Source organism: Phyllostomus hastatus, unplaced genomic scaffold (assembly GCF_019186645.2).
Source record: "Phyllostomus hastatus isolate PE091 unplaced genomic scaffold, TTU_PhHast_1.1 phas_contig_62, whole genome shotgun sequence".
In the NCBI taxonomy this organism is placed as follows: domain Eukaryota; kingdom Metazoa; phylum Chordata; class Mammalia; order Chiroptera; family Phyllostomidae; genus Phyllostomus; species Phyllostomus hastatus.
In genome coordinates this window covers 9,390,682-9,462,770 of record NW_025333921.1, presented here as the reverse complement: position 1 = coordinate 9,462,770, position 72,089 = coordinate 9,390,682, and the positions used below count along the sequence as shown (strand labels likewise).

Sequence of the window (72,089 nt, the reverse complement as noted above, 5' to 3'; positions counted from 1 at the left end):
TATATTTATTTTTCTGTTGCTCGAATATAAACCAATGATGACAACAGGAGAAACTCTGGGGGTTTATTTAGCAAAATTAAATTCACATTTCTGAGGCCATCATAGTGCATCCAATGTCCATCAATCTGGAAAGCTGCAGAATAATGATGTTCTTCTTTGTTAAATAATGTGGCACCTTCCAACAAATACCTGTAAATTCAATGACAATGTAGAGCAGAAAATGATACTTTGTTCTTAAGATAAACGTTCCTTAAATTCTTAAATAAGGAGTAAAACTTGAGATTGTTTACAGTCTATTCCCTAAAAAACATATTTACCTGAAAACTAATGTACTATAATTGTAATTTGGAATAAAATATTTAAGAATGTTTAAAATTGATACAATTTAAGAATTAAAAAATATGTATCTTAATTCATAACCTGTATGGTTCTATTAAATAAAACATACAAAAAACTTTTAAAGCAAAAAGTTGAAAGAATGTTGTATGTCCTAATTTATATGCAGGTATTTTTATCTATAATGATGACAGTAGCATTTTATTTTTAAATGATGACTTCATATTACATACTACTTTTGACTTGAAATACCATAGCCAGTATTACTACATGTATGTACTATCCTAAACACTTTTTATGTGCTATCTCATTAAATTCTCCCAGTAGCCCTGGCTGGTGTGGCTCAATGGATTGAGTGCCGGCCTGCGAACCAAAGGATCGCCAGTTTGGTTCCCTGACTGGGTTGTGGGCCAGGTCCCCAGTAGGGGGCGTGCAAGAGGCAACCACACATTGATGTTTCTCTCCCTCTCTCTCCCTTCCCCTTTCTCTAAAAATAAATAAATAAATAAATAAATAAAATCTTTAAAAATTCTCACAGTAATGGCAACAGATAAAAACTGTCATCTCTGTTTTATAGATAAGAAAACTGATGAGTTAAACTGGTTGTTACTGGCCTAAGTGGGGCTGGATTTGAACCCAATTCTGCCTATTCCATAATCCAAGCACCTAACCACCATGCACAATGCCAGAGGCTAATTTCCCGTATAGGTTCTGAACTTATCTAAGATACATAAATTTAGAGATAGCATGATCTTTTCAATATTTCCTTAAGGGCTGGGCAAAACCATAATAGCATAGCAGAAAAATATAAAATACATTTATTTTTACTAGTTTTATGAAACAAACAAAAAACACCTACTTGTGATCAGATAAATCCAAGTGATAGGGTACATATGCCAGATCTTCAGATTTCCAGTGCTGCATATTTAAGACAACAAAAGGAGGTGCCCCATGGCAGAAAACTCGTTGGGAGAATTCTCTTAAACCACCACACCTAAAATTGAAATAGGCATGAACTTTATTAAACTTGCAATAAAGCTGCCTTTGATCACTTTTGGGTTATCTTTATTACTTCATATCATAATAAACATAATTACCTATTTTAGGTATTGGTAATAGTGTGGCTATATTAGTACCTTATATGGGATGGGCAAAAGTAAGCAAAACACAAAGTTTATTCTTGTATTATTTATTAATTATTGTATTATTTATTTGTATTACAACTGTAATCCTACTTTTGCCGACCCTTGTATATCTATTCCCACAATTTACAAACTCTGAGATTCTACATACAATAAATGATATTTTTAAAACTCCAGGAAAAGCTAGCCATTTTATTTAGGCTTACAAAAGTGAGTAGCTTTTGTTTTTATTCTTTTGCTTTAAAATTTTTTTTGCTTTTATTTTTAGATATATTTATCTTTGTATAAGATGGTTTCAAAGGGTATTTCCCTTTGAAATGGCAGAGAAGGCAGAGAAGGGAATAATATAATTCTTACAGGCCTCTTTGATTGGATAAAATTCCCAAATTGCCTCCTTTCCTCATAGGATGAAGCAAGTTCTATTTTCTTAGCAGCATCAAGTATTAAGCATAGGAATCAGAATACAATAAATACAGTTATACAGTAAAATCTTGATTAACCGGAATGTTCGTGGTACAATATTTTGGTTAACAAACATTATTGACTAAACTAAGTTAACAGAAAAATCATTTTGTTTCAGTATTTGTTGCTTAAATATATTAGTTCACTTTCTGAACTTAAGTACAATTAACTGAACATATTCTATTCTCTCCTTTTGTAATTAGTTAGCTCTCAGATCATCCTTCTGTAGATATAGAAACTAAGAGATTGGGATGAATATATTCTTTCTGCCCTTTTGGATTTCTTTTCTTTAAGCTATGTTAATTTTTTTGGTTGTAATTTACCTCTTTCTCCCAAATGAGGAGTGCAGAAAAAATCCAGTTAACTGAGGGTCCCGATTAATTGGGTTCTGGTTAACAAAGGTTTTATTGTACCTACTCAGCAGTGGGGGAAAAAAGAAAAGGCATTTGCTTTGTATTTGTCAATTAACTGTAATATATTCTACTTGATAGTGTCAATGCAGCATAAGATAGTATAGGAAACTACAAGGTGTTAAGATTAAAAAAATATTAGACTTCCTTTAACATCAAAGAGCATGTCAGTCCATGTTTCTTTATAAACAATGCAGAATACTTTCACCTTAAATGGCTATTATATACTCACCCACGTTCTTCACACAGTTCAATCCTGGAACAGAATAACTCATCGACAGCCAGTCGTATCAAGTTTCCATGTGGAATTTCTTGGGGAGGACTACAACAATTGCAAAATGCATATAAAAACTGCTTCAACATTTTACAGGTAAATACATTATTAGGATTACAAAATTTACAGGTTGATTCATGATTTGCAAACCAAGTAAAAGTATAACCTCTATTATTTACCTTTGTCTTGTAGATAGTACAGAAACTGGTTAAATTTAATAAATGTTAACGTATGAAGCTTTCTAAGAAACATTACATCTTCTTATAAACTGAAATATGCAGTTGTTGTTACTTAAAAAAATTTTGCAGCCCTGGCTGGTGTGGCTTGGTGGGTTGAGCAGGGGCTTGTGAACCAAAAGATCACCAGTTTGATTCCTGGTTAGGGCACATGCCTGGGTTGCAGGCTAGGTCCTTGGTTGGAGACCTGCGAGAGGCAGCTGATAGATGTTTCTCTTCCTCTCTCCCACCCTTCCCTTCTCTCTAAAAAAATAAATAAAATCTTAAAAAAATTTTTTTTCCCCAGAGGATTCAATAGAAAGGGTTCTGGTCTAGGGGGAACAAAGTAGGACCCAGAATCAGAGAAGCAACTGGTTACTCAAGTTGCTAGACTAAGTTGCAGCCACTGTTGCCCTCAGTTACCTGATTTGTTAAAAATTTTTTTCCTACACATTTCAGAAGTTGTTTTAAATATAGGATTAAAAAGACAGGCGAAAGCTTAAAAAAGTTATATAGAGTATGATAATATTTTATTAAGAAAGGCATGATATTAGTATCAATAAAATATTATAAATATTTCAGTATAGTTCTAAAACATATGCAAATTAAAATATTAGTTAAAAGATAAATTTCTGAAATGCTTTTTAATCCATTATGATTTAGAATAATGGAACTTTTTTGCCTGATAGATTTCAAAATCAACATCCTCATATCAGTAATACAAGAAAATGGAAAAAGTGTATTTCAAAAAAGAGAGACATTAATTGCTAGTCTAAAAATAATAAAATACCTTCAGTTTTCCATAAGTATCATGATAGAGTTAAATATCCTATAAAGAAATGTGAGTTTAATAAGTTAGGGTGTGGGATGTATACCCCCCAAAGAGAACAATTTAGGCTGTTTTTCTGGACCATAGGGCCAAATGCACTTTCTGAAAACAATGCCATTAGGTCTGTTTTTCTGCCCTGTTTTTCCCCCCACTGGCCATTATCCTTTTCCCAGCACATGTCCCCTTTCCGGCTTCAATGTTTCCCCACACTCTAGCTACCAGGACTTGCCATTTTGGCCTTCTTCCCTGTCATTCACCAGCTTGGAGGACTGTCTTCTCTCTGAAACTCAAAAATACTTAGCAGGGTACCAGCACCTTTCCTAGCCAGTGAAAATGCTGCTCATTAGCCACATCTCCAGGTATTAGGATTCCAAGTTTGTGATTTCTGTCTATAACTAAGCCCTGGTCATAACATATAGGAGTACTTTCTTCCTTCTTGTTCATGTAGATTTCACCCACCAGAGATCTATTTAAGGGGTAAAACATGTTGGAAACATATATTGGGTAGCGTTCTTCAAGAGGTTACATTTGTGACACTGGAATTATCTAGTCACATTAGTAAATTCAAAGCAAAAGCAATGTATCTTGCACTCTGAATAGTTTATTATTTTGCAAGAGAAATATTAGTTGGTTTTTTAAAGTAAATTCTAAGATGTTTGTATGTTTCTGTCATGGGACCTACTGAAGAGTCTTAAATTTGTGTGGTTGATTTATGTGTAAGTAATTACACATAATCCTGTACTCTAAGAAGTACTTTGACTATATATACAGATTTATATTTATAGCACTTAATTCAAAAAGTATATTATTTCTGGTAAAAGTGACAAAACAGACTTTAAACAACATAAAGCAGACTTTACAGCAACTTACTTTATAGTAATTGTGCGCTGCTGATCTTCCTGCATGCGAGTTGGGCATCGCCAGTTGGAACAGTAACTCTCTTGTATGGTAGACATGAGATTTTCAAGATTTTTTGTAAAATTATCATGTTCATTCCCAAACAAATCAATTATTAATGAAGCTTTATAAACTTCAGATTTATATTGCTGTTTTTCCATCTTGTCCCAAATCCAAAGTAGCTTCACAGTTGTAAAACTATAGGTGTCCATTAAATAAAGAAAACAGTCTATAAACTCTCTACCTAAATGAAGAGAGAGTTCTCTGGGAAAATTTTCATTTTCATGAAGAATGACATAGAGTAACATTAAGAATCCATCTATGGTGCAGGTATTTTTCAGTCTTATTTCAACATAGAGTGGGGTACAGGATACTGCTTTGCGGCCAGCTTTGATAGTAAAAACACCTCCCCAAGGAAGAACAGGCCTCCAAAATGAGCGATCTTGGTTATAGTTATTTTTAATTGATGCTTTGATCTCTTCAAACAGTGTCTTCATCCTGTATTTTAAAGGTTAAAATAGAACATGCATGTGACTACATGATATCTTTTAATGGAAATAAAGCTATCTAAAGACTTCAATTAAATTTGGTTAAATGGCCTCCCAATATAATAAAATTGTTTAAAACAATTCTAGTTATGAGTCATTTTGGGGGCAATATGCATGGTCTTTGGAAAAACCATGTAAACTGCAACCTTTTTTTGAGGTGAAGAATAGACATTTGATAGTTTATATTAATCATACTGCAGATTTTATCTGTGCTATAGGAAAACCCTGTAATAAAAAAACTTAAATGAAAGCTAAAGATACAATCTAAATTTGATTGTGTACTTTCCTAATGTAAACCTCTTCCTACCATCCTCTAATATATAAGTGCTGCTTCATTTTCTTAATATGTGTAGTTTCGCTTATAAAATGAATATACTACAAGGAAATCCTTATGTGGGCTACAGAATAATGACCAATTATCTCTGAAAGATAACATAAGAGTAGTCATGAGAACTTAACTGAATAGTAGCATAGCTAACACAAAAATAATTTCTATGAATGCTGGGATTTTTACTGGGATTTTTTACAATTTAGGACCATGCTAGATACCCTATTGAATTGGCCAAAAATTTCATTCTTCTTTTCCTGTAAGACAGCTCTAATAGCACTTAGTTGTCTTTAACTTCATTTGAAACATTTTTGCTCGATTGTATTGTGAGAGCTGTCATATCAGTGTGCATTAAAAAAGTGTCAAAATTGGTGAATTTTTGTGTAGCCATTTTAATATTGAAGATGGAAGAAAATATATAAGCAACATTCTTGGCATATTATGCTTTACTATTTCAAGAAAGGTAAATACACAAATGAAACACAAAAAATGTGTGCAGTGTATGGAGGAGGTACAGAGACTGTTCCAATGTGTCAAAAGTGGTTGGCAAATTTTTGTGCTAAACATTTCCCACTGGATGATGCTCCACAGTTGGGTGAACCAGTTGAAGTTGACAGCAATCAAATTAAGACATTAATTGAGAACAATCAACATTATACCACGCAGGAGATAAACAACAGGCAAATATCCAAATCAATAAAGTTGGTGAAAATGAAAAATGTGTCTTTTCTTTTATGGGAAAAACCATATAGACTTTTTGGCCAACCCAATACAATTTGGATTACAGAAGCCATGCTGTGAGATCTGATTCATATCTTCAAAAGTATCCTGATTCCCTTCTCTGAATGTTTTGGAGAATTTGCTGAGGTGTCCTCCCTATTTAAATCAGCACCTATCCTTCCCCTAACTTTGAGGATAGCTAAACATTTTGTTTTTTAAAGTCATTGACAGTATTCTAATAAACACATTCATATCATATGTATGTTATATAAAGCAACATTTAAAAAAAATAAAGAATGAGGTTCTAATGAAATAATGGAGAAATTGCTCCACTTGGGACCAAAAAAAAAAAAGTCCAAACAACACCATAGTGTTTTCCAGTGTGGTACTTTTATGGAAAAGGATACGAGTATTTTTCATGAATAAAAGGGAAGTCGGAAAGAGAAGTGAGTGACTGAGATCAGTGTCTTATTTTGACCATCTTTTGAAGTTCCACACCCTCCCAAGCATAACATGAATCCAACACTCAATACTGCAAACCTATGTCTTTATTTGCACAAGAAATTTTGTTCAAACTGATTTTACAATACTACAGACTAAAAATTCAGTTCCAAGATATATTAAACACATCAATAGTATGTTTGGCCTGAAGAAAGATAATCTGCACGCTAAAATGTTCAACACTATATTGAGTCTGAAGTACAGATGTTTATATATAGTAACAGGTTGGTTCTAGGCAACCAATTAGGAATAAGAGGGAGTGGCAAATTTGGGACCTAGGAAAACAGTTTCTTATTAAGAACATTTCCAGAGAAGATTTGGAAAAAAAAAATCGTAAGGCATTCAAATACGTTAAAAATAAAAATAACTTTCCTTACGTCTTATTTCTGTTGAATATAAAGAACTTTAGAGCAAGGTCATAAAATCAAGAGCTTGAGTTCAGATTCCTAAATATTGCATTGAAAAGAAATACTATGTCTCCAGTGTTTTTTTCCCTAATTATCTTTTGAACATGACCGAATGAATAATAACTATAGCGCTATAAATCAACAGTTATACTCTAAAAGAATTAAATTACAATTTTATATGTATATATGTAAAAAAAAGAGGGGACAGAGTATTGGAAGAACTAATAGACACAGTCTAGTATTCGCACTAACGTGATTTTTTCCAAAGAAACTACTAAAAATTAATTAAAAAGATGGAGAAACAGCTACAAAGAGCTTTACTTAAACCTGCCTTGTTTTCGCCACACCTTCTAAGATTGTTCGTTAGGCACTGTTTTGGAAGTCCTGGAGGAGTTATTCGGTTGTCTTTATTTTCCTGCCTCAACAGGCCCTGCAGTTTGAATAAACCTGCTCAACTCGCCGACCTTTTATTTCCTTGAAAAACACCACCTTTTTTTTTTTTTTTCTTCCCAGTCATTTCCAAGGGTGACAATCTGTACTCCACTTTAGTCATGAGAGCTAGACCATTTGCCAAAGGCACTGACTGCCGGAAGCCCTAAAAGCTCTGGGGTCCTAAAGGGCCCCTCTGGAATCAGCGTTCCAAGAAAATTTGAAAAATGGCCACGCGCTCCCCTCCGAGCTGCACTGGGCTTCCGGCCGGGACACGCCAGGCGCGCGGTGGGCACCCGGCAGAGCCCCTCCACACCCCAGCCACACCCACCCAGCCCACGGCCGGCCACACCCTTGAAGGCCTGGCACCGAGCACTGGCTCCGCACCGCGGGCGGGTCCCCGGACCAGAAGCCAGTGCAGAAGGCTGGACGCCCCCGGTCGCGTCCGGGCAGTGGCCCCGCAAAACGCAAGGGACTACGGGCAATGGGCTAGAGAACTGGGCCGCGGAGGGCATTCCCACACGCCACAGTCTCTGCACTGGGAAGCGGACTCTTCGTACCTCCCCGGGGACCGAAAACCGCCGGTGCCGCCGCCCCCGTCGCCGCCGCCGCCGCTTGCTCATTGAGAGCCCGGGCTGCCGTCGCCGACACATCTACTAGAACCGCCGGCTGTCTCGACCTCCCCCGGCGTGAGTGCTGGGCTCTGGCACCGTCTCCATCGCACCCGCCGCGGTGGGAGCCACAGCAGTGGCGCCCAGACCCGATCCGACAGGACCCACGGAGCCAGGACCGCGGGACGCGTTGCTTCTTTTTACGGAGGAAGACTCAGCCTGACCTCCCCCTCCCGTCCCCCAGGCCCCAGTTCCCAGACGCTTGACGGCACTCCTGCTGCGCAGGCGCAAGGACGCCTTCGCCAAACGAGGGTCTGTCGGTTGTGTTTACAGCACTCAGCTTCGCCCAATGGGAACCAACATCAGGTGCGGAGTGGCGGGACTTCTGAGAGAGGGGCGGGGTTTAGTGTTAGAGGCTGAGTGGAGCAGCCAAAGTGGGCAGGGTTCGCACGGAGGCGGAGGGTTAGCTTGGCTTTTTGAGGTTTGTACCATTTTTGGATCTTGATTTGAATTTGATTTTAGGTCTTGTGATCTCAAATTCTTAACGCAGAAAGGGCAAGCTTTGTTTTCTCAGGAAGTTATAATTAGTTAAGCTTTTGATATAAGTATCTATTTAGAAAGAAATGAGTTACTGCTAGTATGTTAAATGCTGTCCTTAGTGTTGAAGGCAATGCTTGGCCAAAATTTATAATGGAAGTTAGTACCATTCAAAGAAATTAATAGCTTTAGCCCGATGTAGAGATCAGAATTTTTTGTTTTGGATATGATAAGGACCATACGTTAAGCGACAGCTGGAAATTTAAGCTAGAGTTGCTAAACGCTGGAATCGGTGGGCTCCACCATAATACCTGTTCAGTAGGCTCTAGTTCTTGTATCTTCCCCTAAATGGTCAAAGCTCACATGGTTCTGCTCCCATAGAACACACTCCACCCTGGAAAAATACCTCTACCCACAATTAGAAATGGGATACTGTTACAGAACAAGGCGGGCAGGGGGAGGAAGCCTCAATTATTGGCCCACCCAGCGACTAGAAAAACTGTTACAGAGCCCACACACACAGGGCCAAGGGGGGTTGTTACTATATTCTGTTACTGAAAGGACCCCCCACTAGGTCCGATTGTCCATTGCCATAGGAAAGACGTCTCTCAATGCCAGAGATTTGTGAAAAGGAAAGGAAATGTTTGTTTAAAGCTATACAGACTTAAAGTGGTGACCTAATGTGTTTATTAAAATGCCAAATGGCCTACTGGCAAGAGTTCTTTCACACTTCTTCCAGGCAAAGTCTCTCCTGCTTCCCAGGCCAAAGCCACGTAGTCCTGTTCTACCAAAGCTGCGGGGGTCCCCAGTCTGGTCAAAACCGCATGGTTCTTTTTGGCAAAGCTGTGGGGAGGAGGGGTTTGCCGCTCTGCCAAAACCGAGTGGTGGTACTCTGCTAAAGCTGCATGGTGATTCTCTCTACCCAAGCTGCGGGGGTCCCCACTCTGCCAGAAGTGCGTGATTCTCCCCTCTATTGCCACAGCTGCTTGTACTCTCTGCACTGCCACAGCTTTGTGGTCTTCCGTGCATTGGCTGCTGTGTCTCAGTTTAAATCCCGGTGCCAATCTTCCTCTCTGGCCCCATTTCTGACTCCTCCCACAATTGGCTGTACTTGCCAGCACTCTTGTATCCTTCTAGCTTTACTGGCATGCCATAGTGAGTCTGGGCATGTGTGGTCCCATGGCATGGAGCCAATCATCTTCAAGCTCTCATGCAGGCGCTGTAAACTGGGGGACCTGCCCCCCAGTTATATCTTGGGTGGAAGTTACTCCCTTTTCCCTGGCTCAAAGCATGGCCACAGCTATTTAACATATCTATGCAACCAGTTAAAGGTTATAGATATGTTAAATGACCATGCCAGAGGTTAGCTGCTGTACAGAGGGCTGTTGCTGTACAAAACAGCCCTGCATGTTCCTGCTGCATGTGTCCCTTCCCCCAACTCACACCTGTGAGGGAAGGGGTGAGGACATCCTAATATTTCCTAGACACCTTGAGTTCTGGACTTCATTACAAATCCCTATTTGGGCCCCCCCTCTTGGCTGCACCCTGTTTCAATACTGTTGAGATTTTCCCCATCTAGTTGTTCAACAGATGATAATTGTCTGGAAAGTGAAGATTAACCTTTAGAATACACAGTTTGGGGAGCTCAATGGCGGCCCAGCACATCATTGTGGTCCTTATTTACACCAGAGTCTGGCAGAGGTTGGATGCCTTCTTCACTAATGTGATGGTCAGCCAGGCTATGGACCTCGTGGACCTCTTTCAAGGAGTCTAGTGATGGAGGGATGGAGGCTGGGAGAGAAGCTTGAATTACAGAAGGTAATTAGTATCAGTGGAATGGAAAGAAATGGATATCTTTCAGAGCAGAGGGGGAAGAATGATGGCTCTACCCCCACAAAAAGAATTAATAACTGTCACAGTCTGCTCTTTTTAGTTTTTTGCTTTTTTATTATGGTATTTCACAGGAAACTGAGGCTTTGAAAGATAGATTAAATAGCTAGTGTGTCTACATTGGAATTCACGTGTGAAAAAGTTCACTCTTAATATTAAAACTATTCTGCAAATAGAAAGTCCTTTAAAAATGCTTATAAATTAGCCCTGGATGGTGTGGCTCAGTGGATTGAGCACCAGCCTGCAAACCTAAAGGTTGCTGGTTCAATTCCCAGTCAGGGCACATGCCTCGGATGCTGGCTAGGTCCCCATTTGGGTGTATGCGAGAGCCAATTGATTGATGTTTTCTTCCCTTTCTCTCTCTCTAAAAATAAATAAATAAAATCTTAAAAAAATAAAGTTATTAAAAATCTTTATAAATTGGATATGTTTAACTGACACTCTCTCATAAGACATGGAATTTATTTTATACTGATTGGGTCATTTTTTTCCAGAAAACAGACCCAATAGTGGTGGTTGTCACCATTCCTAGAGAACAGTGGGGAGATGGCTTGTTAAACTCAGGTTAGGCTTGGTTAGGGAGAAGAAGCATGGATTCCTTGCATACTTGGATAGCTCACAAAACTCATGAGGCCTTTAACCTAGATTTCATTTTGCTTCATTTCTCCTTCCCTCAAAGTCTGACTGTTGAGTTGCAGTTTTTCTTAAAGAGCTTTATTGAGCTATAATGGACAGATATAAGGAGCAGAAAGTATAAACCATCACTACAATCAAGTGAATATATTCATCATCCTCAAGTTTTCTCATATCTCTTTTTAATTTTTCCTCCTATCCATCCTTGCCTCCCACACCTAAGCAACCACTGATCTACTTTCTGTCACTTTAGATTCATTTGCATTTTCTAAAGAAATATACATATATAGAATCAGACAGTATGTATTATTTTGGGGGGGCATCTGGTTTCTTTAACTTAATATCATCTTGACATTCATCTATGTTTTTCTGTATATCAGTAGTTGATTCTTTTTTATTGCTTTTTATTGTATTCTATTATATGGATATATTACAATTTACTTATTCACTTATCTGTTGATGGACATTTGGGTTGCATATTTAGAATGTAAATAACTAAAGTTATTTAAATAATAACTTTATTATTGTTTTCCAGAACGGTTGTGGTTGTACTATTTTACATTCAGATTAGGAGTATATTCAAGTTCCATTTTCTCTACTTCATCGCTAGCACTTGTTATGTCAATTGTTTTTAATTTTAGCTGTTCTAATAAGTGTGTAGTCAAATCTTGTTGTGGTTTTAATTTGTATTTTCCTAGTGACTAATGAAGTCAAGCATCTTTTTATGTGCTTATTTGCCGTTTGTATATCTTTTTTGGTTAGGTGTCTTTTCAGATCTTTGACCCATAAAGTTGGGTTGTTTGTTTTAGTTTATTAGAGTTCTTAATGCTTTCTGGAAACAAATTCTTTATCAGATATAGACTTTACAAAGATTTTCTCTCAATATGTGTTTTTTTCCCATTCTTTTCACAGTACATTTTTAAGAGCAGAAGTTTTAAATTTTAATAAAGTTCAAACTATTTTTTCATGGATTGTGCTTTTGATGTCATGTCTAAGAAATCTTTACCCACTCTAGACTCACAAAGACCTTTTCCTATGTTTTCTTATAGAAGTTTTCTAGTTTAGGCTGTAGTATATTTAGGTCTATGACACATTTTGAGTTAATTTTTATTTATAGTTTGAGACATAGATCTATGTTCATATTTGTTATGTATGGATACCCAATTTTTCAACAGTATTTGTGGAAAGTCTATTCTTTTCTACTGTGTAGCCTTCATGCTTTTGTCAAAAATAAGTTGCACAATTATCATTTCATAAGCATTTCATTTAAGATTTATTGATTATCAGTGGTGTGTCACATAGTGTGCTAGCACTGGAGATACATATCAGTAAGTATTGAAGCCTTCTTAGGTTACAAAGACTAGAGACCAGATATTAGTAACTTAAAATAAGAAATTTATTGGAAGGATGTGAGACATAATAGAGTTAAAGAAAAAGACAAAAATCAGGTCTTAGCTATCTTGATTGATCAGAAGTGTTGTAGTTTTCCAAAGGACAATGAGATACTATTAACAGAAGAAGAGGGAATGGAGTTGTGCAGATACCTCATAACAGTGCTTCCCAACACTTTTTACACTCACACATGATAAATAATCAGAATTGGGCAGTGTGCAAGGATAAGATGATGGAGATTAGGAGATGTCTCTGTAGGGTGTGGTAAAAAGTTTGTTACATTTTTCTTTATATTATGTAATTGTAAGGAAAAGACAAAGTATTATGGAGATATGAAATATTGAATTTATATAAAGTATATTCAAATTAATGAGAAATTTAAGCTTGTTTCCATGACATGGTATTTATTTCAAATCTCCATTCAAACCTAGCTAATATATATAAGGAAAGTATATATATCATAATAGGCATATCTGTTGATGAATTTTCACCAAATAAACACACTTGTGTGTTCCACTTACATATACTTGCATAACAAATCACCTCTAAATTTAGTGGCTTAATATAGCAACATTTATTTTGCTTACGAATTTGCAATTTGGTCAGGGTTTGCCTGGAATAATTTAAAGGCTGGGGGCTGGAATCATCTGAAGGCTCCTTCACTTACATATTTGGCTGTTGATGCTACCTGTTGATTGCGATCTTAGCAGTGTCTGTGACCAGAATACATCCAAGTGATTCTTTGACTTTTTCATAGCATGATAGCTGGGTACCAAGGGTGAGCATCCCAACAAAGAGAGCCAGATAGAAACTCTACTGCCTTTTCTAACCTAGCGTTGGGAGTCATGCAATTTTAGTTCCAGTGCATTCTGCATAATGGAGGTGAGTCACTAAGTCTAGCCCATATGCAAGGGGAAGGAATTGGACTTCACTTTCTGATGGGGAGAGTATAAGAGGATCTGTGGACATGTTTTTAAACCACCACACTTATCTAACCAGCTCCCTCATCAAGAAGCAGAACATTATCAAAACCTCACAAGGTTATCCTGATTTCTAATAGTATAGATTAGTATTGCCTGTTTTTGTACTTTACAGTAATGGAATCATACAATAAGTACCATTTGTGTCTAGCTTTTTTTCTCTCAGTATTGATTTTGAGATTCATTCATGTTGTTCCATATAGATTGTTCTTAATACTGTTTAGCATCCTATTTTGTAAATAGGACATACATTTTTGTCCTATTTATTGTCGATAGGCATTTAGGCAGTTTCCAGTTTTCGGCTAATAGAAATTCTGATTTAAAATTCTAGTACATGTCTTTTGTTCCTTACGTATGTTGAGAATATGTGTAGGAGTGAAATTACTGGGTTTCAGATATGCATATGTTAAACTTCAGTAAATCTAATAGGTCTTTCACAGATAGTGTTAAGGTTGAAATTCCTTGTAATAATGAAAATGGGTTTATAATCAATTCAGATTTTTCACATCAAATACTTAATAATCTGGTCAGCAGAGTCTGCCGAGCCCAACAGTCTAGTCAGCCCTGCCATGGTATCAGCTATGTGAGTGAGGCTGTCATGAACTCACTGAGCCTTTCTCATTCACAGGTGAATATCACTGAGCAATTTTCTTTGATGCCACAAGGAATAGAAAGAGCACCTAGCCAAAACCTACCTAAATTCTTGATTCTCTTAATTGTGAGATATAATAAAATCCTTGATTTAAGTAATTATTTTTAAAGTAGCTATACAGCAGTAGGTAAGTGAAACAAAATTTTGGGTGCTGTTGTAACAAAAACCTAAATTTGGCATTGGCTTTGAAGCAAGATGTCAGGCAAAAGTTGAAAGGACTTTGAGAAGACTGTTAGTGGAATCCTGACAGGCATGGAGGAGGGTGTTCATGAGGACTTAAAGGAAAGTAAGGAAAATGTTATTGGAACATAGAGGAAAGAGGATCTTGTTGTGTCATGGCAGATGCTTTAGCAAATGTTACAACATGTAGATTTACAAAATGTATTTAATGAACTGATTGATCTGGCTAAGGAGATTTTGAGACAGAATGTTGAGTGTCAACTGTTTTTTGTTTGAGTTTTAACTGTATCATCAGGTATGGATAAACAAAATGTACTAGAGAAGGAACTGTTCAGTCTGCAAACAGAATTCAGAGAAACTATGTAGGAATAAGATCTGAAAGTGAAACAATTTTTTATCCTTAGTTTGTCCCAGCAGAAAGGTAGAGCTACAGGACAAAGATCAAATTCAAAGCCCAGTTAGAAATGCATGGATTTAAGGTAGAGTTGAAGCCAAGGTTGTGGTTATACAACTTTTTAAAAAACATGTTTTATTGATTATGCTATTACAGTTGTCCCACTTCTCCTCCTTTATTCCCCTCTGCCCTGCACACCCCCTCCCACCTGCATTCCTTCCCTTTCCTCTTAGTTCATGTCCATGGGTTGTACATATAAGTTCTTTGGCTTCTACATTTCCTATGCTATTCTTAACCTCCCCCTGTCTATTTTCTACTTGCAATTTATGCTACTTATTCCCTGTACCTTTTCTCCCATACCCTCCATCCCCTTCCCCGCTGATAACACTCCATGTAATCTCCATTTCTGTGATTCTGTTCCTGTTCTAGTTGTTTGCTTTGTTTGTTTTTTTTTTTCATCTTTTTTAGGTTCGGTTGTTGATAGTTGCAAGTTTGTTGTTAAAACTTTTTATTAAGAGCTCAGAAGCATATAAAAGGGCTTGTAAATTTCTTAAGGACTTATAGTATAGACTCTCTTAAACACTAAGGCTTGTAAAAATCTTGAGGACATTGTCCTACAGCAGCCTTCACAGGGACCCCAAGGTAGAAAAGGTCTTATCTAGAAGGTATTGTAGATGTGGCCTTTATCTAATGGAATAGGTTATAAATTGATACACACACACAAAAAATCCACAAAGTCTGTATAGTGATTATATAAGCTTAAATTGAGAAAAAACAAACTAGAGTCTGTAGGAAATGAAGAGACTTGCACCTTCAGATATCTATGGGCAGGAAGTTGGCTAAATGGGCAGCTGCAGTAATGGGATATTTCTAAGGAAAAAAGAATGACTTAGAAGGCAAAACCAAGATCTCAGAGGGAAGAGCCAAAAATCATGGAAAGTCTTTCCCTTGAAGCAGGATTGAGCCCCCATCATATACTCGTAGCATATGTCTAGTTGGATTTTACAACTTTGTTGAATTGGTGGCTTCCTATTTTCTCCCTATATTAAATGGGTATTTATTTGTTGCAGTTACTCTGTGCCTGTCACACCACCATATTTTGGGTCTGTGTGGAACAGATTACTTGTCTTTTCAGCTTGCATGTTTTCAGATCAAGATTTGAATCCCAGAGGCTGCATGGGCCCTCATCTGTACCTGGATGTTAGGATCTGAACTTTGAACCTGAGCTTGATGCAACAATGGGATCAGAATTTGGGCGAGTCTTGGGAAGAGGTGAATATATATTGTATGAGGGAGGAATGCAAAAATTTTGGCCAGAGGGAAGACTGGCAATTTAAAATAATTTCCTCAGATTCTTTGACATTCCTCTCATCTAGAAGTCTATGTTCTTTTCCTTTGAAATAATGAGATTATGATTGCTTCAACTAATAGGGTATGGCAGAAGTAATGGCTCTGTGATTGCTGGGTCTAGATTACACAAGACCATATCAATTCTATCTTATTTGCTAGAACTCTTGCTCCTAAAGCCATTAGTTAAGAGGTGTGACTACTCTACGGCCCCATGTTAGTGAGGCCATGTGTAGGCTCTTTGGTCCACAGTCCATGCTAAGCCTGACCTTCTAGCTGTGTCTGCCTATGTGCTAGATATGTGAGAGAAGCCACGTCTCTGGAGCCAGATGCATGAATGACTACTACCTAGTGAACTCAATTGATGGCACATGGGAAGGATCACCCAATCAAGTACTGAATAAATCTCTTGACTTACAATATTGTGAAATATAGTAAGTCTGTTGTTTCAAGCCACAGAGTTCCATGGTGGTTTGTTACCTAGTCATATATAACTGGAATGTATGTTGATGACGATTTATCTCTGCTTTTGTATTTCTGAAAAAATGTTCATTTTGCCTTCATTTTTAGTCATTATTTTTGTTAGATATAGAATTTTTGATAGGCTGTCTTTCAGAACTGAGCAATTATTGTTTTCTGACTTGCATTCTTCTCTTAAGTAATTCTTACTGACCCTAAATATAGTGTATCTGTTTTCCTCTGGGTATGCTAAAGATTTTCTCTTTGGTTTTTAAAAATTTGATTACTATGTACCCCTCCCTCCCCTTTGATGCCTTGCTTTATTGAGCTTCTTGGATCTATGGGTTATGTTTTTCATGAAATTTGGAAAAACCAAACTGCCATTATCTTTTTTTAAATTTTTTCTTTTTAAAAAATATTTTTATTGATTATGTTATTACAGTTGTTCCACTTTCCCCCCTTTATTCCCCTCTGCCCTGCATGACCCCTTTAGTCCATGTCCATGGGTCATACATATAAGTTATTTGGCTTCTACTTTGCTCATACTATTGTTACCTTCCCCCTGTTTATTTTGTACCTACCATTTATGCTTCTTATTCCATGTACCTTTCCCCCTATTCACCCCCTTACCTCTGATAACCCTCCATGTGATCACTATTTCTGTGATTGTGTTCCTGTTCTGGTTGTTTGCTTAGTTCGTTTCTGTTTTTGTTTAGGTTTGGTTGTTGATAGTTGTGAGTTTGTTGTCATTTTACTATTCATATTTTTGATCTTCTTTTTCTTAGATAAGTCCCTTTAATATTTCCTATAATAAGGGCTTGGTGATGATGAACTCCTGTAACTTGATCTTATCTGGGAAGCACTTTATCTGCCCTTCCATTCTAAATGAAAGCTTTGCTGGATAGAGTAATCCTGTAGTCTTGGATGTAGGTCCTTGCCTTTCATGACTTGGAATACTTCTTTCCAGCCCCTTCCTGCCTGCAAGATTTCTTTTGAGAAATCAGCTGATATTCATATGGGAACTCCTTTGTAGTAACTGTCTCCTTTTCTCTTGCTGCTTTTAAGATTCCTTATCTTTAATTTTGGCTAATGTAATTATGATGTGCCTTGGTGTGTGTTTCCTTGGATTCAACTTCTTTGGGACTCTCTTGAGCTTTCTGAACTTCCTGGAAGTCTATTACATTTGACAGATTGGGGAAGTTCTCTTTCATTATTTGTTCAAGTAAGTTTTCAATTTCTTTCTCTTCCACTTCTCCTTCTGGCACCCCTATGATTTGGATGTTGGAATGTTTAAAGATGTCCTGGAGGTTCCTCAGCCTCTCCTCATTTTTTTGAATTCTTGTTTTTTCATTCTGTTCTGGTTGAATCTTTCTTTTTTCCTTCTGGTCCAAACTATTGATTTGAGTCCTGGTTTCTGTCCCATCACTGTTGGTTCCCTGTACATTTTCATTTAATTCACCTTCATAGCCTTCACTTTTTCCTCTATTTTGCCACCATACTCAGCCAATTCTGTGATCTTCCTGATTACCAGTGTTTTGAACTGTACATTGGTAGGTTGGCTTTCTCTTCATTGCTTAGTTGTATTTTTTCTGGAGCTTTGATCTGTTCTTTCATTTGGGCCATTTTTTATGTGTGTCCTGGTGCACCTGTTATGTAGTAAGGAGCAAGGCCTTAGGTATTCATCAGTGCAGGGCAACCCAGGTGGCTGCTTGTGGCTCTGTGTGTGAGGGAGGTGTCTGAGAGGGAATAATCCTGCTTGCTCAGCTCTCTGCTGGTTTTCAGTCACTTCCCCCACTGCCCCCAAGCAAATTGGGCTCTTCTGGTGCTGATTCCCAGGTGGATGGGGTTGTGTATGTTCTAGGACTTGGTGGGTCTCTCTGAAGAACTCTCCTGTGAGGCTGGGAGTTTCTCTCACCACATCAACCCCCCACAGATTCTTTCAGTCAGAGGTTTTGAAGCTTTATTTCCCCGCACTGGAACCCTGGGTTGCATGGTCTGTTTCATTCCCCAGTTGTTCCTCCCAGTTTATTCACTTCTAGCGGTCTTCATGAATGTTTCTTCTTTAACTCTTGGTTGTCAGACTTCCATACGGTTCGACTTTCTGTCAGTTCTGGTTGTTTTTTTGTTTTTAAATTTGTTGTTGTCCTTTTGGTCATGCAAGGAGGCACAGTGTGTCTACCTACGCCTCCATCTTGGCTGGAAGTTCCAGTCTCTTTAAAATATGTATTCTTTTTGTACCAGTGTCTCTCTCCTCCCCAATTATACAGATGGCAGCCACTTACTATTATCTCATAATTCACTGAGGCTTTGTTCAGTTTTTAGCTGTTTTTTCTGTGTTCATTAAGGATCATTTCTATTTCCACTCTCCAAGTTTGTTTTCTCTTCAGTATAGTCCGATCTGCTCTGAAGGCCATTCAGTAAATTTTTCATTTTTTAGGATAGACCACATGTTGGGACACAAAATAAGTCTCAATAATTTGAGGAAATTGAAATCATATCAAGCATCTTTTCTGGCCACGATGGTATCAGCTAGAAGTGAATCACAGGAAAAAAACTGGAAACACACACACAGGCATGGAGGCTGAATAATATGTTGCTGAACAATGAATGGGTTAACGAGGAGAACAAGGAAGAAATAAAAAAGATATCTTGAGACAAATGAATATGAGAACACAATAGCCCAAAATTTGTGGGAAAGGGCAGAAGCAATCCTATTACAGAAATATATAGCATTACAGGCCTACCTCAAGAAACAAGAAAAATATCAAATAAAAAATCTAACCTTATACTTAGACAGAGAACAGCAAACACAGCCTAAATATCAGTGTGGAAATCAATGAGATAGAATTTAAAAAAATATAAAAGATCAATGAAACCAAGAGCTGGTTCTCAGAAAAGACAAACAAAATTAATAAACCTTAACCAGACTCATCAAGAAAACAGAGGATCCAAATAAATAAAATCACATATGAAGGAGAAGACATAACAAAGACACCACAGAAATACAAAGGACTGTAAGAAAATATTACAAACAACAAATTGGGCAATCTGGAAGAAGTTGATAAATTCCTAGAAACATACAATTTTTCAAAATTGTCACCAGTTGGTGTGGCTCAGTGAACTGAGTGCTAGCCTGTGAGCTGAAGGGTCACTGGTTCAATTCCTGTTAGGGCACATTTCTGGGTTGCAGGTCCCCAGTTGGGGACCATGTGAGAGGCAACCATACATTGATGTTTCTCTCCTCTCTGTAAAAATAAATAAATAAAATCTTATTTAAAAAGAGGGACTTAAAAAGAATAAAATAAATGAATTTAAAAAGCTGAATCAAGAAGAAGCAGAAAATCTGGACAGATTGATTACAGCAATGAAATTAAAGCAGTTATTTAAAAACTTCCATGGACTGGATGGTTTTACAGATGAATTTTACTTAACATTCAAAGAAGAGTTAACATTTATCTTTCTCAAACAATTCCAAAAATTCAAGAGGAGGGAAAAGTCTCAAGTTCATTTTATGTGGCAAGTATTATTCTAGTTGTAAAACCAGGTAAAGATACTACAAAGAAAGAAAACTATAGGTCAATATCCCTGATGACTATAGCGGCAAAAATCCTCAAGAAAATATTGGCAGACCAGATGCAGCAGTACATTAAAAAGATCATACACCATGATTGAGTGGAATTTATTCCTGGAATGCAAGATTAGTACAATATCCACAAATAAATAAATGTGATACACCAAATAAACAAAATGAAGGTTAAAAGTCATATGATCATATTAATAGATGTAGAAGGACACTGACAAAATCCAGTACCCGTTTATATTAAGAACTCTCAGCAAATGGGGAATAGAGGGATCATATCTAAAGATAATAAAGGCCTTTTATGACCAAACCACAGCTAATATTATACTCAATAGGCAAAAACTACAAGTGTTTCCTTAAAATCAGGAACAAGACAGGAAGGTCCACTTTTACTACTTGTATTCAGCATAGTACTGGAAGTCCTAGCCACAGCAGTCAGACAAAATGAAGATATAAAAGGCAATTAATTAGGAAAAGAAGAAGTAAAACTTATTATTTGCAGATGACATGATACTGTATATAGAGATCCCTAAAGATTCCACCAAAAAACTACTAGAACTGATAAATAAATTCAGTAAAGTGACAGTTTACAAAATAAATATCCAGAAATTTAGTTGCATTTTTATACACCAATAATGAACTGTCAGAGAGGAAAACTAAGAAAACAATCTCACCTGGCTGGCGTAGCTCAGTGGATTGAGCGCGGGCTGGGAACCAAAGTGTCCCAGGTTCGATTCCCAACCAGGGTACATGCCTGGGTTGCAGGCCATGACCCCCAGCAACCACACATTGATGTTTCTCTCTCTCTATCTCTATCTCTATCTCCATCTCCCTCCCTTCCCTCTCTAAAAATAAATAAATAAAATCTTAAAAATTAAAAAAAGAAGAAGAAAACAATCTCATTTACAATTTCATAAAAAAACACCTGGGAATAACTTTAACCAAGTAAGTAAAAGACCTGTGTGTGGAAAACTATAAGACACCGAAAAAGAAATTGGAAAAGAGACATGTTCTCTAGGCCAGGACCATGACACATATAACATGCCAGCAAGCAGATAGTGACTGACAAGCAGTAGAAGGGCACCATGGACTGCATTGTGCATATCCCCAAGGAGCAGAGCAATGCTGTCCTTCTGGAGGGGCAACCTGGCAAATGTCATCTACTACCCCACGCAAGCCCTCAACTTCACCTTCAAGGATAAGTATTATATAAACAGGTCTTCCTAGGGGATGTGGACAAGCACATGCAGTTCTGGAGGTATTTTGCTGGCAACCTGGCCTCTGGCAGTGTTGCTAGAGCCACCTTCCTCTGCTTTGTATACCTCCTGGATTTTGCCAGAACCCATCTGGCCACCCATGTGGGGAAATTGGGCACCAAACTGGAGGCCAAGGGCCTGGGAGACTGAAGATCACCAAGTCTGATGGCATCCGGGGCCTGTAACAAGGTTCCTACATCTGGTGTAGGGCATTATCAACTACTGGGCTGCCTACCTTGGTGTGTACCACCATGCTGCCTGACCCCAAGAACACCCATATCTGGTGAGCAGGATGATCACTCAGACCATGAGGGCCTGGTGGGCATGGTCTCCTACCTTTTCCATGCCATGCAGAGGTTGATGATGATGCAGTTGGGTGCAAAAGAACTGACATTATGTATAGGGGGACTGTGTACTGCTGACAGAAGATCTTGAAGGTGGAGGGGGCCAAGGTTTCTTCAAAAGCACCTGGTCCAATGTCCTCAGGGGCATGGGCTGTGCCTTTGTGCTGGTCCTGTGTGATGAGCTGAAGAAAGTCATCTAGGTGTGTCCCTCACCTAGACATGGGGACCAGGAGAGCCACATAGAATACTTCACTGTTAGAAACTATTGCTCTTACAGAAATTTTAATGTTCTTGCCCAGCCAGATCATGTGTAGAGTTCTGGGGAGGACTCTAGAACACTCACTGTGATGAGGGCAACTGTTATCTTGATTCTATGCATTGATTGGGGGGAGGGGAACCCTGACATCCTCCTAGGTCCACAGGCAGGGACACTCTGCCACACAGGCCTAGAGCTCAGGTGTTCATAGGACCAGCTGTGTTTAGTGTTTATTTAAAGGAAATCATGCTGCCCATTTGTAGTTAAGCATTATCCTCTCTGCACAGCCAAATATTTGCTATTACTTCTATGTTGGGCATTCTGCAAACAATTAAAACCAGACACAGAGTAAAAAAAGAAATTCAAGAAGATAGAAATATGGAAGTGTATACTGTGCTCATGGATAGGAAGAATTAACATTGTTAAAATGTCCATACTACACAAAGCAATCTATGGATTCAACACAAGTCCTATAAAAATGCCAATGATATAATTCACAGAACTAGAACAAATAATCCAAAATTTATATGGAACCACAAAAGACCCAGAGTAGCCACAGCAATCTTGAGAAAGAAGAACAAAGTTGGAGGCATCACGCTACCTGATATCAAGCTATAGTACAGGGCCATGGTCATCAAAACATCATGGTACTGGCATAATAACAGACACACAGAGCAGTGGAACAGAGTAGACAGTTTAGGAATAAACCCACGCCTATATGGTCAATTAATATTTGACAAATCAGGTGAGGATGTACAGTGGGATAAAGACAGTCTATTAAGTAAATAGTATTGGGAAAACTGGACAGATATATGCTAAAGAATGAAACTAGACCACCTTCTTATACCATGTTAAAAAAACTTAAAATGGACTAAAAATTTAAATGTAAGACTCAAACCATAAAAGTCTTAGAAGAGAACAGACTGTAAGATCTCTGACATTTCTCTTAGTAATGTTTTTTCTGATATATCTCCTTGGCCAAGGAAACAAAAGAAAAATAAACAAATGGGACTACATCAAACTAAAAAGTTTTTGCACAGCAAAGGAAACCATCAATAAACTGAAAAGACATATTCAAAATGAATGGGAAAACATATTTGCCAATGATACCTCAGATAAGGGGTTAATATCCAAAATTTGCAAAGAACTCATAAAACTCAACATCCAAAAAACAATCTGGTTAAAAAAATGGGCAAAAGACCTGAATAGACACTTCTCCAAAGAGGACATAAAGATGGTCAGTAGACATATGAAAAGATGCTCACCATCACTAATCATCAGAGAAATGAAAATTAAAACCACAATGAGATATCACTTCATACCCATAAAAATGGCTATCATCAATAACCAACAAACAGCAAGTGCTGGTGAGCATGTGGAGAAAAGTGACCCCTCGTACACTGTTGGTGGGAATGCAGATTGGTGTAACCACTATGAAAAACAGTATGGAACTGCCTTGTGACCCACAGATTCCACTTATGGGAATATATCTGAAGAAACCAGAAACACTAATTTGAAAAAATTTATGTACACCTATGTTCTTTGCATTACTTATAATAGCCAAGATATGGAAGCAACCCAAGTGTCCATCAATAGACAAGAGGATAAAAAAACAGTGGAACATATATACAATGGGATATCACTCAGCCATAAAAATGAAATCTTACCATTTGTGACAGCTTGGATGGACCTAGAGGGTATTATGCTAAGTGAAATAAGTCAATCAGAGAAAGACAAATAAACACCAATGATGTCACTTATGTGTGGAATCTGAAGAACAATATAAATGAATAAACAAAACAGAAACATTGATACAAAGAACAGACTGATGATTGCCACAGGGGAGGAGGGTTGGGGGACTGGGCGAAAAAGCTGAAGGGATTGAAAAGTACAGATTCGTAGTTATAAGATAGTCATGGGGATGTAAAGACAGCATAGGATATGTAGTCAATAATACTGTAATAACTATGTATGGCACCAGTTGAATACTGGAAATATGAGGAAGAACACTTTGTAAAACATTTGTCTAATCACTATGCTGTACACCAGAAACTAATACAAAATAATATTGACTGCAAACTATAATTTAAAAATTAAAAAAAGTAAATTTAATTTTTTTTCAGATATTGTATTTTTTTAGTTGTAGAATATATTATTTCTTTTATATTTAACAATTTTCCCTTTGAGGTGTCCTGTTTTCTCTTAATTACATTAATGTTTTCTTTTAAATCTTTTACCATATTTATAATAGCTGTGATAAAATCCTTGTCTGCTAACTTCATTGTCTCAGTCATTTCTAGGTCACTTTTTATTGACTGATTTTTTTCTTGGTTATAGGTTATATTTTCCTGCGTGTCTACATGCCTAGTAACTTTTAACATATGCACTATATAGTGGATGTTATGTTTTTGTGAGTCTAGATTTTGTTGTTTTTAATGGAGTGGTTTCCTCTGGCAGGCAGTTAATTTACTTATATATCAATTTGATTTTTAAAGCTTTTAAAAATGTTCAGCTTTGAGATAATTCTATATTCTCATGCAACTGGAATAAATAGTAGAGATCTTGTGTACCTTTCACCTAGTTTCCTTCAATGGTAACTAACATCTTGAATGACTTTGGTACAATATTAGAAGTAGAAAATTTACATTGTTACAACTCAGGGATGGTATTCAGATTTCACAGTTTTATATGCATTTTTTTTGTGTGTGTGTACCTTTAGTTCCATGGAGTTTTATCACATGTAGATTTTGTGACCACCAACACAATCAAGAAACACAGTAGTTCTACTGTAACTGGGCAACCTGGGGTCTGGCTGCTTGCCACCATGTACACACATAACATGAAGATTTGTGGGGAAGAAAATAGGTTTTTATTAACAGGGTGCCCGATTTGAGAGGGTTGGGAGCATTCTTGGTCCTAGCCAACTTCATCCACAGAGCACAGAGATTCCCTTCTTCCCCAAAAGATAGAAATATTCAACAAATAAAAAGTATGTAAAAAAAGAAAACCAAACCAGAAGTTCCTCTTCATTTCTTATCTGTAGCCCAGGGTTATTACTCCAATGGGTGTCTGTCTCTCCACCTCCGGGCTTTTTCTCTCTGGTGCTCACTTGTGAGGTCAGTGTCTCCATTGCCCTGCAGCAGCTTCTTTTCCCCTCTCTTCCCCTGTGGGTCTGGGGTGTACTGCCAGATCACTCCAGAATCTTGCAGGGATAGCTCCACGCATGGGGCCCCGGTGCTTGGGGCTGCCTGTGCCCCTGGGGCCAAGAAACATTCCCAGCTCACACCTTCATTTGCTGCTCCCAGCCTCCTTGCAAAGCTGTCTGGGCGAGAGCGCAGGGGCTGGTGCCAACAAGACACACATCGCAGTGCGGGACTTGCGTTCCAGGGGCTGGCTTCTGACCAAGCGAGGCATAAACCCTCAGCGCTCCTGTCGGGGTGGGGCAAAGCAACAGAGGGCACTGGGTGGCCTGGCATCTGCCACTTCCCTGAGTGCTCCAGCCCTCAGGAGAAGGAAAGAGAGGAAGACTTCTGCCTTTCTGTTTTAAAGCCCCCTCCAAAATCCCACACACTGTGGGAGTGTCCACCTTTTTAACCAATGTGTGCTAATGTCAGCCATGTTTGCCTTTGCTGCTCTTTCAGCTGCCATGATCTGTCACAAGTGGGTAAAGTCTTCAATCAACGGGTAGGAGCACCAGGTTTTCTATATTGGCCACAGCTGGGCCGTCTGGCCCTCACAGCTCAAGCAGGTCCTCACAGCTGTGCAGCCTGTGTCAGGAGCTACATTGATATTTGCAGTAGCCAGAGGGTGTGGAAAGACTATCAAGCCCTAGCTCGGGTTTCAGTCCTGAGCTGCCTTGCAGCCCCTCCTGAAGCTGGCTGCTCGGTTGCTGGAGCAACACTTGCTGGCTTGTTTACAGTTGCCTCAGGTTGTCTCCCTTCTCTGGCAGCTTCTCCTGTCGGATAAGGCAAGCTGCTTCAATCTGTCACCTCAGCAGCTGTTTCAATTCACCCTTCTGGGGGGAAGTACTGGCTCTGGCAGATCCGGCTTCCCCTGGACTAGGGTCTCCCCCACCTCCCCTTGACTTGGGTAGACCGCCGTGTACACTTATCACAAGAATCTCTTGTGATACCTTTTTATAGCACACTGGGTTGTTTGCTGAGGATATTTCTCTTGAGATTTATCCAAGTTGATGTGTGCAATAATAGTTTATTTCTTTTTATTGCTAAGTAATATTCTGTTATGAATGTACCACAGTTTGTTTAACTATTCATCTGTTGAGGGGCACGTGAATTGTGTCCAGATTTTGGTAATTATGAATAAAGCTTCTATGAACCTTTCTGTATAGGTTTTTGTGTGTACACAGGTTTCATTTTTCTAAGATAAATGCTATCATTAATAAATCAAGAGACAACGAGTGCTGGCGAGGATGTGGAGAAAAGAACTGCAATTATTGTTGGTGAGAATGCAGACTGGTGCAGCCACTGTGGAAAACAGTATGGAATTTCATCAAAAAAACTAAAGTGGAACTGCCTTTTGACCCAGTGATTCCAATGCTGGGAATATGAGGCCTGTACAGAAAGTACCCAGCCATGCAATATGAAAAATAGAGACATTTATTGAAGAAGACACAAGATATAAGAAACATTGTACATAGGACAATGACGCCTCAGTCCCCTTCAAAGTAGGCACCATGGAACCTCACACAGTTCTCCCAATCCCCATCAGCTGTCCCATTACATTTTCCTGAATGTCTTCGAGGGTCTGAAGTCTCTTTCCTTTCAAAGGTGATTTTAGTTTTGGGAAATCTGAGAAGTCACAGGGCACCAAATCTGGGCTGGGGTGGAGAGGTGCTGAGTCACCTGGGTAATTTGATGTTTTGCTAATAAAATCTGTAAGAGACATGATGCATGAGCTGGCACGTTGTCATGATAAAGTTGTTAATTACCAGTTACCCATAGCTGTGGCCTTCTGAATCATCCAAATAGTTTCTGCATAGGAATGTTCAAGCTTAATGCAAAATTTGATACAGATTCATTGCTCTACTCTCTCGGTCATTTTGAATGTGACAGCCACACAGTACACATGCTCACTCAATGGGGTCTACTGCCCGCCCTGATCAGTACAGTGAAGTCATCATTGTTCACACATATGCATTCGAGTCTGCTCTCCTTGGCTGCCAGGTTACATTGATGTCACACAAAGAGTTCTTGTTATACTAACAATGGCTCAACTTTTTCCAGACAGACCATATATGTAATCATATATAAATTTACCACGTTTGTGATTATAGAACTCCTACCACCAATAACTTTTATCAGTAGAAGAAAAATCAATAAATTTTATAAAAGTGTTTAAAATGTATTTCACTGGTTTTTCTATTGGGAGAAACAGAATTTAATGATGGTCAATGTAGGGAAACCAACCTGTTTCCTTTGCAGGAGTTTAGGCTGAAAGTTCGTGTTTGCAATTCAGGTAGCAGAAAGCCAGTTTATTATTTGGAGTTATCCTTTTGTAGATAGATCAGTGGTTGTCTGTACTTGCTAGGTTTCAGAATCATTTGCAGAATTAAAGAAATAGAGGTATGTCATGGGGATGTAAAGTACAGTATAGGGAATATAGTCAACCGTAATAACTATGTATGGTGCCGGGGGGTACTGAAAATATTAGGGGATCACTTTGTAAATTATATAATTATAATCACTATGCTGTGCACCTGAAACTAACATGAAATAATATTGAATGCCAACTGTAATTAAAAATAAAATAAAAAATACAGATATGAGGATTATACACCTAAAGATTCTGAAACAGTAGGTTTGGGTAGGGCCTAGAAATCTGTATATAAAGAAAAGCTTTTTTCGGTAACTCTGATGTGTTCCTTGGTTTGAGAACCACAGAGAAATGGAATATAAATATTAATTAGTAAGAAGAGTTAGCTTGAAACAAAGGGTGTATTGGGGAGATAAAAACACAGATATACTCTACTGAGGCCCACCTTTCTGAGTATGATGTAAAGACTTCTGGTGGTACAATAATTTATTATGGGCATTAATCATTTAATCTTTAATTTATTCATTCATTTTTCTTTAATCTTTATTGTATTTTTTCCATCATTGTTTAGTCCCCTTATATCCCCCACCCCCCAGAAGTCACAACAATGTTGTCCATGTCTGTGAATCCTTTTTCCTTTTTGCTCTACCCCTCTTTCACAATCTCCCCCCTCCCCAACTAGTTGTCATCTGCTCTCCATCTATGAGTCTGTCTCTGTTTTGCTTGTTAGTTCAGTTTATTCATTAGATTCCACATATAAGTGAAATCATATGGTATTTGTCTTTCTCTGACTGGCTTATTTAGTTCTTTAGCATTAAGCATTTAATCAAATTATGCAAAGCTATTGGGGTTACCGAATTTCAAGCAGGGACATTTCTGTTGGAGTTATTGTACAAGCTAAGTATAGGATACACCGGTTACAGTTTGAAAAATATATCTTCTCTTAACACTGGTTTTCACGGATGTGGTAGACAACCTCCTAAATGGCTTCCAATGATCTCTACCTCTTGGTATTCACATCCTTGTGCAGCCTTCCTCCCCTTGGATATGAACTGTAACTAATGACTTGCTTCTAATGAAAAGAATATGCAAAAATGCTGGGATGTCACTTCCAAGATTGGGTTATAAAGACTGTGACATCTGTCTTTTTGACCCTGTTTTATTGACACTGTCTTGTCCTTTTTTGGTTTGCTTATTTTGATGAAGCAAGCTACATATTGGAGAGGTCCAAGTGGCAGGGAAATGAAGGCAGCCTCTCACCAACAGCCAGCAAGGAAATGAACCTTGCCAGTAACCAATCACATGAGTGAGCTTGGAAGCACATCTGTCCCCAGGGAAGCCTTGAGATGACTACAGCCCCAGATGGCATCTTGATTGCAACTTGTCAGAGACCCTGAGGATTCAGCTAAGTGGTGCCCAGATTCCTGACCCAATGAAATTGTGACATCATAAATGTTGTTTTAAGCCATTAATTTTTGGATAATTGGTTTGTAATAATAGGTAAAAATACAATGTGAAACTTAAAATAAAAATTTTAATATTCTATATACATACTTCAAGGATTATTGGGACTTGGAGGTTACTTGCTCTCTTAGACCTGGGTTTTGGTTATGCAGTGATGACTGCTGAATTGTTGTACCTTTCTCCGAGTCTCTTTTGTTAGTTAGATCTGGATTTCTGTGTTTCCTTTGCAATCACTCAATTCTGAATTACATTGCTGCCCACCCCACATGTTAATTTGGTCCAGGGCCAGGATGAATGTGAGGCAAAGAGAAACTTAGGTAGAAAATTAACAAGGTCCTAGGCACCACACCTGGCTCTGATTCAGCCAATAGAGCTGGTTTTGTGTCTTAGTTTCTATTCTTATGAAGTTATCTGTTTACCTATGATGGTGTCCTAATGCTTTAGGAGAAATTGAACTTTGTCCTATACCTAAGTCTAGGTAGATACCTAACTAGTATGTATATGTCTTTGTGTGTGGCAAGTATGCATTTGTGTAAATCTATTTTCCTACACATTCTGCTCATCCCTTTCTTAATGTCCCCTCTCCAAGGGAGGAACAGTTGCTAATCTGGTTGGCTAGGGCCCAGGACATTCACTGGGCCCTGCATTACTAGTAGGCAGGGTATTGTGCTTTAAATGTCCTTACCTATAAATGGTATCCAATTTTGATTTTCCTCCCTTCATGTGGTAAGCATATCCCAACAGGTGCTGTCTTTCTAGAGCAGCCCAGACATTTTTCTCTGTTTTGTGTCTTGAATTGTGTTGAGCTTTTTAGACAAAATTGTCTGTCTGTCTTTTTTTCCCCACCCTTCTATGTCTGCAACTGAGTAGTTACATGATGGCAGAGTCTGTTTTCTCTCAAGCCCTTCCATTTTCGATTTTGGGGGAGGAGATGGGAAGCCCATTTAAGCTTCATTCTTAAGGACTAAGAATGTCATTCTTAAGGACTAAGGACATTCTCCGGACTAAGCCACATTCTTCAGCCCAGCTTCTGTCAGACCTTAGCATTGGCAGTTATTGAGTGCTGGCCTGGCTGTTAATAACGTAGTAATTTCCCCGCTTTCTTTAAATTGAGATTTTATTTATTTATTTTTAGAGGGAGGGGAAAGAAGTGAGAAAGAATGAAGGGAGAGAAACATCAATCTCAATTGGTTGCCTCTCACATGCTCACAACCAGGGAACTGGTCCTCAATCCAGATATGTGCTCTAACTGGGAATTGAACCACTGACCTTTTGGTCTGCCAGTCAGGGCTGATCACTTTTTCTTAATTATAGCTCTCATGGTTGGAAAATGTGCAGGCAGAAGAAGTGAGGATAGGGCAGGATCTGAGCTTAATATGAGCCTAATGTCATTCAAATCTCACCTTGCACTCCTAGATAGTGCTGTTCACTGTGGGGTGAGTATAAAGAGAGAGCCTAAGATTTAAAATCAAGGCACTGTGTGGGAAGACTTTGGCTTTTAAGTGGTATGCAGCAGCTGGCTTCAATTGTGGCAGTCCAGCTGGAGCAGATGGTACTGCTGGCATGGGGCCGTGGCTGGGGTTGGCAAGAAAAAGAGTTCATTTTGGGGTCAGAATCAGGTTTGACTGAGACCAAAGCCTGAGTGAGCAGGTGTTGGAAACTGGCCTGCCTGGTTTCAGAAGCCGTAACCCCCATGGCTAAGGCTGAGTAAAAAGACTTTGGGACCTTAAGCCACTAAGGAAACAAAGCTTATCTCCCTGGCAGGGGTGCCACCTCTGCCTTCTTTCCTTCACCCTGCCTGGTCCCGAGTGGATGACCGATTAACCAATGACTAATAAGATTCCTCACAGGAGGGATGACCTAAGACAGGCATGGTCACAAAGGGGTCCTCAGGGAAGGACTTGGGGGGCTATAGAAAAAGGGGGTGATGGACCTTCGCCCCTAGGCTTTGACATAGCCAGAGTCCTCTTTCTGTCTGCAAGAAATCTCCTGATCTCTCAGCTGCCTTACTTTCCCTGCCTGACTTAATCCTGAACCAATGCCAGAGGTGGGTGCTGCTCTGTGATGGAAAGATTGGGTTCCCCGGGGTGATCAGGCCTAAGAAAGAATGCATAAAATCCTGTGAAATCTACTTTGCTAATACCCTCATTAAAATGATAAGGGTCTAAGCATGCAATGAGTTTGTTTCCCCAAAGTTTTATGGCCCTTTAACTCTCTCACCCTGATTCAAAATAAGCTCTCATAGTTCTTTGAATGTTATCTATTGTTTGATCATTACTACCTGACAATGATTGATGAGCCTTAGTTTTACACCCTGTATTCCTATGCAAATTAAACCCAATAAAAGCCCATTGAGGAACAGGCTCCTGGCCCATCTCCTTTGAGAGTTCAGCCACCTTTCCTCCCCAAGCAGATTGTGTCTTGGTAGACTTTTTCTCACCCATGGTAGCCAGGGAGGCCCCTGTTGGCAGAGAACCACCGCCCCCCCCCCCCGCCCCGCCCCTCAAGCAGGAATCTGGTCTTACTAAGAGGAGAGAAGTGTTTTTTCAGGGTGAGGAAAGCCTTTTTAGGAGCTTGTAGACTTGCAGAGACAGCGTAAGATGTTAGAGCAGAATGCATAGGGAGAGGGCAAACTCTCTGGGATTAGAGAAAACTAACGTCAGAATGACAGGTCTTCAGTGCTCAGGCTTTGTGAGAATGTGTTTTGTGATTAGGTAGCATGAGCCCATTCTCCTCCTCACCCCGTATCTGTTTTTTCAGTAAGGGTAAGTTTTGTTCTCCAAGGAAGATCAGGTCCTTTTGCAGTAGGTAACTAGGTGGTAGTGAGGGGTTATGATTTATTTGGGTTTTTATTTTTTGACATTGCTCTTGGAGTAGTGAAGATTAACTAAGGCCTTGGGAACTAAAAAACTGAGGAAGAGCAAGTTTTGATGAGAAACCCTTGGCAAAGTGTGCTACTTTCCCCTGGACCCCAGGAAAAAAAAAAAACCAGCAACTGCACAAATTACCAACACCTTGAATTTCTGTAAGTCCTGGATTTAATTGAATTCAGTTGCATTTAATTATATAAGCTGTAGTCTCCAAATGTTTAGCATGGACTGACCAGCATCCTGGCAGACAGAAACCACAGAAAATTTTGCTTTTTTGTTGCCCATTTTTTTTTGGTCTATTCTCCTTTTCTGAGATAATACAAATGGTCTTGGTAGGTGATAGCAATGTGGGAACTTTGCTTTGTCTGGGAAATGCCACTGGGGCAGTTATTACATTTGGTTCTAAATTTTTAAATGGATATGGGAATGGCATTGATGTTCATGTGTGTTTCACTGATATGTTGAGAAGAGAAATTAGACACCTGAGGGTTGAGGATAGGATTAATTTAATTTAGGTGGTGCCGAATGAACACCACTCATTCTAAGGGGAGACCACTAGGCTGCAGCTGAAGCAGGCAGCCATGTCTCTGTGGTTACCCTCCTGTGGACATTGAGCATAATAAGAGATTGAAGGAGAGAACTATGGGTCCTAATTTCCTCGAGACTTTTATTTCTTCGTATTTGGACTTTAATTTCTCCATGTGAACTTAAAAACAAAAGGTGGGGGTTAGAGGTGTACTAACTTAGATTGCTAAACTCTTTGGTGAAGTGAACCTGTTTTGTTTTTTTCTTTCTCATTGCTTTTAGAGAGAGAGAGAGGAAGGGGGAGAGAGAGAAGGAGAAAAATATTGATGTGAGAGTGCCAACAACTTAATTTAATTTTAATTTATTACTCATTGGATTAGAGCATCCATGTTCACTATTATATATTTAAAGTAATGCTGTAGCTGTGGGCAATGCAGGCAAGGCAGTACCAATGGTTAAGATGAGGCATACCTGTATGTCCCCTATTTTATATTCAACTGCCATAGAAGTAGAGGAAGTACCTTGTTTAAATACAGTGGAAATCCCTGGTATTGATTAAGTCTATGAAAATTTGTCAGTAGATGTATTTCATCATATGATATTCAAGTTAATTCAGAACTTACGTTATATAAGCCCCAAAGCCAGTCAGTGCCCTTTTATCTTTTGGTGCATAAATTCTTTTAATAAATTCTGGATTTCCATTTGGATCAAGTTGTGGACTTTCAGTTTTTTTGTTTGTTAGTTTCCTCTCCCTCTATCCCAACATCTTTCTTTTCCTTTTTTTTGGGGGGGGGGGTGGTGTATGTGTGTGTGTTATTACTGGATATGTTTCAAGGGTGAGGATGGTCCTTGAACCTGCTTATGCTTATAAATTTCTTATCCAGAGAGCATCAAATCAGCATCATCAAGGTTAGGAGCTTTCCCTGTGGCAACACTTATTTTATGGGGTTTAAGACCATAGGTTTAAGTCAGGTTTGACTTAGCCCCTTTGCTGCGCCAAAGAATGCCATGGGTGTTTTTTTCATATAACCCTGAGGATTAGATCTCAGTTATAACAGAGGCATTTAAGAGTCCTGGTGAGCCATTTGCTTTTAGCAGCCAAGGAACTCAGCACACCATGTAAATGGCTGCTTTCCCCCTTCTTCTCGTTCTCCTCCTCCCTCCCACCTCACTTCCTCTTTTACCACCTAACTACTGCTCTTTCGTGAATGACACCAATGGACTTGTATGTTGCACAGGGTATATAATCATTGAGAACTTCATACAGCAGGGACAGTGTTTGTGAGACACAACCAATTGGTTATAGGGTTAGTCTTTCCCCAGAGCCAAGCATCAATCATAGCTCCATTCTAAGACACATAGGTAGGTCTGGGCTGAAACACATGAACCACTCTTTGATACTTGGCATTTAGGGAAAAGAGTACAGTATATTTTTTTCTTTCTTCACCTTCACCTTGGGAGTGTACAGATCACTTGAGGAGCAAAAGTTATGGCAGTGAGAAGAAGGACGGAAGCACTGGGACTATGATTCTCCTCTCCTGTTCACTGATGGCAGGAGAAGCAGCAGCCAGCAGGCTGGTTTTGGCAGTAATACTCTATCTCCTGATTATTCCTTGATTAATAAACCCTCTGGTATTCATGAGAAAAAGAACTAACAGTTTTTGAGATCATGGCAGTCACTGTGCTAAATATTCTTGTTACAGAACACAAGGGGACAAGGGGGGGACAAAGGGCGATATACTATTACCTGAAAGGAACCCCCCAGGTTTGTTGTGTCTGCCACCTTGTAGGGAAGACATTTCTCAATGCCAGAGATTTGTGAAAAGGAAGGGAAATGTTTATTTAATACTATACAGACTTAAAGTAGTGACCTAATGCCTTCATCAAAATCCCAAAGCCCCTTAAAACACCCACAAACACACACAGTCCTTCCTTCCCTCTTTGTCCAGTCTGGGGTACCGTATCTCAGGAAAAGAAATAGAAGTCCATGGCTTAGGCAGCCCTTGGTACTTCTCAATAATCCATCTCAGCTGGTAGGCCTCCTTCGGTTCCTGCCACCATCAGCTGGGTTGCCAGGATCTCTGCTAAGGCCACATGGTGATTCTCTCACAGGGCTGCAGAAGTCCCCACTCTGCTAAAAACTGAATGGTTCTCTCACACGTCCACAGCTGTGTGGCTCTCCTTTCTATTGCCACATCTCCATGATTCTCTGCAGTGCCATAGCCCAGCGGTCCTCTCTCAACGGCTGCTGCGTCTGGGTTTAAATCCCCACGCCAGTCTTCCTCTGCAGCCTCATTTCTGACTCCTCCCACAATTGGCTACACTGCCAGCACTCTCATATCCTTCCAGCTTTACTGGGCTGCCATAGTGAGTCTGGGCAGATGTGGCTGAATGTCCTGGAGCCAATCTTCTCCAAGCTCCACGCAAGTGCTGTAACTTGGGGGACCTGCCCCCCAGTTACGTCTTGGTGGGGAAGTTACTTCCATTCCCCTGGCTCAAAGCATGGCCACAGCCATTTAACATACTTGTGCAACCACTTAAAGGTTATAGATATGTTAAATGACCACACCAGAGGTTAGCTGCAAAGCTATTGCCAATCAAAACAACTCTCAATAGCCCTGCTCCATGTGTCCCTTCCCCCAACCCACACCTGTGGGGGGTGGGGCGGTGAGGACATCCTAATATTTCCTGAACACCTTGAGTTCTGGACCCCATTTCAAATCCCTATTTGGGGCCCCCTTCTTGGCTGCACCCTGTCACATTCTCTCCTTGAGAATGTGTTGAGGTCTGTCCTGCCTGGTCTCAGGAAGCTGTAACCTCCCATGGCTAAGACTGAGTAAGAGGCCTCCAAACCAGGAGACACTAAGGAGACAAAACTTATTTCCCTGGCATGAATGCTGCCTGTTCTTTGCCGGTCCCTAGTGCTTGATCAGTTAGCCAATGATGGGTAAGATTTCCCATGGGGGGAATCATCTAAGACAGGCATGATCACGCGGAGGCCTCAGGGAAGGACTTGGGGGGCTGTGGAAATGAAGGGGTGATGGATATCAACCCCTGCCCCCTCAGCTTTGTCAAAGCCTGAGTCCTTGTTCTTAGTTGGAAGAAATCCAAGTCTCCCGGATGCCTTTGTCTCCTCTGCCCAACTCAGGCCTGCAGAAACAACAGGGGTGGTGCAGTCCAGACCAGAGTCAGTGGACCCCCAGGGTAATCAGACCTGGGACATAGAATATGAAAGATCCTGTAGAATCTGCTTGCTGGAGGATGCTCTTTAATTAGAATATGAAGGCATAGGCAGGAAACGAAACTAAGTTTTTAAGTCCTGTAGTCTTTTTAAATGATAAAACCCCAAAATCTCAACCAAGAATCCCAGCAGGAGATCTGCTAGCCGTTTTCAAAGTTAACTACTTGTTTTATCTTCCAGGCCAAACTGTAATTCAAAAATTGTATCTGTATTCTTAATTAAAGCCTGCTCAGGTGGGAAAATGGGAAGCTCTCCACTAGAGAGAGTGGCCATTTCATACCTATTTCTCCACAGGACTTGGTTGTTCGTGTGTGTTTTTCTCATGTTTCAATGACCATTTGCAGTGATGGATACTACTGGCCAGTATCCATCACAGAATGTAAGCAGACTGGAGAGCTTTCGTATAAAAGATTTAAAAAGAATCTCACATCAGCAATTCCTCTGCAGAGGTCTGGTAGCCTGAGCACAGGCTGGTGAAGGACAGAACTGCTGGCTTTCTGAGGCTTGTTTCTGGAGCAGGGGAGGTGGGAAGTGGCAGATGCGGTGCAGGACACTGATGGCAGCGGGGTCGGGTGGAGGGAGGATGGGAAAGCATCGACAGCGGCAGCAGCAGCAATGATAGTACAATGGCAGTGAGGATGGAAGAAGAGGAATTCTTGTTACAAGGCGCTTTATCCAGAAAGCAGAGCCAGACACTAGAAGGTGGATGAAGGTAGTTTATTTGAGAAGTGATTCTTTGAAGCAGGAGAAAAAGTGTAATGTTTGCTTGAAATGGCGAGGCTGGAAGTGAGCTGTTTGCCACTGTCATGGCTCAAACCAGAGGTGGGCTTTGAGGATGCAATGTGGACACACTGGAGGCATTTACTTTTGTCCAGCCCTCACATAGCTCCTGTTCAAATGTACCTCACGTCAAGACTACTTTTTAAAAAAAATATAGTTTATTGGTTATGCTATTACAGTTGTCACATTTCCCCCCTTCATTCCTCTCTATCCTGAACACCTTCTCCCACCCACATTCCCCCCTTTAAGTTCATGTCCATGTGTCATAAGTACTTTAGCGTCTACATTTCCCATACTATTCTTGCCCTCCTTCTGTCTATTTTCTACCTACCATCTATGCTACTTATTCTCTGTACCTTTTCCACCCCTCTCCTCCTCCCACTCCCCTGTTGTTAACCCTCCATGTGGATCTTCATTTCTTTGGTTCTGTTCCTGTTTTAGTTGTTTGCTTAGTTCATTTTTGTTTTAGTTTTAGGTGTGGTTGTTAATAATTACAAGTTTGCTTTCATTTTACTATACATGCTTTTTATCTTCTTTTCCTTAGATAAGTCCTTTTAACATTTCATAAAATAAGGGCTTGGTGATGATGAACTCCTTTAACTTGACCTTATCTGAGAAGCACTTTATCTGCCCTTCCATTCTAAATGAGAGCTTTGCTGGATAGAGCAATCTTGGATGTAGGTCCTTGCCTTTCATGACTTGGAATACTTCTTTCCAGCCCCTTCTTGCCTGCAAGGTCTCTTTTGAGAAATCAGCTGACAGTCTGATGGGAACTCCTTTGTAGGTAACTGTCTCCTTATCTCTTGCTGCTTCTAGGATCCTCTCCTTCATTTTTATCTTGGCTAATGTAATGCCTTGGTGTGTTCCTCCTTGGGTCTAACTTCTTTGGGATTCTCTGAGCTTCCTGGACTTCCTGGAAGCGTATCTCCTTTGCCAGATTGGGGAAGTTCTCCTTTGTTATTTGTTCAAATAACTTTTCCACTTGTTGTTCTTTCTCTTCTCCTTCTGGTACCCCCTATAATTTGGATGTTGGAACATTTAAAGATGTGCTGGAGGTTCCTAAGCCTCTCCTCATTTTTTTGAGTTCTTGTTTCTTCATTCTTTTCTTATTGGATGTTTCTTCCTTCCTTCTGGTCCACTCCACTGATGTGAGTTCTGATTTCCTTCCCATCACTATTGGTTCCCTGTACATTTTCCTTTATTTCACTTAGCATAGCCTTCATTTTTTCATCCAATTTGCAACCAAATTCAACCAATTCTGTGAGTACCCTGATCACCAGTGTTTTGAACTGTGCATCTGATAGGTTGGCTCTCTCTTCATCACTTAGTTGTACTTTTTCTGGAGCTTTCATCTGTTCTTTCATTTAGGCCATTTTTTGTGTGTGTTGTTGCACCTGTTATGTAGTGCGGGGCAGAGCCTTAGGTATTCACCAGGGCAGGGCAACCCAGTCACTGGGTTGTGACACTGTATGTGGGGCAGGGGTCCGGGAGGGAACAATGACACTTGCTCTGCTCTCTGCTGGATTTCAGTCCCTTCTGCAGCTTCCCCAAAGCAAACTGGACTTTTCTGGTGCTGATTCCTGGGTGGGTGGGTTTGTGTACGTTCTAGGACCCTGTGGGTCTCTCCAAGGAACTCTCCTTTGAGGCTGGGAGTCTCTCCTGGAACCTTAACCCCCCACAGGTGTTTTTAATTGGTGATTTGAGGCTTTATTTCCCTGAGCTGGAACCCTAGGTTGTGAGGTCTGTCTTGCTACCCTGGTTTATTTGTGCATGAATGTGGGACCACCTGGTCCACCAGCTGCCTTGTGCACTGTGCTCCCTTCACAGTCTGCTGCTTCTCTGGGTCTGCCAGCCGCCACTTTGCTGCAAGTCCTCTCTACCTGGCTCCCCAACTTCACCCCTCCTACTGGTCTGGATGAATGTTTGGTCTTTAACTCTGGTTGTTGGACTTCCATACAGTTCAGTTTTCTGTTGGTACTGGTTGTTTTTTTGTTTCTAAATTTTTGTTGTACTTATTATGGTTTTGCAAGGAGGCACAATGTTTCTACCTATGCCTCCATCTTGGCTGGAAGTCTCCAAGGCCACCTTGTCCCTGAATCTTCAGGAGCTAGCTGAATTCAATACCTAAGTAAGACTTACTAGTGGGTTAGAAGAACAAGCATTAGTCCCTGCCATTGCAGTGGGTCACAAGGCCATGATTCTTTTTTTTCCTGTCCTCTACCACTCATTCCAGATTTTTCTTAGTCAGCACTTGGTGGGTGTAGTTTGCTTGTCTGTCAGGGTGATCCAGAAAGACTATCATCCCTGAGGGGTCTGAACTTAAAGTTGTCTTGCTCTTTTCAGGTATGAGTTGTTGCAGTTGCCTGTTAGCTCTGTTGACTGGACATGGAAGCACCAGAAGATGCAGGTGCACATCCCAGATACCAATACACCTCTCTGTGCCCCCATTACTTAGCAGCAATCTTGGTTCCTCATGGTAATTAGAGTTCACTTCCCTTGCAGCATATTTACTTTTCTTGTTATCTGCTGGGCCATGGACATCAGGATATCAAAGTGATCAGGTCTCTATAGTTTCAGATTCAGTGCAGTCCTTGCCATGCCTCCTGGTGGAAATAAACTCTTCTGAGAACCAAGACCCAAGATCAGACAGCCCAGGATGGTGGGAAGGGAAGCACACATTCTGTACACAGAGTCACTGGGAGTGATGGAGAGATGGGCCAATACAACATCCACCTCTGGCTCTGTACCCATATGGTCAGCTTTTGGGTCAGAAACTCTGTATCAGCCATTGGTTGAACTGCGTGTACTGCATCCTGGAGCACAGTGTCCCTGTCTTGTGGAGTATTATCCCTGAATTGGTGCCTCAGCTGACCTTTAATACGCTATTCCAACATTCTATTAGTTAGTTACTTCTGCATGAGTAAAAGCTCACCTAGAACTGTCCCCCAAAGTTGCTGCTGAAATCAGGGGTAGGCTGATGGACTTTTAGTCAGGCATCTGCTTTAGGGGAGAAATGTTAGTATTATTTAAAATGACCAGAGACATTGTGAAGGCTGCCTTAATTTTTGCCTGGGGAAGGGAATTGATCTAGCTTCACAGATCATATATTATTTTCTAGCTTTACTGAGGTGTGATTGACAAATAAAAACTGTATATATTTACAGTTTTTGTAAATTAAGGGATATAATGTGATGTTTTTATATACATAAATGATTGCCACAATCAAGCCAATTAACATATCTGTCGCCTCACATATTTATCATTTGTGTGTGTGTTTAGAACATTTAGGGTCTACTCTTTTAGCAAATTTCAAATATGCAATGCATTATTATTAACTGTAATCACCATGCTGTACATTAAGTTTAAGGACTTATTCCTCTAATAACTGAAAGTTTGTACTCTGACCAACATCTATCTCCTCAATCCCCACCATCTCCCTATCTTTCAGACTGTATTTTGCTATTCTAGTCATTAATGGTGGTTGCCTTCCCAGAAATCTTTTTGTTTATTGTCTCCTCCCTCAATTTCTTTTTACTCACTTATATGTTGATTTTCAAGTTCCATTGTTAACTCACTCACCCTTATATTTTAGGATTCCTGGGAAAATGCATGTCATTTACTTTAAAACACTCTGACCTTTATTTTTGATTCAGAAGCCATTTCTATTTCCTGCCAAGGCAGGAGGTCTTTGAAAAGATTACTCTAGAATTTCACATCCTTTTCATTTTACCTTTATTGTTCTTGCATGTGTTTTAGATTTTCTAACAGTTTATACCATGCTGCATGGTATAGGTTTGTTGCTCTGCCTCCAGATGGCAGTGCAGTACCATCAAAGAAGCTCATAGATTTTTCTGTTCTCTGTGTGCAGCTGGTGTTCTTGCTTCTGTAAAGATGATTTTCACTTTGCCAGTGGGAGTGTCTTCTCCTTTAATTATTTCCTCTTTGACCCAATCCTGAAACATTTGTGAACTGGCATAAAAGTGAAGTTTGCAAAACATCAAGGTAACTACAGGGTGCTGGATTGGGTTCAGGGAACCGCAAAGTCACAGAACCCATTAAACTTGGCATTTTATTTTATTTTTTAAAGTATTTTTATTGACTATGCTATTACAGTTTTTCCAATGCCCCCTTGCCCTCCCTCCACTCTGTCCCCCCAATCCTCCAGCATTCCCCACCCCTTAGTTCATGTCCATGGATTGCACATATAAGTTCTTTGAGTCCTCTGTTTCCTATACCATTTTTTATCTCTTTGTCTATTGTATACCTACAAATTATACTTCTTATTCCCTGTACCTTTCCCCCTTATTTCTCCCTTCTCCCTATCCACTGAAATCCCTCCATGTGATGTTCATTTCTCTGATTCTCTTCCTGTTCTAGTTGTTTGCTGAATTTTTGTTTTTTGTTGTTTTCTTTTCTTTTAGGTTCATTAGTTGATAGTTGTGAGTTTGTTGTCAGGTTACTGTTCATATTTTTTATCTTTTTCTTAGGTAAGTCTCTTTAACATTTCATATAATAATGGCTTAGTGATGTTGAACTCCTTTAACTTGATCTTATCTGGGAAGCACTTTATCTGCCCTTCCATTCTAAATGATAGCTGTGCTGGACAGAGTAATCTTGAATGTAGGTCCTTGCCTTTCATGACTTTATGGATACTTCTTTCGAGCCCCTTCTTGCCTGCAAGATTTCTTTTGAGAAATCAGCTGATAGTCTTATGAGAACTCCTTTGTAGGTAACTGTTTCCTTTTCTCTTGCCTCTTTTAGGATTTTCCCTTTATCTTTAATCTTGGGTAATATAATTATGAAGTGCCTTGGTGTGTTCCTCCTTGGGTCCAACTTCTTTGGGACTCTCTGGGCTTCCTTGACTTCCTAGAAGTGTATTTCCTTTGCCAGATTGGGGAAGTTTTCCTTTATATTTGTTCAAATTAGTTTTCAATTTCTTGCTATTGTTCTCCTTCTGGCACCCTTATAATTTGGATATTGGAATGTTTCAGGTTGTCCCAGTTCCTAAGTCTCTCTTCATTTTTTTGAATTCTTATTTTTTTCCTTTTCTTCTGGATGGATGATTATTTCATTTTTTTAAATATACTTTATTGATTATTGTTGGGAACTGCCCTGTTTGGTTTCAGGAGCTGTAACCCCTCATGTCTAAGGCTGAGTGAGAGACCTCCAAACCAGGAGACACTAAGGAGACAAAGCTTATCTCCCTGGCAGGAGTGCTGCCTGCTCCTTACCTGGCCCCCATTGGTTGGTCGGTTAGCCAATGATGGGTAACATTCCTCAGAAGAGGATGGACCCAAGCCAGGCACGCCACGTGGGAAGGCCCTCAGGGAAGGATTCGGGAGGCTGTGAAAAATGAGGGTGATCGACCCTCACCCCTCGGCTTTGACAAAGCCTGAGTCCTCATTCAGCCTTCGAGAAGTCTCAAACCTCTTGGCTGCCTTGTCTCCTCTGCCTGACTCAAGCCTGTAACAATGACAAGGGGCGGTACAGCCCTATGCTGGAAAGTGGTGGGATTCCCATGGTAATCAGGCCTGAAACAAAAAGGATATATAAAATCCTGTGAAACCTGCTTTGCTGAGGATGCTCTTAATTAGATTATGAAGGCCCAGGCAGGAAATGAATTTAGCCCCTTAAGTTCTGTAGTTTTTTAGGTGATAAGACCCCAACTCAGTGTGAGACCTTTTTAGCTCTTTGAACGTTATCTATTTGTTTGATCCTTACTGCCTGACAATGATTAATAAACTTTACCTGTATTCCTGTGCAATTGAAAAGCCAATAAAAACCCTGTGAAGGAAGGATTGGGGTGCTCTCCTTTGAGAGAGTGGCTAGGCCACTCCGAGGCACCCTTCCCTTCAGAGGATAGCCAGGCTGTCCCTTTTCGTCCACAGGACTCGGTAGTTCATGTGAATGTCTCATGTCTCATCCATGATGCCGTGGATACTGCAGGCGGTGTCTGCATCAGATTATGCTATTACAGTTGTCACATTTCGCCCCTTTCACTCCCCTTCACCCTGCACACCCTCTCCCACTCACATTCCCTCCCTTTAGTTCATGTCCATGTGTCATACTTATAAGTACTTTAGCTTCTACATTTCCCATACTATTCTTGCTCTCCCCCTATTTTCTACCTATCATCTATGCTACTTATTCTCTGTACCTTTTCCACCCCTCTCCTCCTCCCACTCCCCTGTTGTTAACCCTCCATGTGGATCTTCATTTCTGTGGTTCTGTTCCTGTTTTAGTTGTTTGCTTAGTTCATTTTTGTTTTAGTTTTAGGTGTGGTTGTTAATAATTACAAGTTTGCTTTCATTTTACTATACGTGCTTTTTATCTTCTTTTCCTTAGATAAGTCCTTTTAACATTTCATAAAATAAGGGCTTGGTGATGATGAACTCCTTTAACTTGACCTTATCTGAGAAGCACTTTATCTGCCCTTCCATTCTAAATGAGAGCTTTGCTGGATAGAGCAATCTTGGATGTAGGTCCTTGCCTTTCATGACTTAGAATACTTCTTTCCAGCCCCTTCTTGCCTGCAAGGTCTCTTTTGAGAAATCAGCTGACAGTCTGATGGGAACTCCTTTGTAGGTTACTGCCTCCTTATCTCTTGCTGCTTCTAGGATCCTCTCCTTCATTTTTATCTTGGCTAATGTAATGCCTTGGTGTGTTCCTCCTTGGGTCTAACTTCTTTGGGATTCTCTGAGCTTCCTGGACTTCCTGGAAGTGTATCTCCTTTGCCAGATTGGGGAAGTTCTCCTTTGTTATTTGTTCAAATAACTTTTCCACTTGTTGTTCTTTCTCTTCTCCTTCTGGTACCCCTATAATTTGGATGTTGGAACATTTAAAGATGTGCTGGAGGTTCCTAAGCCTCTCCTCATTTTTTTGAGTTCTTGTTTCTTCATTCTTTTCTTATTGGATGTTTCTTCCTTCCTTCTGGTCCACTCCACTGATGTGAGTTCTGATTTCCTTCCCATCACTATTGGTTCCCTGTACATTTTCCTTTATTTCACTTAGCATAGCCTTCATTTTTTCATCCAATTTGCAACCAAATTCAACCAATTCTGTGAGTACCCTGATCACCAGTGTTTTGAACTGTGCATCTGATAGGTTGGCTCTCTCTTCATCACTTCATCACTTCATCACTTCATCACTTGTATTTGTTCTGGAGCATTGATCTGTTCTTTTGTTTGCACCTTTTTTTTTTCTTGACTAGCCTATTACGTATCGGGGTGCGGAGCCTTAGGTATTCACAAAGGCGGGGCAACCCATGTTGCTGTGTAGTGATGCTGTTTGTGGGGAAGGGGTCCGGGAGGGAACAATGGCGCTTGCTCTGCTCTCTGCTGGACTTCATTCCCTTCTACAGCTTCCCCCAAGCAAACTGGGCCCTTCTGGTGCTGATTCCCTTGTGGATGGGCTTGTGTACATTTTAGGATCCTGTGGGTCTCTCCAACAAACTCTCCTTTGAGGCTGGGCATCAGATCAGGTCTCTCCCGGCACCTCAACCCCCACGGGTGTTTTTAATCGGTGATTTGAGGCTTTATTTCCCTGTGCTGGAGCCCTGGATTGCACAGTCTGTCTCATTTCCCAGTTTTGCCTGGTTTATCTTTGTGCAAATGTGGGACTGCCTGGTCCACCAGCCGCCTTGCATGCCAAGCCTGTCCATAGTCTGCCGCCTTGCTGGGTTTGCCCATTGCCACCTCTCACCTGGGGTCTGCCAGCTGCCACCTGCACACCTGGGGTCTGCCATCCATTGCTTTTTTGCCTCGACCCCTCTCTGCTCGGCCACCTGACTCTGCCTCTGGTCTGGGTGAATATGTCTGTTTTAACTCCTTGGTTGTCGAACTTTCATACAGTTCAATTTTCTGTCAGTACTGGTTATCTCTTTGTTTCTAAATTTTTGTTGTTCTTATTTTGGTTGTGCGAGGAGGCACAGTGTGTCTACCTACACCTCCATTTCGGCTGGATGTCTCCTGGATGATTATTTCTTTCTTTTGTTCCAAATCATTGATTTGAGTCCTGGTTTCCTTCCTGTCACTGTTGGTTCCCTGAATATTCTGTTTTATTTTACTTTGGGTATCTTTCATTTGCTCTTTCATTTTGTGACCAAGATCAGTCAGTCCTGTGAGCATTTTGATTACCAGGGCTTTGAACTCTCCATCATATAGGTTAGCTATCTCCTCATCACTTAGCTCTCTTTCTGGAGTTTTGCTCTGTTCTTCCATTTGGGCCCTATTTCTTTGTTTCAGTGAACCTGTTAAGTTGTGAGGGGGTGGGGACTTAGGTATTCACCTGTGCAGGGCCACCCTCCTTTCTGTGCTGCAGCACTACCTGTGGGGGAGGGGCCAGAGAGGGAACAATGCAACTCCCCTGCTTGGCTCTAGGCCCACTTTCCAATGAAGTCTTGTGTGAGACTGGGAGTTCCTCCCACTGTAGCAACCTCCGTTATAGTCCACAGTCAGCTGTGAGTCTCAGTTTCCCATTCATCCAGCCTCACCGTGGGTTCTCTCTGTCTGCTTATCTTACAGGTCTGGTTGTTCTGGTTGATTTTTTTCTTTAATTTCTTGGTTGTTGGAGTTCCACACACTTTGATTTTCTGGTGCTTTTGGTTGTTTATTGTTTTTAGATTGGTTGTTATCCTCCTTTTGATTGTGTGAGGAAGAGAAGGGTTTCTACCTGTGCCTCCATTTGGCCACAACCTAGACTTGGCATTTTAATGATAACAAAAATAAGGATAGCTTACAACACGAAGAATTCCTGGTCATACTGACATGTTATTAGGGTACCTACTACAGAAATTGAGTGCTGTATAGCACTTCCAATTTAGCATCACACATCTCAATATTCACAATCCATAGGTAGCATTTATTGTTATTTCTCAATTAGCACAAATAATTACTCACCATCACCATTTCAATGTTTTGCTATTATGGGTAATTTTATTACAGAGGCAGGTTCAAGAAGGTGTTAGTCTATTTGCCATCCCTTTCCTCTTTCCTGCCATTTAAACCTCCAGACATGTGCCTGTGACCCTTTGTCTCTGTCAGTGAGTTTGATTCCCTTATGAGCTAGTTAACTTTGCTTCTTTCCATGCCTTCAGCCTGGACCCTTAACACTAGCCAGGCTCTTTGAAAATGTATTACCGTGGCCTTGAGGGGGATATGGAGTGGGAAAATGTATTCTCAGTGCAAATCCTTCATTACCAGCAAAGAGTCAAGCCAGTCTCTCCAGCAAGGCTTTACTGCTGTTAGCAGGGTGATGGATGGGCTGAATGCTTGAAAGGTTATGGATTGTCACTTGAATCACTGTATGTTCCTTAGCATTCCCCTGCTACCATTCCAGTTCAGGGATTATTGCTTACGCTTCCATGATACTTTTCTGGCCTTAAGCTCTCCCTTGCACAGCTTTGTGTCTCTTTGTAACTCACAATTCTTCAGTAACTCCCCACTACCAAATGAACAGCCCAATTTCTCTAGCTACCCCTTGTGATGTAGCCTCAAGACACTGTCAGTTTTTCTCCACAATACTGTGTTCCCCAGAAACCTGGACTACTCAGTGTTACCTGATGAAATGGAATGATGTTCAGTCTCTGCCCTTTTGCTCACACAGTTCCTGTCTCTGGAATATGCATTTTCCCACCTCCATTTCACTGCTGAGATGTTAGCAATTCTTCAGAACCTGGCTGATATTTAACCTCTGCTGAGACACAGTCCTCTGTACTCCATACTGGAAGCAATTTTCTGTTTCTGCACCATCCATAATGCTTTGTTTTTGTCACTTTTATGGCATTTGTAGTATCTTTTATTACAGTTATGTATTCATATGTCTTGTCCTTCCTGCTGGAGTGCAGGCTTCTTAAAAAAGACAGGGATTTTATCATATTCATCTTTTTATTTTTCTTAATACCAAGGACATAATAGACCAGTGATCACTTTGAGACATAATGTGTACATAAAATCCCATTTTTGTAACAGTATATGTATGTACTTAACTGGTGAAATGGCAGTTTTCCTGTTGTCATAGAATTCTGGCTAACTCCTCAAAGCTGCCACACTGGACAAAAAGTACCACCACATTTTTAGAAGAGATGCTAGGTTACATGCCAGTACACTTGTGAGATATTGGACCAGACTGGCCCAGTATCCATCAGCAGCAGCAGCCTGTTTAAGTAAAGCCTGAACATTTATTGAGAGGATTCTTTGATGGGAGTTTGTAGTAAATGGGTCTTTGAGTCTTCTCCACAAGTCAAATGGAGAGGATCATAAGAGGAACCCTTGATGAGGTCAAGGGGTACTTGTATGAAGGGGAGGCTGCATTTTGCTCCTCTGCTGGATGTTTGTTGAACAGAACAAGTGTATAGATGTGGCACATGAGAGATTTAATGGATACCTGTGCCCAGGACTTTAGGGACAAATATAAGGAAGATTGAAATTGATGACTGCCTCTCACTTGGACACTTCTGACTTTGGAAGGCTGCCTGAGATATGGCAGAAATGGGAATAGGTTGGGACAGAGATTTGTGAATTCTGTGAGCCATGTAGACACTAAAGATGGTGTTAATGGTCTTTATAAAGTGTCTTATCCAAGAGGGCTGCTTGCTTTGGGAAAGAGCTTCAGTAGAAAGAAGCTGTGGATGAACCTCAGAAGGCAGGTACTAGGGGAGTGTTTGTATCCTGGAGAACATCATTGGTGTCTGGATGTTACAGGTGGAGGTGCCATGGAGGTGCACAGGTGTCTGTGCACCTCCAATAAAGATGAAATAAATGCTCTTTACCCTATGAGAGAGAACTAGAATTTGATTGCGTAATTGACACAGGGCAACAGCTGAGTAAAAAGGCCTTGTCTTCTCATCCCTTTTGCTAGTCGGACCCAGACTCCTGTCTGAGCCAGAAGAAGAAGGGAGGAAGTGAAACAAGGAATGTGAAAAAACAAGTCTCCTTCCTTTGGCTCCTGGCCCCCATAGGTCTCTAATCCTTACATTATTTCTGAAGTGGGGAAGAGGATAAGCTCTTCCTCTGTAGCTGAAAGTGACTTGCAAAGCAGTGGGTTCCACTCATGTGGGGGAGGAGAAGGGAGAGCTGACAGATTCAATCTGAAGGAGGTAGTAAAAAAAGAGCTTTCCTGTTTGCACACTGCCATTTAACCCATTAAATAAAACAGACACATCTGTCTATGTATCTATCCACCTATCTATTGTGGGATTATATTTACATTTTTTAAATTTTTGCTTCTCTAAATTTTCTAGTTTTTTAAAAAATAAATGTGTCTTATATAAAAATATAAAAATAATCTCATTGTAATAGACAATTCAAAAAAATCAAAGTTTCAGAAGAAAATAAAATTACTCACAATTTACCTGTCCACATACAACTGTTGATATTTTTACTTATAGTATATTTTCTATCCACATAGTTATTTTTAAAACATAATTGTAATAATAGTATTTATGTAATTTTGTGTTTGTCTATTTAATGTAGCACTCACCTATGACTTTAGATATTTTGGAAAATGTGGAAGACAAATTGTAGAGGAAATAGAATGCATTTAACCTATCTGTATTGCTGGACATTTGGGTTGGAAAGTGCTTCAGGAGTTTGACCAGTGTGAGGAGCCTGTGCATTCCAATCCATCCCAGTTCCTGCACCAGGTTGTATCAGCATTAGCGTTGGGTGTGTCAAAGGCCGGACAGGCCCAAAGATCTCTGAATTTGGCAGATACATTGCTGAAAAAGCTTTGATTGTTACAGTAGACCAGAAGAGGGAAAGAAGGTGGGTAAAAATATTTCATAAAGTAAAAAGTATTTTGATAAGGAAAATTATTTATACTATTGAATAAAGCTGAGTTAGAAATTAATATATTATGATTGCATACCAACTTGTAGTTCAAGTAGAGCTTTCATAAATAATTTCTCTCTCATTTTTATAACATTTCAGAATAGCTGCTTATGGTAGAAATGAGCAAGAACTTTTATCTTTCTTTCAATTATTTCATGCAGAAGTAATATGTCATTGCTCAGAGTCACACAGCCAATAAATGACAGCTAGGATTTGAACTCGTGTCTTATGTCTTCCAAATATGAGTGCATTTTTCACAACTTGCTGCCTCAGTTGAACACTGTAAAAATCACTAGTTCCTCAATATTTCACCAGTTTATCTCCCCAAGAATGACACTACCAAAGAGAGGAATTCTATGTAGTTATGAGCACAAACTGGAGACCATGTAACATTTTCCATCTCCAATTTCTAGCTATATTCCTCAATAGTTTAACTATTTTGTGACAGAATGTCATCTAGCAAATTAGAGCTTTTTGTAATTCTATTACTGTTAAACAGTTTATAAAAGGAGGTATACCAGATGATTGGTTGTCTTATCCAAAATTTGAAAGTCCTCCCTCTTCCCATTCTCACTGTTTATTTTAGGAAATCAATGGTATATACAACTAAAATTAGATTTCAAAGGTATTTTGAGATTTAGGAGAGATCAATTGGAAGGAAGATAGTGACCCTGGTTACTGACATGTAACTCAGAATACTTAAAAATAAACTCCAGTTTTTATAGTTCCCAGATCAGAGCTGTTTCTATTATGATACACTGAGATTCTGGGTCAGTGTTGTATATGTGAGGGACACATCTGTTCCAATCAGGGCAGCATGGCAATTTCTGGGCTTTTACAGCCACCCTCGAACCTAGACAGTGTGTATGGCATAAAGACCCTTGGGACACCCCTAATGACTTAAGATAGTACAGTTTGGTGAAGGATCTCTGGATGGTGAAATCTAGACATCTGGTCTTATTAGCTTCCATATTGTACCAGTGCCTTTACACTTGTTGTTCTCTTTTCCTGGAATGCTCTTCCCCCGGGTATGTCTTGTCCCCTGGTTTCATTTACTTCTTAGGGAAACCACTCTTGACCTCTTATCAAATGTGGCACTTCCTGTCTTTTTTCACTTTCTACCCCCATGTTCTAGATTTTTCCTAGTTCTTATCATCATCTACCATTACATTCTTTCTTGTCCTCATGATAGTATGACAAATGCAAGCTCCACGAGGGCAGGGACTTTGTGTCGAATCAGCCTGATTATCATTTAGAACAGGAACTGGTACACAGGAACCAATCAACTTTTCTTGAATGAAAAAAAAAAACCCCTTTAGTAGTAGTTGTGTATTTAGAATCATGTTTCAAAGATGACTAGTTTAAATAATCTTATGTATCATCATAATAAAACATAATGTTATTTATATAATAAATATAATGTATGCATAATATTATAGTCTTTCTGCCAAAAATTTTCCCCATTTAAATGCTTTATTTGAGAGGTTAAATTTGAAACATGATTTAAAAAATTGAATAAATTTATTTTTTAAAGGGAATTGATAAATCTCACTCTTGCAACATGCATTTTTAAAGATTCAAGTATTGTTTAAACCCTCATTACTGCTGAAAATATTTGCATGTGAGAGATGAAATAAAAGTGCAAGACTGCTTGTTAAGCTACTTGTTATCTTCTGAGGATTGCTTCTCTAATACCAGCTAGCTTCATGCATCTAAGTTTAATGTTGAACCTAATATAAAACTGAATTCAGAGAGATATCTTACTGTTAAAGTCTTAAATCATTACTTTAGTCCAGGGTTTCCCAATTTGCCTCATCATTGGAATTACTGGGAACACTTGCCACAAATAAAGCCCGCCCCTTCCCCAATCAGAATCACTGCACAGGAAGGTCTAGGAAACTGTATTTTTCACCTAGTGATGCTTTTTATCATTAGAAAATTTTGAGAAATTGCTTCATACCAATGATTCTTATCTTAAGTACAACTGGGGAACTTATAAATGTGTGTTTGTGAATTCTGTCCTCAAGTACCTAGATTTTAGAAGATGTGAGTGGTCTATTAACTACCCCTGAAAAAACAAGGGCTCAGGAGGGTCAGTGTCAAGGATCTGGCTCAGCAGAATGAGGCCTATGGTCATCAGTGATTGACAGCTTATCTTCTTTAGAAATCCTGGAGGGCAGGCAAATGGTGAAAAGACAGAATAGGAAAGAGCCTTAAGCCAGGAATCATGGCATATTAACTTTCAGAGCTTGAGAGTAAGAGCCTAATTTTAACATGGAGTCCATCTGAACCAAGTTGCAATTTGTATGCCTGCTGAGATAGTGGACACTTGTGGGTCTGGATTTGTGGGAAGAGCAGCAGGATAATTCCAACTGATTAGGAAATGAAATAAGTATAATGGCAAGGAGGTGGTGATACTGCTTGAGGAAAGAGGCAGGAAGCTTTAGCTGCCAGTGGTTTCCAATAACCTAGATTTCCTTTGTCTCAAAATTCCTTCCTTTATGTATCATCAAAGAGTGATCTTCAGATAATGTAGGTTTCTGGGCCCTATGTTAGATTTATGGATTAGAAATCTGTAGGTGCGATACCAGGGAATTGCATTATTAAAAAGTCCATAATGATTTTTATACATACTGAAGCTTAAAAATCATGACCTTATCCAAAGTTCTGAAGCAGAAATATGTCTAGGTAGGCATATGTCTAGATAGGTAAAAATGCAAGCCCACTGGGAAGGATAATACATGAAATAGATTATCAGACATTCAATGAATTAGCTCTCTGGAGGAAAAAGGAGCTGAGATAATAATGTGGGGGTGGAGGAAGAACAAGTAAATCAAAGCAAAGGCAAAAAATCTCTCCTAGTTGGGTCTGAGTTGGTTTTCCATTTATGTGGGGGAGAAGTATTCAGAGGGATAGGAAAACTGGGGCCTTTGCAGATGAGTCAAGTAGCACCTTCAACAGAGAAACATACTGGTGTGGCTGGTGCAGAGCAACAGGGCATTTCTCTTATAAAATGAAGAGATGTTTTATGGGAGAGTATAATTGCTCTCCCTGAAAACTTAGGGCTGTACTCCAGTGTTTTTCAGTTTTTTAATAATTGTTACAGTTCTATTACTTATTCCTTTAACGACCCCTGTCTTTATTTTGCTTGCAGGCTTAAAGGGTGCTTTGGTTCTAGTGACTAGTTCTTTTAAAAGAAGTATTCTAGAAGAAAGAAAGGATTTTGAAATGAAACTCCCATAGTTCATAGATAATTTCTGTGGGAATATGCAGTGATCCTCTTTTCCACTTCTACCCTTATAAAACAATCATTGGATTTCAATTTTTGTCCTTTTAAAAGGACCCAACATTTGGAGCAATGACTCACCCTTCTCAATGTAAATTATTAAACTGGCATTTTGGGTTAAGAATAACTGTTGTGAGTTTGACATCTAGTGGGCATGAGTGATCTTCTAGGGACTCATGACTTTTGGGTAACCTGATAAAATTGAATTTATTAACTTGCAAAACAAAGAATTAATTTCTTCTGATCTTACCAAGATGTAGATGTCCTGTGTCAGAACATCTACCTATCAGGTTGAGGAGGACAGTATATTAGTTACCTATTGCTGTATAACAAATTACACCAAAACTTTGGTTCTTTAAGCAGTAAACATGTATTGTTTATTGTGGCTCAGAAATTCAGTAGTAGCTTTAGCTAGATGATTCTTGCATAGGGTCTTTTATGAAGTTGCAGACTTTATGGGAGTTGGAGGATTTGCATACAAAGTGGTTGGTTCATGTGACTGGCAAGTTGGACCTGGCTTATGGTGGTAGGCCTTAATCCTTCCTGTATGAGACCTTTCAACACTCAGGGCTTCTTGAATGTCTTCATGACATGGTAATTGGCATCCTGCATGGTTGGTAATCAAGATAGGACAAGGCTGAAGTGACAATGTCTTTTATTTCTGCAGTTGTTGTCACACAGGCTAGCCATGATTCAGTGTGGGAAAAGAACATGTAAAGGCATAGGTATAAGAAGTACCAGGAGGCAGTGATTACTGGAGGATTCTTAGAAAGCTGGCTATTTCAATACCAATACCACAACATCACAAACACACTATTCATCACGTATTTATGTGCTTTATGCTTCTTTAAATTAAAATATAATTAAGTTATAATTTGTCAGTCTCCATCTTTTAAGTAAAAATATCATTTGCTTTTGGTTTTCCTTGGGAATGGAAACCAGATGAGCAGTCTTTGGAACAAGAAAAAAATCATAATTTCTTTCTTATTTAAAAACATTCTGTGACTATATACTACATTTAGGTTTGGTTTAAAGTCTCTGGTTGTGTGTCTTTGCATGTAGCACTTTTCATTTTGTTCTTTGGCTAGCAGTGAAACTCCATGGATATAAATATCATAAGGAATATTTTTCAAGATTTCATGTAGAGCAATTTTTAGACCTATTAATGCAATTTATGTTTATGCATGTCTTCTCAAGTTTTCAAGTAAGAATATTTATGTAGTGTTATTCCTACACTTTCAGAAATGTATTATAGAAATTATTATCATTGAAGAATTTATTGTTTTTCTGACAGTAACATCTTTGCTGCATCATTCTTAGAGGAAATTTTCTTGACAGCAGGATTTGTGTTCTATGTCTAGAAATAGTCATAAAATATATCCATTTCTCTGAAAATCTCAAAGGAAGAGTTGCTGTGATAAAATTTTTTACACAAATATCTCACATTTCCAGCTTTGACAGCAGCTCCACAATTCTATGGGGAAAAATTGAATATGTACATACATGTAAGAACAAAATACCTTGAATATATGAATAGTAACTTCTATTTCAAGAAGAGAAGAGAAAAAATATTTATCCTAAATTTTATTTTCTAGCTTTATAAACACTTGTACTAAAAAGATAACTCTCTCACTGACCACTTACAGGTAGCAAAGAACAGTGATCCCTTAATTATTAGTCTACATGCTTGCCAACTCAGACTTTATAAATGCTATTAGGTGAGGTGAGAGAGCGATGGTTTAGGGACATGTTGTGAATCTAGGAGAATGTCTCTTTAAGCCAGAAGGTAAATTGTTGGAGGCCCAAGGTCTTATGGACAATAGGATGCTTATGAGATATTAGGCAAAAAGATGAATTGGAGAAAAAGTACTAAAAAATTTAGATTGTAGTTATATCACTGTGATTCTTTGGGCCATCTAGTTGGTAATCATGACCTGTATAAAAAATTAAATGGGCAGGCAGTGGAAAGGAGAGGGAAGTGTTTGATATGGAATTGGACCAGTCGCTCCTGGTAGAACAAGAATGGCAGAGCCACATGTGGAGATGAATCAAAGTAAAGCAGTGTGGAGGGTGTGGAGCAGGGTGGTCCCTTGAAATGCTGCATGTGATGCTGTGATATCTTTTGATTGAGCATCTTTTGAACATTATGGCATCAAAGGAGATGGAGTACAGAACAAAAATCCCTGTCCACACTGAATTTGCAGGAAGGCTATAGAGATGGACTAGAAGCTGGCAAAGCAGTTACTCTTCAACAAGGCTTCAATCAGACCTCTGGCCAAGATGGAAGCATAGGTAGACACACTGTGCCACCTTGCACAACCAAAATAAAGACAACAAAAATTTAGAAGCAAAAAACAAACAGAACTGACAGAAAATTGAATTGTATGGAAGTCCAACAACCAAGGAGTTAAAATAGACACATTCATCCAGATTGGCAGGAGGGGTAGAATTGGGGAGCTGGGATAGAGAGGGCTCATGTGACAGGGAGGCTGGCAGACCCCAGGCACTCAAGGCAGCAGTAGGCAGACCCAACGAGGCAGTGGATTGTGGAGGGGTGTGGTGCACAAGGTGGTTGGCAGACCTGGCAGTCCCATATTTGCATGCAGATAAACCAGGTGAAACTGGGGAACGAGATAGACTATGCAACCCAGGGTTCCAGCACAGGAAAATAAGGCCTCAAAACACTGATTGAAAACACCAATGGGGGTTGAGGTGCTGGGAGAAACTCCCAGCCTCACAAAAGAGTTCATTGGAGAGACCCACAGGGTCCCAGGATATAAACAAATGCACCCACCTGGGAATTAACACCAGAAGGGCCCAAATTGCTTGTGGGTATCAGGGGAAGTGGCTGAAATCCAGCAGAGAGCAGAGCAAGCACCATTGTTCCCTCTCAGACCCATGCCCCACATACAGTGTCATAACCCAGCAACTGGTTTGCCTTGTCCTGCTGAATACCTAAGGCTCCTCCCCTCACTACATAACAGGTGCAACAACACACACAAAAAAGTGGCCCAAATGAAAGATCAAAGCTCCAGAAAAAATACAACTAAGTGATGAAGAGATAGCGAACCTATCAGATGCACAGTTCAAAACATTGGTGATCAGGGTACTCACAGAATTGGTTGAATTTGGTTGCAAATTGGATGAAAAAATGAAGGCTATGCTAAGTGAAATAAAGGAAAATGCACAGGGAACCAACAGTGATGGGAAGGAAAACAGGACTCAAATCAATGGTTTGGAGCAGAAGGAAGAAAGAAACATCCAATCAGAAAAGAATGAAGAAATAAGAATTCAAAAAAATGAGGAGAGGCTTAGGAACCTCCAGCACATCTTTAAACATTCCAACATCTGAATTATAGGAGTACCAGAAGGAGAAGAGAAAGAACAACAAGTGGAAAAGTTATTTGAACAAATAACAAAGGAGAACTTCCCCAATCTGGCTAAGGAAATAGACTTCCAGGAAGTCCAGGAAGCTCAAAGAGTCCCAAAGAAGTTGGACCCAAGGAGGAACACACCAAGGCATTACATTAGCCAAGATAAAAATGAGGGAGAGAACCCTAGAAGCAGCAAGAGATAAGGAGACAGTTACCTACAAAGGAGTTCCCATCAGACTGTCAGCTGATTTCTCAAAAGAGACCTTGCAGGCAAGAAGGGGCTGGAAAGAAGTATTCCAAGTTATGAAAGGCAAGGACCTACATCCAAGATTGCTCTATCCAGCAAGGCTTTCACTTAGAATGGAAGGGCAGACAAAGTGCTTTCCAGATAAGGTCAAGTCAAAGGAATTCATCATCACCAAACCCTTTTTATATGAAATGTTAAAGGGATGTATCTAAGAAAAAGAAGATAAAAAACATGTACAGTAAAATGACAGCAAACTCACAATTATTAACAAGCACACCTAAAACAAAAACAAGAACATAAACAAAAACAAACTAAGCAAACAATTAGAACAGAAACAGAATCACAGAAATGGAAAATCACATGGAGAGTTATGAATAGGGGAGTGGGAAGCGGATAGAGGGGGAAAAGTTACAGAGAGTAATTAGTGTAGAAGGTAGGTAGAAAATAGACAGGGGGAGGGTAAGAATAGTGTGGGAAATGTAGAAGCCAAAGAACTTATAAGTATGACACATGGACATGAACTAAAGGGGGGGAATGTGAGTGGGAGGTGATGTGCAGGGTTGATGGGAGTGAAAGGGGAAAATGTGACAACTGTAATAACATAATAAATATATAAAAATATATGTAAATACATGTAATATATGAAATACATAAAAAAACAAAAACAAGCCTTCAATCAAGGTTATAAGAAGGTGCAGAAGTCATTATGAAGTATGGATAACTCAGAGGAACTTTGAGTGCTTTGCTCTCCTGGTGTCACCATGATAATAGTTCAGCTTTGATCAGTAAAATAAATAATCTTCTGGATGCAGTTGACCAGTGCGAAGAGCATGTGCTCAAACATCTGAAATCAATCACCCCACAGCCCCATGTTGTCCATTTATTGGACTCCATTCAGGATATGGACCTTTGTCATGTAGTTCCAGCTGAGAAAAAGACGTATGAAGCTAAAAATGAAAGACACTGTGAAAATAATGCTGAGTTTAACAAAAATTGTAGGAAGAGTCTTAGCAGGGTAGATTGTTCATTTTCAGAATGTTGTGCAATGGAGAAGCATGCACATTTTGAAAACCCAAGCCTCACTTGGATTTTAGGACAGCCATTTTAGTAAAACAGCTGGGAGTATCAGTAGACATATTACAGTACCTCGAGCACTTTGAAATTATCTTCTTTTGTAATGAAAATAATGTTCAGAACATTCCTTAGAGCATTTTGTCTGTTAAAAAGCTTACCAAAATTTGCACTGGTTTCTACATCGAACACTTCACTATCCTTCATGGAAATTTGAAACATCTTCAGAAACAAAAAATGGAATATTTCCATGTGACTCAATATATGGGATTGAGATATATATGGGGTTTAGAAAGAGTTTGAGAGAAAATTGAAGGTTATTTGACAACTGAGCATGATGAACTTATATTTGAATTGAGGATCTCAAGTGGACCTGCTAAGCTTAGAGATCAAATCACAGGTTAGTGAAAAGAATGCTAGAAGAAGTTTCTTTAAACAGCTGCCTTAACTTTACAGCTACTTTTTTGGTACATGGGATGGGCCTTAATCCAAATTTTGTTCTAAACAAATCTACCTGAGCAAGAGTTGAAGTTCAGATTCACCCTTAGGACTGTAGTTTTTCTTGGGCCCTTTTCCAGCTGCAGTTTGCGTTCAGTATGGAATGATAGAGGAAAAATGTTTTTGGAGTCAGACTTATGTTTGAATCTGGTGTCTGCCACTCACCAGTTCTGTGGTCTTGGGAAAGCTACTAAATCTCACTGACTCTAATTTTTTCAGTTTGTAAATTGAGGATAATAGTACTTACTCAAGGGTAGTTATACAATTTGTGGGGGCTCACAGCAAAAGGAAAATGCCAGTAAAAAAGTGCTGTTAAAAGTACTGATATATAAAGCTTTTTTCCTTTATAAATATTTTATTATTCATAATGATGTGATCATTATAAGCATAGAAAAATTTAAAATTTAAATTATTACCATAAATTTTACCACTTATGTTTGTATTGTATATATATTGTATTGTATTATATATGTATTTGTACATATATTGTGCAAATACATGCCAATATGTATTTACATATATGTATTTATGATTATAAATGCAAATATAAGGGCATTTAACTTGTATGTGGAATCAGCAGCATTTCATAGCTCATATATGCATATGTATTTCATTCTTACCAGAATAGTGGGGAAAAACTGCAAAACTAACTTTTTATTTTATTTGTTTACATGTGCACATTCCATCAACACTCTCTACCTTCAGCTTACTGATGAGGAAGGAGTAAAGCGGACCTGACTGTGCATTGCCTTATCTTTCTCCCTTTTTCTATGTCATCATTTTCAGCATTAGTGGTACTGGGAAGTGACAAGGTAAAGCAAGCATATGATAGGGTTCCTTAGTCCTTCACATTTCATAGAGTACCATTACCTTCTTTTTTTATTGTTGTTGTTGTTGTACTAAACAAGCCCTGGTTCAAAGGATAAAGCATGGACTCTGCTTTCTCAGTTACAGATGTGTTGTATGGAATATGACCATAGGATTCTGGTGGACCCACTATGTTTTGGATTTTAGTGAGACCCAAATAAGCATGTTGCAGAAGCTTATTGGATAACTTGGAGTGAGTGGCAAGTTAAAGCTGACACATACATTCACCTACTTTGCTCATATGCATACTCCATTGCCACACTGGACTTCACTTATAAAACACATGCTGAAAAAACAAACAAACAAAAACCACATTAATCTTAGGAGAGACTGTTTGGTTGTTGGTTCTCCCAGGTATATTTGCCTCCAAAGTTTTCTAAGTAAATGCTCGTGTGTCTTCTGTCCACTCTTGCAGGAATCTATCCCTAAATCTTTCTATCTTTTGGGCCTTCCCAATCAGATATTGTGGCTTAATGGGCAAAGAATACCTAAGAGGCTCCAAGTAGAAACTATACTTATAAATTTAACTATCCTGTGTGGGGGAAACATGTGAAAATACAAGTAAACTTGGGAAAGTAACAGATTAATGAAATAATCTATTTTTTTTTTTTGCAGGCCAGTCCCTACCTAAGTACTTTGCAATTATTATCTCTTTTATTTCTCACTATAATCATTTGAATTAGGTTCTTTTTTTTTCCATTACACAGATACAAACATGGCATATGACAGGCAATATTGATCATTATTGCCTTCATGAAAACTAGTTTATTAGATAGTGTATTATTCAGTTCTTGTAACAATAATTCTTAATAACAGATCATCTCAAAAACTCATTGTCTTACAAAGACAAACATTTATATATTTTTGTTCATGGGCCTGTGGGTAGGTGTGGCTCTGCTGTGTTTGGCTGGGATCAGTTGCATTTACATCTGCTACCTAACTGTTCTCATTTTCCCAGGGCCAGTGGCTACCGGGGGTGTTATTTCTCTCATGGCCGATCACAGGAGTACAGAAGCACAAGCCAAGCTATGAAGTCACACATAAGGTACCTGTTTATGTCACATCCACTAACATTTATTGACCAAAGCAATGTCAGTATCAAAGTGGCAGGAAAGTATATTTTACCCACCATGGGAGGGCACTGCAAAGTGACTTGGCAAAGGGTGTGGGTGCATAATCTATTATAGGGGAGAACTTGGGACCAATAACTGAATCAACTTCTAGCTGGGAGTAGGGCACTGAGAAGCTGTGAATCACACTGGGTGGATGCAAGGGAGATAAAGAGAGAAGGTGATGCATGGTGTACTGTATGGCAGGTCTGGCACAGAGCAGCAGGAGGGGTCCAGACCAGGTGGCAGGCATTCCAGAAAGGAAAGTAGCATCCTCTCATCTCCTTTTTCCAAGCGCAAGACAGATTATCTGCCTAGAAATTTATTTATGATTGTCCCCACAAATAAGGGACCATTCAGAGAGAACAATGGCAGCACAAGACCCCAGGGTCCATTTTGAACCATTACACTATCCCACCCCGGGGGAGCACTGATAAGGGTTTGTGGTCACTGCTTATTCTCAGCAGATTTTTATGATGTTCATTAAAAGGCTGGCTTGAGTTTCCTTCATTGTGGCACAAATAATATTCTAAGTAGCTTTTCTAAAAAAAAAATCCCACTGCTCATAGCAATGAGAATGCTTCTTAATTTAAGGGCTATATTTTGGATCAGAATCTAATCATTGGTTCCTTTGGGGTTTTGACAAGATTTTCTGGGAAAGGGATGCCATATTATTATCCCAGCTGCCATGGACAATCTGAAGTTATAACCAAATTAATAGCATTTTCAAACTTTTTATAATTTGTGGTTTGGGGAGATATTCTAGCCTTTGCAAAGGAGGGGATAAGATTAGAAAGATGAGTCAGAGTCAGATGATAGAAGGCTTTGGAAAACCATGATAAAAATTTTGGATTTTATATAGGATTATTGAGGGAAGAAAAGAAGAGGAAGTGAGAAGCTAAGATTGTTTTTTTAAGAAAGATAACTCTGACAGCATGGGGAAAAATGGATTTGAGAGAAGATAATGGATAGTAGGTAGGGACACCAGTTTTAAATTTAATTAATGGTTTAAGCAAGAGACAGTGAGAGCAACCATATTCTCTTTCTTGGGAGCAACCTGTTTTGGGTATTCTTTTGAGAACAATTGTTTCTAATATTCTCTAGTACCATCAATTCTAAAACAAGAAAATTCTGGAGGGATTTAGATGGAAGTACCATCTAATTTTCAGATTTATTTTTTAAAAAAGATTTTATTGATTTATTTTTAGAGAGAGGGGAAAGGAGGGAGAAAGTGAGGGAGAGAAACATTAATGTGTGGTTGCCTCTCACATGCCCCCTACTGGGAACCTAGCCTGCAACCCAGGCATGTGCTCTAACTGGGAATCAAACCGAGGACCCTTTTCTTTGCAGTCTGGCGCTCAGTCCACTAAGCCACACCAGCCAGGTCAGATTGATTTTACTTAAAAATATATCTTAACATGCTTGGCAAGAAATAGGTGTTTATTGTTGGTTAAATTAAAAAATTAATTGAGTTCTGTGGGGGAGTTTTGTCTAGGAGAACCTGCCCCCCAGTTCCCCCAGCTGTTGTGGATGAGAATAAGTCTACCAAGACATGAATCGCTTGGGGAGGAAAGGTGGCCTATCTCTCAAAGGAGAAGGGCCAGAAGCCTCTTCCTCAATGGGCTTTTATTAGATTCAATTTGCACAGGAATACAGATAAAACTCATCAATCATTGTCAGGCAGTAATGATCAAACAATAGATAACATTCAAAGAACTATGAGGGCTTATTCTGATTGGGGTCAGATAGCTAAAGGGCCATAAAACTTTGGGAAACAAACACATTTTATGCTTGGACCCTTAACAGACAATTGAGAGCATTCTTAGCAAAGCAGGTTTCACAAGATTTTATGCATTCTTTCTTAGGCCTGATTGCTCCAGGGGACTGCCCATTCCAGCACAGGGCCTCACCTGCCTCCAGCATTATTTCAGACTTAAGTCAGGTGGGGGAAGTAAGGCAGCCAAGAGATTAAGAGACTTCTTGCAGACAGAATGAGGACTCTAGCTATGTCAAAGCCAAGGGGTGAGGGTTTATCACCCCTTTTTCTATAATTCCCCCAAGTACTTCCCTGATGGCCCCGTCGTGACCATGCCTGTCTTAGGTCATTCCTTTCTTGAGGAATCTTACCCATCATTGACTATCCACCCATCCACCAGGGGCCAAGCAGGGTGAAGTAAAGGGAGCAGAGGTGGTGCCCCAGCCAGGAAGATAAGCTTTGTCTCCTTAGTGGCTTATGGTCCCAGGGTCATTTACTCAGCTTTAGCCATAGGGGGTTACACCTTCTGAAACTAGGCAGGGTGGTTCCCATCAGAGTTCTACAAGCAAACTACTAGTTTTTTCTCTTTCTTTGGTTGTTTGGTTTATGGAAAGAAAAAAACAAATGTTCTTGTAGTATACACACAAAGAAAGAAGCATTGGTAAGATTCAAGCCTTTAAAGGGGAGCCATAGGTAGACACACTGTGCCTCCTCAAACAACCAAAAGAAGGACAACAAATTTAAAAACAAAAAACAACCAGAACTGACAGAAAATCAAACTGCATGAAAGTCCAGCAACCAAGGAGTTAAAGAAGAAATATTCATCTAGATTGGTAGGAGGGGTGGAGATGGGCAGCTGTGTGGAGAGGACTTGTGGCAAGGTGGCAGCTGGTGCACTAGGTGGTCCCACATTCGGTGGGAACAAACGGGGAGCAAGATAGACTGTGACACCCAGGGTTCCAGTGTGGGGAAATAAAGCCTCAAAGCCCCTGACTGAAAACATCTGTGGGGGTTGAGGTGGCAGCAGGAGAAACTCTCAGCCTCATAGGAGAGTTCCATGGAGAGACCCACAGGGTCTTAGAACGTACACAAATCCACACACCTGGGAATCAGCACCAGAAGGGCCCAATTTGCTTGTGGGTAGTAGGAGAAATGACTGAAAATCCACAGAGTAAAGAGCAAGCAGCACTGTTTCCTTTCAGCCCCTCCTCCACATACAGTATCACACAGCAGCAATGTGGGTTGTCCTGCCTGGTGAACACCTAAGGCTCTGCCCCTTCCTACATAACAGATGTGCTGAGACAAAAAAAAGTGGCCCAAATGAAATGGATCAAAGCTCCAGAGAAAATGTAGCTAAGCGACAAAGAGATAGCCAACCTGTCAGATGCAGAGTTCAAAGCACTGGAAATCAGGATGCTCACAGAAATGGTTGACTATGACAGCAAATTAAAGGAAAAAATGAAGGCTATGAAAAGTGAAATAAAGAAAAATGTACAGGGAACTAACAGTGATGGGAATGAAAACAGGACTCAAATCAATGGTTTGGAGCAGAAGGAAGAAAGAAACATTCAACCAGAAAAGAATGAAGAAAGAAGAATTCAAAAAAATGAGGAGAGGCTTAGGAACCTCCAGGACATCTTTAAACATTCCAACATCTGAATCATAGGGGTGTCAGAAGGAGAAGAGGAAGAGCAAGAAATTGAAAACTTACTTGAACAAATGATGAAGGAGAACTTCTCCAATGTGGCAAAGGAAATAGACTTCCAGGAAGTCCAGAAGGCTCAGAGAGTCCCAAAGAAGTTGGACCCAAGGAGGAACACACCAAGGCACATCTTACATTAGCCAAGATGAAAGATAAGGAGAGAATCTTAAAAGCAGCAAGAGAAAAGGAGACAGTTACTTACCTACAAAGGAATTCCCCTAAGGCTATCAGCTGATTTCTCAAAAGAAACCTTGCAGGCAAGAACGAGCTGGAAAGAAGTATTCCAAATCAAGAAAGGCAAGGATCAAGAAAGCTTTCATTTAGAATGGAAGGGCAGATAAAGTGCTTCTCAGGTAAGGTCAAGTTAAATGAATTCATCATCACGTAAGCCTTATTATATGAAATGTTAAAGGGATGTATCTAAGAAAAAGAAGATAAAAAACATGTACAGTAAAATGACAGCAAACTCACAATTATAACAACCACACCTAAAACAAAAACAAAAACAAACTAAGTAAACAACTAGAAGAGGAACAGAACCACAGAAATGGGGATTACTTGGAGGGTTATCAGCAGGGGAATGGGAGGGGGAGACAGAGGAAAAGGTATAGGGAATAAGTAGCATAAATGGTAGGTAGAAAATAGATGGGGGAGGGGTAAGAATAGTATGGGAAATGTAGAAGCCAAAGAACTTACATGTATGACTGTTGGGGCCCGTCCTGCCTGGTCTCAGGAAGCTGTAACCCCCCACGACTTAGGCTGAGTGAGAGACCTCTGAACAACTAAGAGACAAAACTTATTTCCCTGGCATGAATGCTGCCTGTTCTGTGCCTGGTCTCCTATGCTTGATCAGTTAGTCAATGACAGGTAAGATTTCCCATGGAGGGAATCGCCTAAGACAGGCATAATCACGTGGAGGCCTCAGGGAAGGACTTGGGGGGCTGTGGAAATGAAGGGGTGATGGATATCAACCCCTGCCCCCTTGGCTTTGTCAAAGCCTGAGTCCTTGTTCTTAGTTGTAAGAAATCCAAGTCTCCCGGATGCCGTTGTCTCCTCTGTTGACTCAGGCCTGCAGAAATAACAGGGACAGTGCAGCCCAGACCAGAGTTGGCCGACCCCCAGGGTAATCAGGCCTGGGACATAGAATATGCAACATCCTGTGAGATCTGCTTGCTGAATTAGAATTTGAAGGCACAGGCAGGAAACGAGACTAGCCTTTTAGGTCCGGTAGTGATAAAACCCCAAACTTTGCCCAGAATCCCAGCAGGAATTCTGCCAGCACCTTTGAAAATTACCTACTTGTTTGATCTTCCCTGCCAGACTGGAATCCATTAACTGTGTCTGTATTCTTAATAAAAACCTACTGAGGCAGGGGCTCAAGGCATTCTCCACTAGAGACAGTGGCCATTTCATCCCTATTTCCCCACAGGACTCGGTTGTCCCTGTGTATGTTTTTCACGTGTTTCGATGAGCATCCGCAGCAGGGATGGATATTGCTGACTGGTATCCCCCAAATATGACCCATGGACATGAACTAAAAAGGGGGAGTGCAGGTAGAAGGGGTGTGAAGGGAGAAGGGAATAAAGTAGGGTAAATGGGACAAGTGTAATAGCATAATCAATAAAATATATTTTGAAAAAAATATCTAAAGAGTAAAAACATGCCTTTGGTTTTGCTTGTTGTGGGTATTAGCTTCTTGTCTATAAAGGCCTTATGTCAGAGAAATTTGTTGTCCAAAAGACAGATTTACTGTTTTTGTCAAGCACACCTGGGATCATACGTGGGGCCCTTCAGTTCAGGCTGAATTAATATATCCCCCACCATACACAGCTTAGAGTGGAAGAGAATGAGTGTAGCTTCTCTATTTAATGCAACTTGTACGGGGGCATGGATACATCAAACAAACTGACAGTTGTCCGAAGGGGGGGGGGTCTTGGGGGATGGATGAAAGAAGATGAAGGAATTAAGAAAAAAAAATATGTTTTATATCATCTATGTATCATCTATCTATCTATCATCTACCTATCTATCATCATCTATCTATCTATCATCTATCATCTATTTATCACATAGACTCAGACTATAGGGTGGTGATAGCTAGAGGGAAAGGAAGGTGGGGGTAGGTGGAGGTCATCTAAGTGGAGATAAATGTGACAGAAAGAGACTTTGCTTTGGAGCAATGGGTGCACAAGGTAGTGTGCCGATGATGTTTTGTTGAGTAGTACAGTTGAAACCTGTATAGTTCTAGGAACCAATGTCATCCCAATAAATTTAATTAAATTACTTAATGACCTATTCTATTCATTCATGATAATTTTTACTATTTCTAGAGCTGAATCTAAATGCCTTTGAAGAAAGATGTAGCTTCTCAACTAGTAGGGCCACATCTTTTCAATGTGCTTTCCTCCATTCACCTCTAAGGCAAGGGTGACTATTTTGGGCTTATATACTTCATAGCTGCTGAAGACACAGCTCAAGGGGATAATAGTCTCAGGATGTCAGTCATACTGCCTTACCTCTTAAGGACTCATCAACTTGAGCATTCCAAAGTGTTTTCACTTTCTTCCTGAGTATGGTATAAATTGCTAGAAGTTAGAGCTGGTACAAAACAGCATTTATATCTCTATTACTACATCCATCTGACAACAAATTCTGTCATATTTTTTCTTTACTGGATTATGGTTATACATTTCTGAGTTAGTTTATCATAGTTCTTTTTTATTTTTTTCCTTTATATTGAATTTATTGGGCTGACTCTGGTTAGTAAAATTATACAGGTTTCAGGTGCACAATTCCACAACACATCTTCTATACATTGTATTGTGTGTTCTCCACCTCAAGTCAAGTCTTCCATCACAATTTATCACCCCATGCCCTCCACCTCCTCACTGCCTCCCCCTCTTTTTTTTTACTTCTTTACTTAATCTTTTCACTCCTCAATCCCTCTCAACAGCTGTCAGCCTGCTGTCTGTCTGTGACCCTGTCTCTATTTTCTTTGTTAATTCATTTTTCTTATTACATTCCACTTATAAGCAAAATCATATGGTACTTGTCTTTCCTGACTGGCTTATTTTTACTTAGCATAAGGCTCTCCAGGTCAATTTATACTGTTGCAAAGCATAAGATTTCTGTCTTGTTTAGAGTTGAGTAGTAGTATTTCATTGTGTGAATGTACCACAGCTTTTTTATCCACTCATCTACTGATGGACACTTGAGCTGCTTCCAAATCTTGGCTACTGTAAATAACGCTGCAGTGAATATGGGTTGCCTATATTCTTTTGAATTATTGCTTCAGGTTTATTCAGATAAATTTCCAGAAGTGGAATCCCTGGGTCATAAAGCAGTTCTATTTTTAATTAAAAAATATGTTTGTTGATTATAGAGGGAGACAAAAGAGGAGAGAGGGAAACATTGACTTGTGAAATATTGATTTGTTGCCATTCATACGTGCCCTGACTGGGATAGAACATGGAGCCTAGGCGCAAATATGTGCTCTGACCAGGAATCAAATCCCCAAACTCTTTGGTATATAGGCTGATGCTGCAAGTAACTGAGCCACACTGGCCAGGGCCTATTTTTAAGTTTTTGAGGTAACTCCATACTGCTTCCCACAGTAGCTGTACCATACCACATTCCCATCAACAGTGCACAAGCATTCCCCTTTCTCCACATCTTCACCAACACTTGTTTGTTGACTTATTGATGATAGCCATTCTGGTAGGTGTGAGGTGATATATCTGGGGTTTTAATTTGCATTTCCTTGATGATTAATGACGGCAATCATTTTTTAATATGTCTATTGGCCATCTGTATGTCCTCTTTGGAGAAGTGTCTATTCAAATTCTTTGCCCATTTTTTAATTGAATATTTTTGGTGTTTAGTTGTATAAATTCTTGTAAATGTTGGATATTAACCCCTTATCAGATGTAGCAAGGAATACATTCTCATATTCAGTGGGTTGTCTTTTCTTGTAGTTGATGGTTTCCTTAGCTGTGCAAAAATTTTTTAGTTTGTAGATTTATTTATTTATTTATTTATTTATTTAAATACTCAGCTGAAGACATCTTTTTCATTGCTTTTATTTTTTAAACTTTAAAAATAAGTAAAATTATTTATTTATTGTTTTAATCCTCACCCAAAGACTTGCTCATTGATTTTAGAGAGAGGAGAAGGGAGGGACAGAGGGAGAGGAACGTCAATATGAGAATCATTGATCAGTTGCCTCTCATCTGCACCCCAACTGGGGACAGAATCCACACCCAGGCATGTGCCCTGACTGAGAACCAAACCCACAAACTTTTTGTTTACAGGATGATGCTCCAACCAACTGAGCCATATTGACCAAAGTTTTTCGTTGTTTTTAGAGAGAGAGAAGAGGGAGAGGAACAGAGACAGAGACATTGATGTGAGAGTGAAACATCAATTGGTTGCCTCCCATATCTGCCTGAATTGGGTATGGGACTTGCAACCTAGGTATGTACCCTGACCAGGAGTTGAAACCATAACCTTTCAGTTATGCAATGATGTACCAACCAGCTGACCTTCACTGGCCAGTGCTGTTTGTTTTTTCTTTTGTTTCATTTACCCAAGGAGACATATCAGAAAAGAATATTGCTATGAGAAATGTCTGAAATTGTACTGACTATGATTTTTTTCTAGGATTTTTATGGTTTTGAGTCTAACATTTAAATCTTTAATCCATTTTAAGTTTATTCTTGTGTATTGTGTAAGAAGGTAGTCTAATTTCATTTTTTGCACATATTGGGCTAATTTTCCCTGTGCCATTACCCCATTGTATGTTTTTGCCTCCTTTGTCAAATATTAAGAGCTCAGAATATCATAGTTATTCTACTCCAATAATAATGTACATGAGTCTAGGGATGATTATTACCATAACTCTATAACTCAGCTCTCCCAGGCTATTGCTAGTACAACCAATTTAAAGATTGGTATAAAGATGTGTTGAATTAGCCTTAGCTGTGATGATTGGCTTTTTAAGAAAATATGTAAATAAAGGAAACTGTCTTTGTACTGCAAGCAGGGGCTACAGATGTTCTTGGAATATAATAGGGACTCTAATGAGAAACTTAAAGGAAATAAGCCTACAGTTATAACAAGGTTGACTTCATTTCTTATAAGCTATTGGATTTTTTTTACCTGTGTGGAAATCAGGCTTTTCAATACCAACTCAGAGGTTGGTACTACCAAGTAATTGGCTAATTGTTCTATGTAGCTATTAGATCATTCCTATTGAATGACTCCCCTATAGCTTTAATAGATTATATCTTCTCAAAAATATCTAAAGGGATAATATTTTTATTAGGGGTAGTAGCTCTCCCAAGAGTCTTTTAGGACATGGTGATTCTAGTCATAGAAATTGAATAATCCAGATGGTCTCAAAATTTGCCCCCAACTTTATAAATAATCCAGTGGAATAAACATAAACAAAATTATTACAGATGAAGTAATAGCCTTGCATTTTCTTTTGGTCAGCCAATGGTGAATATGCACCACTAGTGAAACTTTATTTTGTACCTGGATTAACACGGGGGTGGTGGTGGTGGTGGTGGTAAAACAATCTATATCTCAGCAAAATTAAAAAACAACCTGATCATCTAAGATAGGTTTTAAGGAGTTGTTGAATCTTGTTTTCTTAGTCCAGGTGGGAAATCATAGATCATGGTTCTAGAGTGCCTTCTTATAATACTTCAGTCATTCTTGTTTTTTTCATAGTTATGCCATGTTTATTAGCCAGAGTATTGAATGCTTTCACACACCAGTCTCCTAACAGATGATCTAAAAACTGATAGAGATAAAACCATGCTGATAATCACAGAAAGTCAAAATTAGACCTCCACAAATTAAACAACATCTCCCCAGAGAATCAGCAGTAATGGTGGAGATCTGGACATTCTTGGTGATCTTTCCTGAAGTTTTGGCTGAGAGAGGACCAAAAGGAGATTGAGAGTAAAAAATAAATAAACAAATAAAACTCTCCACAGTCCTAGAAAAATATTGACAATTCTGCAGCTATGATAGGGCTAGAACTTGTTTTAAACCTGTCATTGATTGGTGACAATAATCACTAATGGGTAATGGCCTCACTCCAGTAAACACACTTTTAAGGCTGACATCAAATTTCTGCCTTTGTAATCAACATAAAACATGCTTTTAAGGTTGATGTCAACTTACTCTCACCTCTGTAATCAATAAATGTTTTCCAAGAATGCTTTATAAGATCAGAAGTTTTTTTCTGCATGACCAGCATAGCTCTTTAGCACTTAAAATAAGCATTAATTTTATCACTGTGCTTTTGGTTTTAGATTTTAAATAGTAGTCTCAACCTTTGACAGGGGATAAGAGACAAGTACTGCTCATTTATTCATGGCAATAACTTCAGACATTAAAATACAATACCAAGTTTGTTTTCTTGCTTTTCACAATCATTTTTCACTCAGGATCTTGGAGGACAAAGGCAATGTCTAGACAGGATGTAGACCTTTCCAGTTGTGACAAAGTGTGACCACTTCAAAAGTGGATATCTAAGGTAAGTGGGTAAAAGATGGAGATTTTTGTGGTGGGGAGAGTTTATGGAACATTAATGTTAGGTGTGCTTTCTGCTTTCCTACAGCCTCATGAAAGGAGAGGAGAAAGTTCTATCTATCCTATCATGTCCTGATGTTAGGCTCCCAAACAAATTCTCTTTTAGAATTAGAGGTATTTAATATGGACACATGGTGGTAGCTTCTTGTCTGGAGCTCTCTGAGAAGCAGAACATATAGGCATGACCAAATTCTGCAATTGGGTGCACAGCAGAAAATTGGCAGAGTACATGTTCTGTGAGAAGAAGGCAGAGAGGGCCCAAATTCCTTTGGAGCTGAGCCTGTCATTGTTGATATTAATACTTTTCCTGGAGGTTTGGAGAAGGATAAAGAAAATATCTAGGGCTGTAGACTGGACTCACACAGAGAGGCTTTGGAGAAGTCAACCAGCTGTGAGTTGAGCTGCAAAGTGAAGCCTTTCTCCTAGTACTAAGCAGTTGAGGAAATACCGCCCAGCTCAATGCTCGGCGACCATCAAACCTCCTATATAGTGGAGCCAGTGGCTGGATGCCACCAGCACCAGAAGCCAGATCAGGGGGGTTGCCAGCAGCCAGGGCCAGAAGAAACAGGGCTGTGAACCAGCTGTGCAAACTGTTTCTTATAAGCAGAATCTCCCTGTCTTTACTGACTTGCTGCCAGGAAGCAGTGAGCTGTTTCCTCTGGGAGTTTAGAGTGAAGAGAGGGTACCAGGGAAGAAAACTCAAAAACAAACCTTTGAGCTGTGAATGGTGACTGAGATAGTACTTGAATTTTACTGAAAGGGAAGATGTTTTAAATGAAAAGTGAGTTAAAATTTATTATATTTGACTGTGTTTATCAGGATGGAATAGATTACATGGCCTTTTTGGGGGCTGACTGGGAGTTCAGAGCCAAGAAAATTATGTATAGTTGTATAATAAGGATAGTCTGTTTTTGGGGGTTACTACTTGTTGATGACCCTTTAAATAATATCTGCTATAACAGTGACCTGGAGCTTCACTGTTCCACATCACCTGGCAGGGCTCTTCCTTCTGTATTTGTTTCTGTGCTGGAAATTTCACCAGTCCTAATAGAAGGGATATTCAGTGGCAGGGGACAGCATCAGAGTGTCAACAGGCTTGAGCTCAGTGATGTTCAGGGCCAGCTGAGATTTAAAGAATGAGGAGTTAGCCATGTGGAGAGTCATGTGAGGAGTGAAAAGGAAGACCAAACGGGAGTTATCCTTCAATCTCCCCTTTCTCTTATGTTCTTCAACCCATCTCCAAAAATATATCTGGAATCTATCCATACCTGTAGCATATGCAAATTTCCTGAGGTGGAAAAGAGTGTGATGAGCTACAGGAAGAGTGACTGGAGGTCTCAGAGCAATGTGGACAGTGGTGAGGCATAGGTGGGGGTTTGATATTCTAAGACATCATGGGAAGGCTAAATAGTTTGGATTTTTACTCTAAGTGAAATAGGAAGTTACAGAAGGGTTTTAGGAAAGGAAACAAACTGGTTCAAAATATGTGTTTAGGATTACTTTTGTGTCCACGTATCTAGTGGACTGGAGTAGGGCAGTGGTGGAAGGGAGATCAGAGAGAGGGTGGTTGTGGTAATTGGGTAAGAGAAAATGGTCACTGGCATGCCACTGGTGCAGAGGAATAAAAGAGGTATGGGTAGATTCAAGACGTATTTTTAGAGATGGCTTGAGGGGCATAAGAGGAAGAGTAGAGTTCACGGTTGACTTGTCTTAGATAGGATCAGTAAGGTAGATGCCATCCTATCCAACTGATAGACAAGATGATAAAAGGAGTCCCATTTTGGATACGTTAAAGTTGAGATATTTGTAAGAACTTCAAGTAAAAGTTTTAAGTGGCTGTTGTCTTGAGGCTGGGACTTGGAGGAAAAAGTCTGAGCTAGAGTTGCAAATTTGGGGATTGTCAGCATAAAAATAGTCTATATTTCTGTGAAAATGCTGAGGTCACTTAGACAGTGAAGACAGAGGAGAGAGGACTACCCAGGAACCGACACTGAGCTGTGGATGATACCATCCAGCAGTATCCATCTTGGCTGCAGATGCTCGTCAAAACACAAGAAAAAACATACACAGAGACAACCAGGTCCTGTGGGGGAATAGGGACAGAAGGGCCACTCTCTCATGTGGAGAGTGTCATGGCCACTCTCTCTAGTGGAAAGTGCGCCATTTTCATTCCCAAGCAGATTTTTTTGAGAATACAGACTTAGGTTGTGGATTCACAGTCTGGCAGAAAATATCAAAAGAAGTAGGTGACTTACAACGGTGCAGACAGAACTCCTGCTGTGATTCTGGGCAGAGATTGGAATTTTATCATATGAAAGGACTACAGGTTCCAAAAGTTTCCTGTCTGTGCCTTTAAATTCCAAGTTAATAACATCCTCCAGCAAACAGATCTCACAGGATCTTGCATATTCTATGTCCCAGGCCTGATTACCCCGGGGGGGGTCCGCCATTTCTGGTCGGGGCTGCACCGCCCCTGCAGGCCTGAGAAGGGCAGGAGACAGAGGCAGCCAGGAGACTTGGATTTCTCACAAGGACTCAGGCTTTGACAAAGCCAAGGGGGCAGGGGTTGATGTCGATCACCCCTTCATTTCCACAGCCCCGAATCTCTTCCCTTAGGACATTCTCACGTGATTGCATCTGTCTTCGATTCATTCTCTTTCTCAGAGAATTGTTACCCATCTTTGACTGCCGATCATGCAAAAGGGAAGTCAGGCATTAGAACAGGCAGCGTTCATGCCAGGGAAATAAGTTTTGTCTCCTTAGTGGCTTCTGGTCCGGAGGTCTTTCATTCAGCCTAAGTCATGGGGGGTTACAGCTTCTTGAGACCAGGCAGGGCGGTCCCCAACACTGAGCACTGCAAAATGTATGGGTAGAGGAAGAAGAGCCAGGAAGTAGAAGGATGTGAAATGACCAGTGAGAAAACCTGGAATGGAGTCATAGAAACCAAGAAAAGAGAGGAACTGAGACTGGGAAATAATACTGGAAAGTCTAATAAGATCAGAATAAAGAAAAAGTCCATTGAATTTGGCAGTCCTGGTTTTGATACTTAAATATAAGTGTTTGGTTAATTTTTTGCTTATATAGTTTTAAAAACTGTTACTGATAAGGTAATCCAATAAGAAATAGTCTGTATTTTAAAAATTTATTTTATTTATTTTTATTTTTTAATTACATTTGATAACAATATTATATTTCTTTCAGGTGTACAATGTAGTGATTAGACATTTCTATACCTTACAAAGTGCTTACTTCAGTAAGTCTAGTACCCTCAATCTGATACCATGCATAGTTATTATAATATCCCTA

At 39.7% G+C, this 72,089-nt stretch overlaps 1 protein-coding gene and 2 pseudogenes across 2 annotated transcripts in view; 2 read left to right on the top strand and 1 right to left on the bottom strand.

Moving 5' to 3' along the window:
• CUNH14orf28 (chromosome unknown C14orf28 homolog) overlaps positions 1-8,469 on the bottom strand; it is a 10,223-nt gene extending 1,754 nt beyond the window's left edge. The window contains exons 1-6 of one of the 2 annotated variants that reach the window (XM_045848736.1): positions 8,059-8,469; positions 4,539-5,063; positions 2,583-2,672; positions 2,264-2,353; positions 1,196-1,330; positions 1-189 (exon numbers count right to left, since the gene is read on the bottom strand). The exon at positions 1-189 is cut by the window's left edge and continues 1,754 nt beyond it. In XM_045848736.1, coding sequence (XP_045704692.1) covers positions 6-189; positions 1,196-1,330; positions 2,264-2,353; positions 2,583-2,672; positions 4,539-5,062 — 1,023 coding nt within the window. In that variant the 5' untranslated portion in view covers position 5,063; positions 8,059-8,469 and the 3' untranslated portion in view covers positions 1-5. The remainder of the gene's footprint in view (positions 190-1,195; positions 1,331-2,263; positions 2,354-2,582; positions 2,673-4,538; positions 5,064-8,058) is intronic. The other variant, XM_045848737.1, reaches the window with a different exon arrangement.
• Positions 8,470-21,193: 12,724 nt separating this feature from the next.
• LOC123825142 lies at positions 21,194-21,953 on the top strand (annotated as a pseudogene).
• An 8,580-nt stretch (positions 21,954-30,533) lies between these two features.
• On the top strand, positions 30,534-56,383 carry LOC123825141 (annotated as a pseudogene).
• The last annotated feature ends 15,706 nt before the right edge of the window (positions 56,384-72,089 follow it).